This window comes from Ceratotherium simum, chromosome 34 (genome assembly GCF_057802395.1).
Source record: "Ceratotherium simum simum isolate JZ-2026a chromosome 34, ASM5780239v1, whole genome shotgun sequence".
NCBI classification, from domain to species: domain Eukaryota; kingdom Metazoa; phylum Chordata; class Mammalia; order Perissodactyla; family Rhinocerotidae; genus Ceratotherium; species Ceratotherium simum.
Window position 1 is genome coordinate 7,923,848 of NC_141933.1, and position 69,412 is coordinate 7,993,259.

Genomic DNA, 69,412 nt, shown 5'->3' on the forward strand with positions numbered 1-69,412 from the left:
GGAATAAAATACAAGCAATGTCACGTGTGGTGACATCCTGTTTTCCCAAAACCCCAGGCTACCTATGGGGGAGGGAGGGGCAGCTCTGGGTCCAGGTGGCCACTCCCCGGGGAGGCTTCCAGACCAGCGCCTGCTCTGGGACAGCTTTCTGACCTTTGCCATGTCGTGTCATGATGGCACAATCCCTGAGTTGGTGGTGTTACCTCTATTTCCCACGTGCGAGTATGGAAGCTCCGAGAGGGAAGTAGTGTGTCTGGGGAGAGTTCTCCGCTAAATGGCCCAGGCAGATCCAGTCCAGCCCAGGTCTCCACCCCAAGTCCATGTTTTAATTGTAGCCAAACAAACAAACACCCCTCCAAAAACCCCTACCATATTAACTAGGACTACAACGTTTGCGTAGTGCTTTACAACTTACAAAGCTTTTCTGTACTTTGTCATTTTGGGAAAGACATTGTTAATCCCATTTTACTGATAGGGATTATAGAAACTCAGACAGGTGAGATAATTTGCTGCAGGTCACACAGCTGGTAAGGAAGTGAGGACATTGTGGACCAGTTCCTTTGTATCGCAGCTGTGAGGAGGCTTCAGGAAACGATTGTGCTGACTCTCAGAGAACAAGGAGGGGAGATTGAAAACCAGCTCCTGTCTCTTTGATTGCAAATGGGGACCTCATGGACCTCACATTTGTTAGAAATGGTAGAAAGGGTTAAGGCTGGACCAGTTCTACCCTGCTGTGGGCACACACAGGGTGGATAAATCACCTGTATTCTGTCCCCCGGTAGGAGCAGATGCAAAGGGGAAATCAGAGGGAACACGGTGCTGAGAATTCACGTGTTTCAAAACTGCAAACTTAATAAAAAGAGAATGAAGAGAATTGAATCAAATAGCAGCAGTATATATAAATATAAGATATATTATTTTATGCAATATATAGCATAATTAATAATATATGTATAATAGTATATAACTACTCTACACACACACCCCAAGAATGCCAAAGGGAAATTTTAAAGGGCTTGCGGGAAGTATAGAGATAGCACAGAAATACTTTGAAGTGTAATGTAATAATGTAATTTGTATAAATAACAAGTAAAATTTGAGAGTGCTACAACATAATCCCAAGATAAGCATCGTTATATCCTAAGTCAAGTGAGAAAGGACTTATTTTACACTTCTAATTTTATTTTACACTTTTATTATTTATTTATTTTTTGGTGAGGCAGATTGTCCCTGAGCTAAGATCTGTGCCCACCTTCCTCTATTTTGTATGTGGGACGCCTGCCACAGCATGGCTTGATGAGTGGTGTGTAGGTCCACACCCAGGATCTGAACCCACCATTCCCGGGCCACCAAAGCGGAGCCTGTGAACTTAACCACTATGCCACCCGGCTGGCCTCTATTTATTTTTATTGTGGTAAAAATATATAACATAAAATTTACCATCTTAACCATTTTTCAGTCTGCAGTTCATTAGTGTTATCTTTTATTTATTTTTGACACTGATGTTGCCTGGAGGCACTGCTCTGCACTGTAGGCACCTTGCCACCAGGTGGCGGCAGTGTGGCACAGTCCCAGGGACCGAGCTTGTTATTCAAACTCTTGTCCTTCCTTCTCAGATTCGCGTTGCTATGATACTAGGTTTTCTGGATAGGGGGAGGCAAGGTTATAATAAACAAAGCCATGAACCTTGAACCATTACCTACTGTTTATTGAGTTACTATCATGTCGGAGGCACTGGGTTGGACCTGAGGTGGAGAGATGGTGGGCGGAGGGGGGTCACAAGACAGTGACCCCTGGCAGCGCCCGGGTCATAATAACAGCAGCTGGGATCTACTGCCACTCACCGGGCAGGTGCCGTGCTGGCTGCCTCTCCGGTGTCTTCCTTACTCCTAAGGCCGCCCTGCGTGGCGTGACTGCTGCCCTCCTCCACTCCCCGTATCTGTGATCTGTTTGAAATTCAGATCCCGTCATGTCAGCCCCAGCCCCTGCTTAGAACCCTTTTGGGGGGCTCCTCTCACTTTTAGGATGAAGATGAAGCCTGTCAACCTGACCCCGAGGCCCCCGAGGCCCCGCCTTTGTTCTCCTTTCTCCGGCCACACTGGTCCATCTGCCACGGAGCTCTGGTCCCCGCTGTGGCCCGGCCTGGAATGCTCCTGCCTCCCCTCCTCACGGAGCTGACTGCGCCTCCTCTTTCAAATTGCATCTCAGGGCCGACTTCCCCCGGCCCTTCGGGATCTCTCCTTACAGCCCTCATCACAGCTTTAGTTTCACATTCCGTTCTGTCATTCTTGGGTTAATCTCTCTCCAGCTCATCTTCCTGTAAACTCCGGGGGCGGACAAAATGCCTGCTCTTGTTTCCTGGTGCCTGACAGATGGCAGGCTCTCAGAGGATGCCTATTGACTGAAGGAAGGAAAGAGGAAGCCAGAGTTGGAGGGACCTGCTTAGGCCCCTCCGCCGGCAGAGATCCCCGCCTCGACCGGGTGCAGATTCCGCTCCGTCCACTCAATTTGGCTTTGAGCCCTTTGTGACCTTGGGCAGGTTACCTGACCTTTGCACTTCAGTCTCCTTGTTTGTGGAATGGGCATAAAACCATCCGGAAGGACAGTTGGAGCCCAGGGCGGCTGTCAAAATGAACTGAATTGACGCATGCGAGGCATCGAGGCCCTGGAGTGTTGGGTACAGACCAACAAAGGAATGTAAAATATCTCATTAATAATGTTTTATATTGATTGCATGTTGAAATGGTAATATTTTGAATATATTGGGTTAAAGAAAATGTTATGTTTTATTATAATGTATATTATAAATTAATTTCTTTTTACTTTTTGTAATGTGGCCACTAGGAAATTTAAAATCATGTATGTGTCTCAGAAAATAGTTCTACTTGACAACCCTGCTCTAGGTTGTGGTTTAGGTGTGGAATCAGCTGGGTGGTCCAAATGCAGGCTTTGACTTGTACTGTTGGGTGAACTGGGAAAAGTTGCCGATATTTCTGCATCTCATTTTACTCCTCTGTAACAGTAATAGGCTTGTGAACATTGTGTGATAGTGCAAGTCAAACCCTGGCACAGTGCCTGGCACCTAGAATGCCCTTGTTAAATGGAAATTATCCTTATTGTGAACATGGCAGGGAGTACACAGAACTCTGATGGTGGAAACTGCTGGTTGCCGCCTAACCATATTTCTCTTTTATACCGAGACACTCCTGCCTTTTAGCTGCACCCATGGCTGCCGGGAATCAAGACTACATCTCCCAGCCTCCCTTGCAGCCAGGTGTGGCCATGTGACCAGGTTCTGGCTAACAGCACAGGAGTCCAAGAGAAGCAGGCCCTCTCTGGGCTGTGTCTTTAACGGGAAGGAGGGGCGTGCCCCCACTTCCTCTTCTCTCCCTTCCCAGTGGCTGGAATGGGGACATGGTGGTAGCCATCTTGGACTGTGAGGAAAAAGGCATTGCTCAAGGGATGACAGAGCTGCGAAGAGAACAATCTTACTCTATTCCTTCCAACCCGGATAGCTTGTTTCTGGCCTGTTACAGGAAAGAAAAATTAGCTTTTTAAAAGCCACTGATATTTTGGCTTTCTGTAAACTCTAACTAATGCAGCCCTGGTGCCCAGAGGTTGCCCACGCTGGCACCTTGGATACCAGGATTCCTATGGCTAGATGAATTCCAGACCCTGAAGGGTATAATAATCTGCTTGCCTTGGTCTGGATCGGTCCGGAACCAGGCAGGACTGAGTTTGTGTGTTGAGGTCCTGCGGTGCGGCTGGAGGAAGATGGGCGTGGGCATCATGGCTTCTCTAAGGGCATTCATCTCTACTCTTTTGTCCTGTTTCCCCAGGGAGAAGCCCTCCACGCAGACTAGGTATTTGCATGCAGCTAGCCCCTGATGGCTGGCCAGGTCCTCTTGGAGCTGCCCAGAGTGGCCCGGTACGGCTCTGAACGGACCTGTGTTCCTCAGGCTGGAAGGATTCCTGGGTGACCACAAGCACGTAGATGTTCTGCTTTATGAATTAGTCTAGGTGTTTATAAACTACTCTCTCAAAAACGAGTTTAGTGGGGCCCACTCTCCCAGAGCCTGGTCATCCCTGAGGATGTAACGACATATTGTTTCCAGATGTGCAGAGCTGAGGACCAGATCTGGAGGATGAAGATAAAGGAACCTGTGGAGAACCAGCGTAAAGAGTCAGGCCTTCCTGAGTGTCAGTTCCTAACTCAAATCTCACTTTTTGTGTTCTCAAAAGGATGAACTGAAAGCCCTGGGTTAATAACAGGTCACTGAAGAGCCAGGGAAATCAGTGGACATGGGCACGATGCCCACTCCCTCTGAATGTGGAAGGCCACGGAGAAACCTAGAGGAAGGAGCTGTTTCATGCCGAAGAATTTGACTATGTAATTTCAGTATAGAGGTTTAAAATATGTCCACAAATCCTTTGATACTCCTGCCTTCAAAGGGTGAAGCCTAATTCCCCTCCCCTCGTGATTGGCCCAGACTTAGCAACTCATTTTTAATTAATAGAATGTGGCGAAAGAGACCAGGTGTGGCGTCTGAGATTAGTACATTCAGGTTTCCAGAGACTTCTCTGGGCGGAAGCTTCTTTTGAACTTGTGTCCTCCATGGCTGGATGACTTCTTTTTTTTTTTTTATTATTTTATTGAGGTCATATTGGTTTACAGCACTGTATAATTGCAGGTGTATATTATTATATATCAATTTCTGTATAGTCTGCATTGTGCTCACCACCAACAGTCTAGTTTTTATCTATCACCATACATATGTGCCCCTTTACCCCTGGAGGATTTCTTGCTGTACTTCCGGAAATATGAAATCTTTAGGAACAGAATAAAAAGTTTAAAACATTTATTTGGTGATTTGATTATATTATACAAGCAGTATACAATTTTTTTAAGTTTAACAATGATCCAGGGGCCGGCCCAGTGGCGCAAGCGGTTAAGTGCGCATGTTCCACTGTGGCGGCCCGCAGTTCGCTGGTTCGGATCCCGGGCGCGCACCGACACACTGCTTGTCAGGCCATGCTGTGGCGGCATCCCATATAAAGTGGAGGAAGATGGGTACGGATGTTAGCCCAGGGCCAGTCTTCCTCAGCAAAAAAAGAGGAGGATTGGCAGATGTTAGCACAGGGCTGATCTCCTCACACACACAAATAATAATAATAATAAAAAAACAAAAAACCCCAATGATCCAAGTGGTGTGGAGGCAGCCGGATCCACAGCTATGGCTTCAGGTGCCACCTCTACACAGATGACTCATGGATTTTTAAAATTAATTAATTTTTTAATTTTATTGCGTTCATATTGGTTTATAACTCATGGATTTTCATCTCTAGCCCAGACCTTTCCTCTGAGGCCGGAAGTGCAGGCACAACTGCTTTCTTGGTGTCTCTTTTGGAGATGAAGTGTCTTGAAGTCAGTATTCCCTAAATGAAACGACGGTCTTCCCCTACAACCTGGTCCTCTCTTGGAGTTGCCTGTCCCAGCAAATGACACCAATGTCTATCTAGGTCCACACGTCAGTCTAGGAGTCACCTGGACAAAGCTCTCAGCCCCTCCCGCCACATTGCTTATCCACTTTATTTCCCTCTTCTCTCCCCAGTGAAACCCCTTTTCCTTCCTCCATCACCGCAGTCCTAGTCCAGGCTTCCATCCTATCTCACCCATATGGCTGGAATGACCTACCAGTTGGTCCCTACACCACTCTGACTCCCTTCCAATCTATTTTCTACTCCACAGCCAGAGCGATCTTTTAAAAAAGCAATGTAATCCTGCCACACCTCCCTCCTCTCCCCTCTCTCCCCATCTTGCATAAGACCGATCCTTCACTTCCCGTTGCTCATAGGATGAAGACTCACATTGCTATGGAGGCCTCAAGACTATGCCCAGTCTGTCCCCAGCTACCTCTCTCTAGCCTCCTCTGATACTACTCTTCCCCTTGATTTCTGTGCTTCAGCTCCAGTGGCCTTGCTTCCATGAATGAGCCAAGCTTCCTCCTGCCACAGGACATTTGCTCATGCTTTCCCCTCTGCTTGGGTCTCTTGTTGCCCCTCTCATTGCCTGGTAGCTCCCACTCTTTCTTTAGGTCACAGACCAATGAGAAACTATCCCCAACTCACCTGACCAGGTCAATTACCCTCCATCATATCCTCTCATAACACTATCTTCGTGGAAATTTTGTATTATTTTTGACCCCACATTAGACACACACAGGCAGAACTACATATTCACAGTCGTGTTTCAGTGCCTGGCATGTAAGAAGTGCTGATATCAATTGAATGACTGAATGAGTGAATGTTACTTCCTTTAATCTTCAGAACAGCCTGTAAGGTACACATTATCATCTCCATTTTCCAGATGGGGAAACTGAGGCTAAATGACTTATCCAAGATCCTGTAGCCAGTCTGAACTCATCTCCAGCTGACTCTACACAACACATCCTCTATCCTTCTGTTGTACCTTTGCCCAAATATCTTTGTAAGTCTTGTCCAAATTTTTTCACTTTTATATAACCTGAAATTTTCCTGAGATTCTCTTGAGTTAACAAGTCTCCTCTTAAAAAAAAAGCAATTATCGCTGTGAGGTTTTAAGAATTATCAGTAAATATCACATGATATGAATTAGGCCAGGCAAACTGCTTTCCTCCTATTGCAGAATGGCTTAATGTTTGGTGATCAAGCAGAATCTCCAGGTGCAGTTGTGCAGGCTGTTTACTGAGCAAGGGTGGCTGGCCAAATGGGTGGAGATGGGGTGCTGAAGTCCATGGGGTGCTGGCCAAGCTGCACATCCTGCTGTGAAGCTGTATCTCCCCAGGAGTGGCGGGGGGGGGCTCTTTCTAACTTGCACAAAGGCACCATTCACTCACCAAGCGGGGTGCCCAGGGAGCTGCATCTGCCTGGAGAGGGTACTTTTTCAAGATTACTCAAGGGTGGTGTATTGGCTAGGTGGCCCTTGATTTGTGGTCATCCTACTTGCATGTTTTAAATGAATTAAGCACTCTCTACTGTCGGAATTTAGGAAGAAAAGGGACTTGTTTATTTTAGGAGTATTGTATTCGAAAGGGAAAAGATGGAAATGCCATCAATCATTTTTCGCCTCACTTTCCCAGCCCCGCTCTCATGGTGGATGATTCTCACCCTCTAGACATTCTTCCTTAAGATGTGATGTTCACTGTCCTTCTAGAACCAGGATTGGACTGAGCTGGGCCCCTGGTTTTGGCTGTTTATCTTGTCCTCACAGGTGACGCCGTGGGAGTTCAGTTGGGGCTCCAAGGAACATGCCAGATGAACTCTGCTTCTCTCTTTAGCACTCACTCACTCAAGGGCAATCCAAGGTGAATCGTGTTCACTGTGTTCCCACTGCCTCTCCACCCCCGGCCCTATTTATCAAAGAAGAGCGGCTCCTCCCTGGCCCCTCCCTGGAGTGTGGGAACGGCGGCGGTGGAGGGGTGCTGTTCCCCTTTCGAAGTGTTTCCCCCTAAGATCCAGTCAGATGTGTGCTGTCGGCTCTAGCTTTTTTGGGCTAGAGGCGTGGGCAAGTTTAATAAATCCAAATCTTCTTCTGGCTGATTCTGGGAACAGAAAATTTCAGGAAGATGAGATGGTGTGTATGGTAGGCTCAGAAGACGGAGATATCAAGGAGGCATATTTTTTCTGTTTTGTTTTGTTTTTTAGAATTAGCTGATTTTTATTACTGAACCAAACACATACCTTAAATATAAGCAGGTAGCTAGCATATGACCACAAGGCTGTAGTGCATTTTCAGCCCCATTTATATGGAATTAAAGCTACAGTTGGTCTACATCTCTTGCTTTTAGTAAACAGTCAGCAGATATTTAATATGTCTTAGTAGTCACAATGAGCTTCCTCTGACATCCTATTTTTTGTAATTATCAGGCTGACTCTGATATGTTCTTTCTATGATATGACTATGATATGCCATTCTTTTATGATTCTTTATCTTGTTTTCTTTTGATTAATGTATTTAAATAGTTTATTAGTTATGTCTCCTGTCCTGATCAGGCAAAAAACAAATCTAGAACATTTTGAGCCTTTTTCAGATAAAAGGAAATTTAGCTATTGCTACTTCTGTGTGTAATATTTAAGATCCCTTTATGTTCTAAAGTCATTTTGTTGCTTTTTAAACATCAAATATGTATCGCATGTAGTACAGCTTGCTGATAAATAACAGTATCTTGTTTGGCATATTGAATGAAAAATTGTCATTACAAGTTTGCCAATTGAATTTACGTTCAAACATTGAAATTTTTGCTGTAAATGGACGTTAAGGAATCTGTCGGTTCTTGGTTTTTGCCCATTTACATAAAGTTAGGCAAAAGTTTGGGGAGAGAATAAACTGTCAACATTATGGTAAAACAGAGTTACGACACAGAAACCCTTGTTGTGTGTCATCTGAGTTTCTCTGAATAGTCTTGTTTCTGCAACAAGCGAGCATTTACCCCTTAAATGCCTGAACTCCGGGGGCCCCTTAGGAGGCTCTGTGGTTGCCTGACCCGTCCCTTGGCTCTCTGTGGCTGCTGTCCAGCTCTTCACTCTCTTCCCTCAGTTTCTCTCCGTGTGCCTTCTCCTCGCCCCTTCTGTCTTTGCTCACAGATTGACGCCTTCCATGGAAAAGGCTTGGCTTTATGCAGACAGGACCAGCTACATAATTCAAGAGGCCCAGTGAAAAATAAAAATGCAGGGCTCCTTGTTCAAAAGCGATTAAGAATTTCAAGGTGGCAGCAGCAGAGCATTAAATCAAATGTGAGACCCTTCTGAGCGTGAGGTTTTGTGCAGTTGCACAGGTTGCACACACATGATGTCGGCTGTGTTCACAGTCATACCCAGCTGATGCCAGAGGGTCCTTCTGCTTGAAGCCACGACCACGGGGGCTGGCTGCCCTTCTCTTGACTTGGGCTTCCCACCTGTTCTGTTCCTGCTCAACGGGTCTGTATTATAATCCTCACCAAGTCCTTCTGAGACCTGCTGCTGGCCTGTGATCGGGGAGGGATGTGCTAGGAACAGCCTTGGCTAGGGAACCAGGAAACCTGGCTGGCTTCCCTCTCCAGGTAGTGGTGGGTATGGGCTGGGATTATATGACAACCGACCTTGGGTTGCTCTTGAGTGAGTGCTTGCTAAAGAGAGAAATGGCCCTGGCGCCTGGAAGCCGATGAAAGTCTGACCTGAAGAGATAACAGTGGTAGCATTATTTAAGCCTTTTTTTTTTTTTTTTTTTTTTTTTTGCGTAGTCATCCTCTGTTGCATAGAACTGCTCTTGAAACTTCCATCTAGAAGTAGTAGGAAATCCCCCAGAAAAGTTGTATTCTTCATACATTACCTTATTTGTTAAAAGTAATTAGGACTCATTAGGAGAGATGCCCCTTGCAAAAGAAGGACACTGTATGCCCAGTGCCTCTTCAACAACTGGGCTCTAACATCCCAACAGTGATGATCACGCTCCAGGCCATCCAGAGAGGAAGCATCTAGGGCGATGGTGGAAATGTTCTAGATCTGTGCTGCCCGGTACAGGAGCCGCTGACCACATGTGGCTACTGAGCACTTGGAATGTGGCTAGTGAAACTGAGGAGCTGAATTTTAAATTTTATTTAATTTTTATTAATTTCAATTTCAATCTCAGTAATCTCACTGGATAGCACAGACTAAATCTACAGTCTAGATTCAGAACACTGTAACCCCAAACAACTTTAAAATATTTGTAAAAACCCAAATAATATCAAAAAGTGATTCCACTGAGTGTGCTAGTACAGGCAAAGCACAGTGCTGGGAACCATGGGGAAGGCTGCAAAGCATCCCACCTGTTCCTGCTTCCAGAAGTTTCTACCGACGAGGAGACAGGATATAGAACATTAAGATGTAAGAATTATAGAATCTACAAGCTGATAAGACCTAAAGCTTATTTAGTCCTTTTCTTTTTTTTTTTTTTATTACTTTATTGAAGTCATATTGGTTTATAACATTGTGTAATTTCAGGTGTACATTATTATATATCAGTTTCTGTATAGACTGCATCGTGCTCACCACCAATAATCTAGATTTCATCTGTCACTATATGTATGTACCCTTTACCCCTTCCACCCCTCCCCCCCTCTGGTAACCACTAATCTGTTCTCTTTATCCAGGTTGGTTTATCTTCCACATATAAGTGAAATGATACACTGTTTGTCTTTCTCTGTCTGGCTTATTTCGCTTAACATGATACCCTCAAGGTCCATCCCTGTTGTTGCAAATGGGACGATTTTGTCTTTTTTTAATGGCTGAGTGGTATTCCATTGTGTGTGTGTGTATATATGTATATATACACCACATCTTCTTTATCCATTCGTCAGTTGATGGGCACTTGGGTTGCTTCCGCATCTTGGCTATTGTGATTAATGCTGCAATGAACATAGGGGTGCATAGATCTCTTTGTCTTGTTGATTTCATGTGCTTTGGATAAATACCTAGTAGTGTGATAGCTGGATCCTATAATATTTCTATTTTTAATTTTTTGAGAAATCTCCATACTGTTTTCCATGGTGGCTGCACCAGTTTGCATTCCCACCAGCAGTGTATGAGGGTTCCCTTTTCTTCACATCCTCTCCAACACTTATCATTGCTTGTTTTGTTAATTATAGCCATTCTGACGGGTGTGAGGTGGTATCTCCTTGTAGTTTTGATTTGCAATTCCTTTATAATTAGTGATGAACATTTCTTTGTGTGCCTGTTGGCCATCTGTGTATCTTCTCTGGAAAAATGTCTGTTCATATCCTCTGCTCACTTTTTGATAGGGTTGCTTGTTTTTTTGTTGTTGACTTAAATGAGTTCTTTATATATTTTGGAAATTAATCCCTTGTCAGATACACGATTTGCAAACATTTTCTCCCAGTTGGTGGGTTGTCTCTTTGTTTTGTTGATGGTTTCCTTTGCCTTGCAGAAGCTTTTTAGTCTGATATAGTCCCATTTGTTTATTTTTTCTTTGTTTCCCTTGCCTGAGTAGACATGGTATTTGAAAAGATGCTGCTAAAACCAATGTCAAAAAGTGTACTGCCTATACTTTCTTTAGGAGTTTTATGGTTTCAGGTTTTACATTCAAGTCTTTAATTCATTTTGAGTTAATTTTTGTGTATGCTGAAAGATAATGGTCTACTTTCATTCTTTTGCATGTGGCTGTCCAGTTTTCCCAACACCATTTATTGAAGAGACTTTCCTTTCTCCATTGTATGTTCTTGGCACCGTTGTCAAAGATTAGCTGTCCGTAGACATGTGGTTTTGTTTCTTGGCTTTCAATTCTGTTCCATTGATCTGTGTGTCTGTTTTTGTGCCAGTACCATGCTGTTTTGATTACTGTAGCTTTGTAGTATATTTTGAAGACAGGAATTGTGGTGCCTCCAGCTTTGTTCTTTTTTCTCAGGATTGCTTTGGCTATTCGGGGTTTTTCTTGTTCAATATAAATTTTAGGATTCTTTGTTCTATTTCTGTGAAGAATGTCATTGGGGTTCTGATTGGGATTGAACTGAATCTATGGATTGCTTTAGGTAACATGGACATTTTAACTATGTTTATTCTTCCGATCCACGAGCATGGAGTATCTTTCTGTTTCTTTATGTCTTCTTTGATTTCTTTCAATAACATCTTATAGTTTTCAGTGTATAGGTCTTTCACCTCCTTGGTTAAGTTTATTCCTAGATAGTTTATTCTTTTTGTTGTGATTGTAAATGGGATTGTATTCTGGAGTTCTCTTTCTGCTAGTTTGTTATTAGTGTATAGAAATGCAACTGATTTTTGTAGGCTAATTTTGTACCCCGCAATTTTGCTGTAGTTGTTGATTATTTCAAATAGTTTTCTGTTGGATTCTTTAGGGTTTTCTATAAATAAAATCATGTTATCCGCAAACAGTGAGAGTTTTACTTCTTCCTTTCCAATTTGGATAGCTTTTACTTCTTTTTCTTGCCTAATTGCTCTGGCCAAAACCTCCAGTAGTATGTTGAATAGGAGTGGTGCGAGTGGGCACACTTGTCTTGTTCCTGTTCTCAGAGGGATGGCTTTCAGTTTTTCACCATTAAGTATGATGTTGGCTGTGGGTTTGTCACATATGGCCTTTATTATATTGAGGTACTTTCCTTCTATACCCATTTTATTGAGAGTTTTTATTATAAATGGACATCGGATCTTGTCAAATGCTTTCTCTGCATCTATTGAGATGATCATGTGATTTTTATTCCTCATTTTGTTAATGTGGTGTATCACATTGATTGATTTGCAGATGTTGAATCATCCCTGTGTCCCTGATATAAATCCCACTTGATCATGGTGTATGATCCTTTAAATGTATTGCTGTATTTGGTTTGCCAATATTTTGTTGAGGATTTATGCATCTATGTTCATCAGTGATATTGGCCTGTAATTTTCCTTCTTTGTGTTGTCCTTGTCTGGTTTTGGTATCAGCATAATATTGACCTCATAGAATGAGTTAGGAAGCATTCCGTCTTCTTCAATTTTTTGGAATAGTTTGAGAAGGATAGGTATTAAATCTTCTTTGAATGTTTGATAGAATTCTCCAGAGAAGCCATCTGGTCCTGGACTTTTGTTTTTTGGGGAGGTTTTGGATTACTGTTTCAATCTCTTTACTTGTGATTGGTCTATTAAGATTCTTTATTTATTCTTGATTCAATTTTGGGAGGTTGTATGAGTCTAAGAATTTCTCCATCTCTTCTAGTTGATCCAATTTGTTGACATATAGTTTTTCATAGTATTCTCTTATAATCCTTTGTATTTCTGTGGTATCCGTTGTAATTTCTCCTCTTTCATTTCTAATTTTATTTATTTGAGCCTTCTCTCATTTTTTCTTGGTGAGTCTGGCTAGGGGTCTGTCAATTTTGTTTATCTTCTCTTATTTTCATTGATCCTGTCCATTGTTTTTTTAGTCTCTATTTAATTTATTTCTGCTCTAATTTTTATTATTTCTCTCCTTCTGCTGACTTTGGGTTTTGTTTCTTCTCCTTTTTTTAGTTCTGTTAGATATAGTTTAAGATTACTTATTTGAGACTTCTTGTTTGTTGAGGTAGGCCTGTATTGCTATAAATTTCCCTCTTAGCACAGCTTTTGCTGCATCCCATAAGAGTTGGTATGTTGTGTTTTCATTTTCATTTGTGTCCAGGTATTTTTTGATTTCTCCTTTGATTTCTTTATTGATCCAATGATTGTTCAGTAGTGTGTTGTTTAGTCTCCACATATTTGTCACTTTCCCAGCCTTTTTCTTGTAGTTGATTTCTAGTTTCATAGCATTGTGGTCAGAAAAGATGCTTAATATGATTACAATCTTTTTAATTTATTGAGGCTTGCCTTGTTTCCCAACATGTGGTCTATCTTTGAGAATATTCCATGTGCACTTGAGAGGAATGTGTGTTCTGCTGTTTTTGGATGGAATGTTCTATACACATCTGTTAAGTCCATCTGGTCTAGTATTTCCTTTGAGGCCATTGTTTCCTGGTTGACTTCCTGTGTGGATGATCTATCCATTTATGTAAGTGGGGTGTTGTGGTCCCCTGCTATTATTGTGTTGCTGTCAATTTCTCCCTTTGGGTATGTTAATAGTTTCTTTATATACTGTGGTGCTCCTGTGTTAGGTGTGGATATATTCATAAGTGTTATGTCCTCTTGGTGGAATGTCCCTTTTATCATTATATACTGCCCCTCTTTGCTTCTCATTGTCTTTTTTATCTTGAAGTCTGCTTTGTCTGATATAAGTATGGCAACACCTGCTTTCTTTCTTTCTTTCTTTCTTTTTTGGTGAGCAAGATTGGCCCTGAGCTAACATCTGTTGCCAATCTTCCTCTTTTTGCTTGAGGAAGATGGTCCCTGAGCTAACATCTGGGACAATCTTCCTCTAGTTTGTATATGGGATGCCACCACAGCATGGCTTGATGAGCGGTGCATAGGTCTGCATCCGAGATCTGAACCTGTGAACCCTGGGCTGCCGAAGCAGAGCGAGCGAACTTAACCATCATGGCCCCAGGACTTGCTTTCTTTTGCTTGGAGTGCCGTGTTCCATCCCTTCACTCTGAACTTATATTTGTCTTTAGAGTGGAGATATGTTTCCTGGAGGCGGCATATTGTTCAGTCTTGTTTTTTAGTCCATCCAGCCACTCTATGTCTTTTATTTATTTATTTATTTTTAAAACTTTTGTTTATTGCAGTAACATTGGTTTATAACATTGTATAAATTTCAGGTAACTCTATGTCTTTTGATTGGAGAATTCAATCCATTTACATTTAGAGTGATTATTGGTATATGAGAGCTTAATACTGCCATTTTATCTCTTGTTTTCCAGTTGTTCTGTATTTCCATTGATAATTTTCCCTTGTATTTCTGACTGCCATTTCAGTTTGGTGGTTTTCTGTGACAGTTTTCTCTTTATTTATGATTTGTGGCCCTGCTCTGATTTTTTGTTCAGTGTTTACTGTGAGGTTTGTATAAAAGATCTCGTAGATGAGGTAGTCCGTTTTCTGATAGCCTCTTATCTCCATTAGCCTAAGCAGGTTCCATCCCTTTTCTCTTCCTTTTCTGAGTTATTATTTTCACAAATTGTTCTTTTCTGTGTTGTGAGTTTGTGACTAAATTGAAATGTTTATAGTTATTTTTGATGCTTTCCTTCCTTTTGTCTTTTATGTTATAGTTAAGTGTTTACTAACCTATTCTGATATAGAGCTTCAATTTTCTGATTCTATCTGCCTGTTTATCTCCTTGCTCAGGGTTTTATAAACCTTTGCTTTTTAGTTTCAGATGGGAGGGCTCCTTTCAATGTTTCTTGTAAGGCAGGCCTAGTGGTGATAAACTCCCTCAGATTTTGTTTATCTGGGAAAGCTTTTATTTCTCCATCATATCTGAGGGATAGTTTCACTGGATAGAGTATTCTTGGCTGAAAATTTTTCTTTCAGTATTTTGAATATATCATTCCATTTTCTCCTAGCCTGTAAGGTTTCTGCTGAGAAATCTGTTGAAAGCCAGATAGGCATTCCTTTGCAGGTTATTTTCTTCTGCCTTGCTGCCCTTAATATTTTTTCTTTGTCGTTGACTTTTGCCGGTTTTAATATTATATGCCTCGGAGAAGTTCTTTTTCCATTGATGTAATTAGGATTTCTATTGGCTTCATGTACTAGTAAGTCCACTTACTTCCCCGGGTTTGGGAAGTTCTCAGCTATTATGTCTTTGAACAAGTTCTCTGCTCCTTTCTCCCTCTGGAATACCTATAATCCTTATGTTGTTTTCTCTAATTGAGTCAGATATTTCTTGAAGAATTTCTTTATTTTTAAAAAATCTTAGTTCTCTCGCTTCCTCCACCTGAAGCATTTCTATATTTCTATCCTCTGAACCACTAATTCTGTCCTCCATAAAGTCAGCTCTATTTTTTATGCCTTCTAGATTATCTTTTATCTCATTAATTGTGTTCTTTATATCTGGAATTTCTGTTTGTTTTTTTTTAGAGTTTCAATCTCTTTGTTGAAGTATTCCTTTTCATTAATTTTATTCCTGAGCTCATTGAACTGTCTTTCTGAGTTTTCTTGTGACTCATTGAGTTTCTTTATGACAACTATTTTGAATTCTCTGTCATTTAGATTGTAAATTTCTGTTACTTCAGGATTGGTTCCTGGAGACTTGTCATTTTCCTTCTGCTCTTAAGTATTACTGTAGTTCTTCATGGTGTTTGATGACTTGATCCTTTGCCCAGTGCATTTGTGATAGTACCAGGTTGCAGATTCCACCTGCCACTGCTTGGGGAGGGCAGGAGCTGTATTTTCTGATCCTGCCCCATCTACTGGAAGTTGTGCCAGCAGGGATGCTCTGCATTTGTGCACTGGCTACAGCCTCTTGGCAGGTCATGTACACATGCGCAGGCAGGGCCCCTGTGCTCCACTGGCAGGTTGCTCTGGTGTGGGACTACTGTGCTCCACAGGGGACCAGCTGAGCTGGTGCACTAGGTGGGAGGGGAGAGGTGCTTTCTTTCTTGTGTGCAGGCCAGCTCTGTGCTCGTGGGCAGTTCAGCTCAGCTGCTGCATTTGGTGGGGGGCTCCTTCATAGGGCTGAGCCACACCACTTGGTGGGGAGCATTCCCATAGATGGGGCCGCCGCAGCAGGGAGGGCACTCCTGCTGGCTGGGCTATCACTCTGAGAGTGTTTGCATGGGCCAGGCTGCCCCCGCCTCCTCTTACAGTTGTGCCGGCCGCTGTGTGAGGACCTGCAACCTAGATCACTGCCACCAGGGAGGGGGAGGTGTCTTTTCACCTAGTTCCACTGCTTCCTGGGGATCCAGTCCCCCCACCTTCAGATGTATGGTTGCATGGGTCTCTCCTGATATCCTATTGTGCTGTGTAGGGAATCCTCTGTTGGTTAATGAATGTCCGTTTAGTTGTAACCTAGAGGGGAGAGACTAAGGGAACAACTTACTCTGCCGTGATGCTGACATCACCCCTATTTAGTCCTTTTCTGATTGTGCTATGAGACTCTATCTGTTGTAGAAACAACCCTGAAACATGATGATAATGGTAATGTCATCAATGGTATCCACCAGGAAGTCTGTAAGGATGGTGGCACTTTTGAAGTGGAGTAAAGGCCTCCAAAAATTTTCTCCCCTAGAAAAACAATGTGAACACTTGCAAAAAATGTTAAAATCAACTTTTTCAGAACTCCGAAAATTAATCAAAATTAACCAGTCTTGCAACAGATGCTCAACAGATTAGTCATTAGGGAAATGCAAATCAAAACCACAATGAGATACCACTTCACACCCACTAGAATGACTATAATTGAAAAAATGGAAAATAACAAATATTGGCAAGAATGTGGAAAAACTGAAACTCTCATACATTGCTTTGCTGGTGGGAATGTGAAATGGTGCAGCTGCTGTGGAAAATAGTGTGGCAGTTCCTCAAAAAGTTAAACTGTTACCATATGACCCAGTAATTCCTCTCCTTGGCATATAACCAAAAGAATTCAAGACAAGTATTCAAACAACTACTTGTACATAAATGTTCTCAGCAGCACTATTTAAAATAGCCCCAAAGTGCAAACAATTCAAATGACCATTAGCTGATGAATGGATAAATGAAGTGTGGTCTATTCATATATACAATATTATTTAGGCATAAAAAGGAGTAAAGCACTGATACACACTACAATGTGGATGAACCTTGAAGGCGTTACGCTAAGCGAAAGAAACCAGACACACAGGCCGGCCCCGTGGCATAGTGGTTAAGTGCGCACACTCTGCTGCTGGCGGCCCGGGTTCGGGTCCCGGGCGCGCACCAACACACCGCTTGGCAGGCCATGCTGTGGCGGCGTTCCACATAAAGTGGAGGAAGATGGGCGCAGGTGTTAGCTCAGGGCCAGTCTTCCTCAACAAAAAGAGGAGGATTGGCATGGATGTTAGCTTAGGGCTGATCTTCCTCTCACACACACACACACAAAGAAACCAGACACAAAATATCATATACTATATAATTCCATTTATATGAAATATTCAAAATAGGCAAATCTACAGAGACAGAAAGTAGGTCCACGATTGCCAGGTATTGGGGGGAAGGAGGAGTGGAGAATGACTACTAACAAGCGCTGGGTTTCTTTTGGGGGTGATGAAAATGTGCTAAAAGTAGACAGTGGTGATGGTACAACTCTGGGAATATACTAAAACCCACAGAATTATGAACTTCAAAAGGTGAATTTTATAGTATGTGAATTATCTCTCAATAAAGCTGTTATTAAAAACAACCACATAAAGCTACCAATTTAAGAAAACTAGTTTGTCCTTTAGCTTTTCGTTTTGTTTTTAATTATTTATTTTAAAAATTATAGCAAAACATACGTAATATAAAAATTTACCATTTAAACCATTTTTAAGTGTACAGTTCAGTGGCATTAAGTACATTCATACTGTTGTGTAACCATCATCGCCATCCATCCACGGAACTTTTTTCATCTTGCAGAACTGAAACTCTGTCCCCATTAAACAATAACCCCCCATCCCTCTCTACCCTTAGCCCCTGACAACCACCATTCTACCTTCTGTCTCTATGAATTTGACTACTCTAGGTACTTCATACAAGTGGAATCATACAGCATTTGTCTTTTTGTGGCTGGCTTATTTCACTTACCATAACATGCTCTAGGTTCATCCATGTTGTAGCATCTGTCAGAATTTCCTTCCTTTTTAAGATTGAATAGTATTGCTTTGTATATATGAAACACATTTTGTTTATCCATTCATCCATTGATGGATGCTTGGGTTGCTTCCAAATTTTAGCTATTGTGAATAACACTGCTATAAACACGGGTGTACAAATATCTCTTAGCGACCCTGCTTTCAATTCTTTTGGGTGTATACCCAGAAGTGGAATTATTGGATCAGAAGGTAATTCTATTTTGAATCTTTTGAGGAATCACCACACTTCTTTCCGTAGTGGCTGCACCATTTTACATTCCCACCAACGGTGCACAATGGTTCCAATTTCTCTGCATCCTCACCAATACTTGTTATTTTTTTATAGTAATCACCCTAATGGATATGAGGTGGTATCTCGTAGTTTTGATTTGCATTTCCCTAATGATCAGTGATGTTGAGCGTCTTTTCATGCTGTTATTTATCGGCCATTTGTATATCATCTTTGGAGAAATATCTGTTCAAGGTCTTTGCCCATTTTTGAGTGGGGTTGTTTGTTTTTTGTTGTTGTGTGTCAGGCTCACACAGCCAGGCTCCTCATCCACAGCCAAGCGAGCAAAATAGGACATTAAACATATAGTACAGCAAGAGGTGATGGCAGCCGCATGTGCCCCGGCCGGCAGGAAGCCCAGGGCAATATTGTCCGTTGCCACCCGTGCTGGAGAGTTTAGAACAATCAGTCTGTGAAAAACGTACAAACCTGCCCAACAGTAATGAGAGGAAACTAAAGCAACCAAATCAGTGCCCAGAGAGTTCATCTTGTTCTGTCAGCCTGAGAGGTAGCTCCTCCCGCCTGGATTCAGTAGCTCTTGGGAGGGGTCTGATTAAGATTCTTCATTGGTCAGTGATCAAGTCAAGGGTGGTGGCGGATGTCTGTGCTAAACTGGCCAGATGTCCCGTGAACAAGAGCTGAGAGAATTGCTGGTCCTGGTCTCCACTGTGGTCTAAGCGGTTCCCTTCCCTCCACAGCCCTGCGATCCCCATGACTGGTCCCTGCAGCAATCACTTCCCCCTTTCCCAGTCTTCCCCACGTCTCACTCACACCATTTGCCCAGACTTGCCCCTGGGGGGGGCGTTCTGCAGTTTCTTCCTTACACACCTTGCACCATCCTAACGCATCTCCCAGGCCAGGTCCACCTTAGGAATTGTCACCTCTTGTTCAGGATCATCATCGCCAACGTTCATAAGTGCCCAAACCCAGCAAGCATAGCAATTGCAAAAGAAGTACCAGGTTTGAGTCCCCCACCCCCACCTTCTTTTTTGCTACTTTCAAATTCCAGTAGCCAGGTTGCCCATGGGTAGGCATGGGAAGGAAAACAGAGAGTGAGATAGGTTAATTACGTGGTTTGGTCTCTTACAGCCTGCCTGGGCCTCCTTGCCCCTCCCCAACCTCATAACTAAACATTCTATGTAAGTGGGGGTACGCTTTTGGGGAAAATCCCGAATTTAGAGCCCAAACTGGCAATGTGTGCTGCCCTGGGCACTGAGCTCCAGCCGTCCAGTTGTCTTTTTCAGTTTCTCCTTTAGAGTCCATCTTTTGGTGACACCTGCTGCCTAGCAGCACAGGTCTGATCAGTGTGTTGATTCCATTGATGTGGCACGAGGGACACGAGTTGGGGGTTGTGGGCGTTGTGCAGCCTTTCAGTCCTCCCGCTGCCAGGCACCAGGCCACACTGCTCAGGGGTCAGTGAAAATGTAACCAGGTGCGTCCCGGGGCAAGCACCACAGCCCGCAGCTCTGCCCATGCAGCAGAGTTCTCTTTTCCACGCTCACTTGTCAGCAGCGGCGGCCTGGGACGCCATCAGCATCACCATTCACCTTTGCTGATCTTACCTGGTCTTACCCGGCCCAGGCAATCCTTGATGCACGGAAGCCCCCGGGGGCCTTGGCAAGCCGTCTCCCTGCAGCCACCAGCCCATCGATGCTTAATGAGAAACTTAGAGATGCCCAGATTGTTGTCAAGCCTTTTGAAAACGAAGGCAGTGCTGGTCAGTGCCTCAGGATGTAAAGGTAAAGAAATCTGAAGGCCATTTGCCAGTTACCATGAAGATCATTATAAGGACACCAGCCAAGCGGAGTCCTGTTTGAGCAGTTCAGGTTACACACCATCACGGGGAACTTGTCTTCCCTTAACAGTTTCTGACCAGTGTTGTTTGCTAAGGACCAGAGTAGTCAAAGCTTTTGTGGTTTTTTCCCATGGACTGTACCCTCAAGATTCTTTATGCTTGTCCTAGGAAACCTCATTGTTAGAATGTTACAGAAAATCGGCTCTGTTCGCTTGAAGGAATGTCTTATCTTTGTCCTGGGAAATCAAGTTAGCTTACTAACCTCACACTTCACAGTACTGTTATAATTAATCCTATCTACTGGGTTAGGTTGTATAAATTCTCTTGGTGGCTAGGAAAACCATTTCTAGACCAGTAGTTCTCAACCCCAGCTAATGATGTCAGAATCCCTGGAAGTGGGCCCCGGCACTGGTATTTTTGAAAAGCTCATAGCTGATTCCGGGATCGTGAATCACTACTTTACGTTTCCTTCAAAAATAAAAATAAAATGGTGTTTATAACAGATTGGTTTTTAAAACACATACAAATCTTGTTCTTCTACCAGGATCTTCCATTTAGTTTTTCTGCCTCCTCCCTCAGCATCCAGCAATGACAGGTCACTTTTTCTTTTTTTATCCTTGTGACTATTTCATTCGTTCCAGCAATGTGACCTGCACTCTTGCTATGTGTGGGCCATGGTACCAGGCAAAGATGACCTAACCTTGCCTTCAAGGAGCCCCCAGGAGAGACCAGCATATACAAGGATCCGTTACAACCCAGTGGGGAGAACATGTAGAGGGCATCATGTGAGCCCAGGAGCAGGCAGGGGAGGTCAGGGAGTGCTGCCTGGAGGAGGTGACTCCCAAGGTGAATCTTAAAGTGTGACCGGCATGGCAGCCCTCTGCCCGTCAAATTTACTGCTCTGCTGAGGGCTGTAGGATGAGAACATCTCAAATAAGAAAGCTCATGGAGAAGATCATTGAATGAGAGTTTAAATCCAAGGGAGGGACTGAAGAGTCAGGGCATCAAGGCCAGGGCCGTGGGACAGCCTTTGGGAGGAGCCTGATTCAAGCTCTGGTCCAAGGGCTACGCTGCTGAGAGACCGACCTTGGCGAAAGGGCAGGTTGCAGTGGTTCCTGCCCAACCTATGGTATTCCTACCTCTTTCCTAGGTTGTGCTTTTCTTTGGGCTGAGGGGACTGAGCACGGCTCTCCTTTGATTCTCTGGCAACTCCAGGAGGAAAGGATTAGACAAGGAAACTTGCCCAAGGGCGTCCAGTGGCAGGATTTGAATCCCTCATGAATCTAATCTGAATTCTGGAGAAGGTCAAGGTGAGGGATGCAGGCACGTGTCCACGAGGTCAGGCACGCTGCTCCACTCCAGGGATTCACCCCTCTGGATGACTTGTGGGGAACCGAACCACATCCCATTTCTGCAAAGCGATATTGCCAGGAATGCAAATAACGGGTAGAGGTCTCTATCCATTGTCTGGCTTCGTCATTTATTCACCAACTATTTATGGAGCATGTACCATCTTCCAGGCCCACTTCGAGGGGCAAGAAGGCTCTGCCGCGGAGACGTTTGTCAGTGGAAGAGGTAAGTCACACACACAGGTGAAGAGAGCTTTAATCAGATAAGGCAGGGAGGAGTAAATGTCAAATGAGTGGAGCACACTGAGTTTTGGAAGGTTCCTCAAGGACACGTGGGGCGGGGCTGTTCCAGGGCCAACAGGGGCAGAAATGTCACCCTAACTCTGCAAAGACAGCGTTTTCAGGTGGAACAGGAACGAACAGAGAGGTATTAAGGGACAGATTAGAGGATGGGAAAGGAAGAGTTCCCCCTTTGGTCCCTGGGCGCTGTATCTCCTGACTTTCTATTCATTTGTAATGTCAACTGGCTGCTGCTGGTCAGTTTCCTTCCAGCAGCCTCCGCCCTGGTTCGTGGGCGGCTCTTCGGCATGGGCTTGCAGAGCCAATGGTCCTTGGCCAACCTCGCCCCCGTCAGTGTGGGGAGAAAACCCCGGGGCTGTCTGGACCCCAGCTGAGGCGCCACAGGCAAGCACAAGGCTCTCCACAGCTTAGATGGTTTCTTTGAGGGGAGAAGCTCCCAGCTGCTGAAGAGAGATTTCTTCACTCTTCTCTTCTGCATCCTTCTTGGAAAGGCCTTCTTTGACTCTATCGAAAGGAAAAGACAATTGGAAAAATGACATGGGAATGTAGAAGGGAGGTGGAGGGGCAGGTGGTGTGTGCGTGGTGTTCAAGGGTGTTTGTGCCACGTGCAAGGTGTGTGTCTCCACTGTCTCAAAGCCCCCAAGGAAGGCAGAAGCCGCAGCGGCTCTTCCTCTAGTTCTCATGGGATACTCAGCGGGTGCCCTCCTGCTGTCCCTTCCACTCCCTCCTTGCCCCATTCCTGAGGTCTCACAGCTGGCAGAGGCTGGCCTGGTTTAAGAGCTAGACTTGGAAAGGCTTCAGGGTCGAAGAGTTTTCCAATGAGGCCCTGAGGCCAGACACACACTCAAGGTCACCCAGTGGGGTCTGGCTTGCCTGCAGACCAGGGCATCAGCAGAGGCCCTGGGGACTTGGCACTGTCCTTCTCCCCCTGCCTCAGGTAGAGCCAGCCCCGGGAGGCAGGGAGGCCCAGAGTTAGGCAAGTCACTTGGAATAGCCTCCCACAGAGCCCGAAGGCTGCCCCCTAGGCTTTCTGCCCTTTCACCAAATCCAATTTGGCCTTTTTCTCTTTTAACCCTCTAGATTCACCCTGAGCTAACATCTGTGCCCATCTTCCTCTATTTTGTATGGGGGTTGCTGCCACAGCATGGCTGCCAATGAGTGGTGTAAGTCTGTGCCTGGGAACCAAACCTGGGCCGCCAAAACGGAGCACGCTGAACTTAACCACTAGGCCATGGGGCTGGCCCCAAACCCTCTCGTCTTTGAAATGACTCATCTTCAGTCTCTTCTAGTTTATTTTATCGTAGCGCACAGGCTGAGAATTATTTGTTCTCCTACCTAACAGTCTTAGTTTTCATATTTTCCTGTTTTAATCATTTACATATCTTGCCAATCTCTCCTGTCTACTTTAGCTGGTTCCATTTTTAGAACTTTTTCAATGTTCAAAACATTTTATTAGTGTTTTCATCCTTACCTTTTAACTCTTCTATTTCTAATCTTTTAGTTCAATGGTTTAAGCCATTTTTTGTGGGGGTGATTATTTCTTAACATAATCATAAAGAAATATTTCTTGGGGCTGGCTCAGAGACGTAGTGGTTAAGTTCACGCACTCCGCTTCAGTGGCCCAGGGTTTGTGGGTTTGGATCCCGGGCTCGGACCTACACACCACTCATCAAGCCATGCTGTGGCAGCGTCCCATATACAAAATAGAGGATGATTGGCAACGGATGTTAGCTCAGAGCCAATCTTCCTCGCCAAAAAGAAAAAAAAAAAAAGAAACATTTCTTTCTTCTTGTTCTACTGGCCTACGTCTCTCTTTTCTGCGCTTTAAGCCTCCTGGTCTTTCTGACTCTATCCCTTGTGTTCATTCAGCTTCTTGGTTTTACGTGTTGTGTGCCTGTGGGTGGGGGCGGACAAGCGGGAGCCTCCCTCGCTGGCTTGTTTCTCCCCAGTTTCACTTAATAGATTCCCCATCCCTTTCAAAGATGATTCCAAAATTCCAGAAGCAGATATTCTCCAGATTCAACTGCTGCACTAGTTAGGCTTGCTCAACACTACTTCTTAAACTCATCAAATGAGCAAAGATGACTAGAGCCAGCCAGTTGTGTGACCTGAAATCCATGATCTTCTTTTTTAATGTCTGAAATATCATAAAGTTAGCATTAAAAACATGCTGGGTCAGCTGTGCAACTGGTGCTCACCACGGGTGGGAGGGTGGCAGGAGGTCCCAGCTGACCAAGGACCTGGGCTTTGGCCTTGTTGGAAAGCTGGACCACTGAAAGGTTGAAAACATATCCCCCTATCCTCGCCTTTCCATGTCCCCCCTCTCAGTGGGAAGAGCTCCATGGAAGGTTACTGGTTGGAGCCTTGACCTTTCTCCAGGCCAATTTGCCTCTCTTCTGGGTCTTTCTGCCATCTTGGCAGACTTTAGGGAGCATCAGCATCTCCCCAGATCCCTCCCCTAGTTTCCAGGCCTGAAGAAAGGCTGCCCTGTGTCTGGGAAATGACTTAATTGGATTCCTATAATTTTTCCATTGCGTGCTTCTTCCCCCTGATGACCAAAGAAAACCCGCTCAATATAGATAATTTGGAGATAATTTAAAAAATTTAAAGCATCCAGGAAAAAAATGACAAGAGATGACAGTGGCTAGGAGGACAGGGATGGCCACAGGGTGGACAGAGATGGACAGATCCAAAACACGTTTTGGAGGCGGAATGAACAGGACTTGCCAAGGGCTATACCCTTGATCTATGAGTCGAGCCTTTGTCACGGTTCATCCCGTGAGACACGGGATGTTCATGGGGGGCGTATTTTTAAGGGTTGCAATCACAGTCAACCCACATAGGCCTCTGGACATAGATGGGTTCAGCTGTGGGATCGAGCTGGACTCTCAGAGAAAGCTACAGACTTGAGCTCTGTTACCTTCCCTGCGCCTGCACCCCAAAACTCAGGGTCTTCACTGAGCCCACTGTTGCTGAGGAATGCTTCAAGAAGCCATCCCAAGTCCCCTCTGGCACTTGTTTTAGGAACATTGTCAAGGACATTGCTATCACCTTACTCAGTGACCGCTCTAAAGAGACTGACGAGAGAAATTTCTTCTAGTGCTAATTGCTAAGAAAAGCTTCATTTTCCCCAAGGCACTGTATTCCTTTTCCTCTCTGACAATAAACAAAAGTCATTCACGGGGTCTCCCTTTCTGTAGCCAGGAAGCTCTGAGCCAAATGCAAAGCCCTAGGCAGCAGCCACAGGGGGCTGTCTTTGCTTCAAAGTCCGGCACCTCTCCTCCCCCAAACCATCATCCCACTGCTCTGCCAAGATTCACTTCAACTCATGTTCCTATTTTTCCCGGTCTACAGTTTATTCTTGTTTCTATTTCACCCTTCGTTGTTGGGTCTGTCCTTTGGAAAGCTAAGCCTCTGGGGATGGAGGCGGGTAAGCATGGCTAGTCTTTCTGCACAGTTCTCACTGGTCCAGCCAGGATGTTTTAGCAGCAGCTGGAGGATACTCTTTGCCCCGAAGTTGTTTCACGGGAACCCACAGCCTGTTTGGCCACCCCCACCCTGCTGTGCCTGGAGGCCCCTCACCTCCTCTCCATTGCCTCGATGGTCTCCACCAGGGGCACGTTGCGGGTCTCAGCCAGGAAGCAGACGGCCAGCCCAGCCAGGATGGAGGCGGCCCCGAAGCCCACGGGCGGCAGGACCGTGCTGAACTCCCCGAGCATGGTGACCAGGGGAGCCGCCAGGCCCCCGAGGCGGGCGTTGACCGAGGTGAAGCCCATCCCCATCTGCCTGTCCGAGGAGTGGGGACAGGTCAGCAGCTGTGGCCTGGACCCCCCAGAGGGCAGAGAGTGCTAGGGCCTGGGTGTGAGCGGGCAGAGCAGGTGTCAGCCTGGAGCCCCAGGGCCTCCCGGTCTGGGGCAGGCGCCCCTCTGCCTCCCCCCATGCACCCACCTGATCTCCGTGGGGTACAGCTCTCCTGTGAACAGGTACACGCAGATGAAGGAGCTGGCCAGGCAGCCTTTGCCCAGAGCCGCCTGGGCCGTGCGCAGGGTCTGCATATCTGGGGACGGGGGAGGCAGAGCTGTGGGGGGTGGAGAGCACAGAGCCAGAACGGGGGGCAGGGAGGCAGAGGGGGGTAGTGGTGGCAGTGGCAGGGACTCAGGAGGGGACAGGGGCGGGGGAGGAGGCAGGGGGGAGGCTTAGAGCCCTAAGGGGGAGGAGGGAGGCAGAGTCATGGTGGAGGAGAATCCAGATTTCCACCACCTCGCTGTTCCCAGCTGGGACCCAGAAGCCCCCATGGTGCCCTTCTCTGACATCTGCCTCCTTCCTCCCTGATTTCCATCTGTCATCAAGTCCAGCTGGGGAGGCAGACAAGATTTGGAGTTAGGCCTGGGTTCAAATCCCAGCTCTGACTCAGCTGGGTGACCTCGGTTACTGTTACTTAACCTCTCTGAGCCTCTCTATCCTTACCTGTAAAATGAGGAAAATACCAGCACTGCTTCCCAGGCTTGTCATAAGGTTGGCAAAGTGCTCAGAGCTCACTAAATGTTAGCTGTTACCATCACTGTGAATACGCTCAGCATGGTCCTAAATAACAAAACTCCAATGTGCGTGTCGAACGTGGGGGCAAAGGTCAAGGAAACTACAGATGGCCTGTCCTCTGGATCTGGTGGCAGCTCCTGTGGCACACGGAATCAGGAGAGGAGATTTTATAAAACACTGACACCTGGGCCCTACCCCGTCTCCACCAGAGCAAAGCCTCTTGGGGACGGGCTCAAGTTTGGGTATTTTTTTAAAGGTCCCCAGGAGAGTCCAATGTGCAGCCAGAGCTGAATAACACCAATCTAGATGAAATATTATATAGTAATAAAAAAATTAGGGTCATGAAACATTTGTACTAACATAGAAAAGCCTGTTTATGTTACAACATATAGTGAAAAAGGATACATTTTATATATATATACACACACATACACATATATAATCTTATTTATAGTATTATATATATACACATATAAAATATATCTTAATTATGTCAAATGCAAAATCTATAAATGGGAAAAAGGATCAGAAGGAAATACGTCAACATATCAATAGTGATAATCTACCCATCTTACAGGGGAGGACTGAAGCACAGAGCTCAGACAGCGTGCCCGAGGCTGTGGGGGCAGAGCTGGGGTCTCAGCTGGGCCCTCGGCTTAGCACACGCTCTAGGACTCTGACACTCAACCCTGGCTTCTTGCTGGAATCACCGGGCAGTTTTTTATATACTGAGGTTTGGTCCCACTCCTTGAGACTAAGTGCACTGGCCTGGATCCCCCAGGCGTTGGGAGGTCTCAAAGGTCTCCAGGTGGTGACAGTTACTGCCAGGTTTGCAAACCACTGCTCCAGGACCAGCAGAGGTTCACATCCTGACTTCTCAACCCTTGAGATGCTGCCTGGCAGGCCCCAGGTGGACACACAGCAGTCAGCCCGTTGGCTCTCCAGCTGTTTTTACGCGTCAGTCTAATAATCTCCCTGACAAGACAGTAAATGCTTTGAGGGCAAAGACCCGTGTCCTTCGTAGATTCTCCACCGTGACGCTGATACTGGGCACTAAGTGCTTAATAAAAACTCTACTAATCGACAGTCACTTTCTTTCCAGATCCTCAGCCTTGTTCTCTTGTTGTACTTGTTTCCCCCCAGACCCCAGACCCCAGGGGCTCCCAGGCGGTCACTGCAGAGGCGGATGGCTCACCTTCCGGCACAAACATGTTCGCGATCACCATGAGCCCGGCCAGGATGAGGAAGGAGGCCACTGTGGCCCGGCGGCCCACGTAAATCATGGTGGTGGTGGCCACCAGCATGGCCGGGATGTCTATGACCCCGAACAGGACCTGCACCAGGTACACGCTGAGCCCAAACTTCTGCAGGTCTATGGCCAGGCCGTAGTAAGCCATGGAGTTGGAGAACCTGGGAGAGGCGGCAGAATGGGCCTGTTTCACCCCGGGTCCACTGTTCCAGACCAGGGCGGGGAGGCACACAAGGATAAATGACACAGGACTCTTCTCCTCGGGGAGTTAATATCCCCTGACTTGCACGACACCCCTCCCGGTCTCCTAAGTCTCTGACTTTGGCCTTGGAGCCCAGGCCCCTCCCTCCACGTCCCTTCCCTGAGTCCAGTCCTCGGGCTCCGGAGTGTGAGCACTTTTCCTTGTCAGCACCTCTCCAGCCCCTCCTCCTCCAGTGGCTGATCTGAGCATCACGTCTAAGAGTTAGCGGGAGAAAACAGGAGCCTTCCAATGAGGCGAAGGCTCCACAGGCCCCTCACTGCGCCTCCCAACGTTTACTAAGAAATCTGCACCTGAGGACAGCTGTGTCTGCCAAGAGGGTTTACGGTCAAACTGACCACAAGGGTCTGGGGTTCCCACACTTGGGGTCTGCTCAGAAATTTCAGAGGCCCCAGAGGCAGTGTCTCAAAGAGATGTGTACATCCATGTTCATAGCAGCATTATTCACAATAGCCAAAAGGTGGAAGCAACCCAAGTGTCCATCGATGGATGAATGGATGAAGAACCTGTGGTCTATCCATACAATGGAATATTACTCAGCCTTAAAAAGGAAGAAATTCTGACCATGCTACAACATGGATGAACCTTGAGGACATTACACTAAGTGAAATAAGCCTTTCATAAAAAGACAAATACTGTACGATTCCACTTATAGGAGGTCCCTAGAGTAGGGGGACTCTATTGTAGAGTAGTAGAATGGTGGTTGTCAGGGGCTGGGGAGAGGGAATGGGGAGTTGTTGTTGAATGGGGACAGAGTTTCCGTTTTGCAAGATGAAAAGAGTCCTGGTGATCGATTGCACAACAGTGTGAATGTACTTAACACTACAGTACTGAACTGCACAGTTACAAATGGTTAAGACGGTAAATTTTATGTTATATGTATTTTACCACAATTAATAATAATAAAAATGAAACAAAAAAAGGTCCCCGAGGAAGAGGACTTGGGATTGGCCCTCATGCACCCTGTGGGTGGGCCAGGCTTTGTTTCTCTGCAGACCACATGCTGGCACAGGCCCAGGAACATACGGGGAGGGGAGGCGGAAAAATAGAATTTGGCAGTGGGCTCTCTCTAGGAGGACCCAGCAGCTGCCTCCAAACCACTTACTGAGAAATTCCTCGCATCCCTCCCAACTATCCCCCAGCTATGTGAGTCACTGGAGATGGAGAAAAAGAGAAGAAATTTCTGGAAAAGGTGACAGTAATTCTTGTTGGCCCAGGTCTGAGGGAGGCAAGGGAAAATCCGAGTCTGATTTCTCCACTTCTTCTCCCAGGTGGAGATCAGAGGCCAGGCCCCCAACATATTATTTTGAACACTCTGGAAAACAAACAAAACCAAGTAAAACATCTTGTGGCCCTTAATGCTGCAGGGAAGGCCGGGGGAGGTGGGCTTCGTTTGGTCTGGAGTTGTTATGCTTGAGAGCAGATAATTTGACCTTGGAAAGACCAATTCTGCTTCATTCGTCCCCTCAGCCAGCCTGGACAAGATGGGCGCTGCACGGACCACCCTTCGACCTCCTCCTCTCCCTACCCTCTTCCTCCGCTGACTGCTCCCTTCCCGAGTTTCCTCTTGTCCCTTGGTGTCCTCTCTGGTATTTCTCTGTCTTCTTCCCCCTCCTTCTCTCAGCTGCAGATGTTCCTGCCTTTCTTTCCTTCCCGAGTTCATCTGCTGTTTGATTTGTCTCCTCACACCATGGACATGCTCTACAACGGTGAACGAAATGCACAAGGCCCCTGCCTCTCGGGCTTCCACTCTGGTGTGGAGACAGCCATTCCTGGAAGCAAATCCCTGTTCTTCTCCCCACCACCGAAAAACCTTTGTCACATCATTAAAAATGCAACAAAAGTATCCTTACTGTTTCCCTGCCTTGATGTTTCCTGAATGCACAGGGTGACTCCCTTCCTCTTGAACCCTCCCGAGCCTCTGATCTTCTTTCTCAACAATTTGGCATAGTTTTGGCAGGGTGTGGAGCGACCTGGATCCCAAGGGCAGCGGAGAAGGGGCTCGGATGAGGATGGAGAGCTCACGAGGAAAAGCCGGGGACTCTCACGGCCTCTCCTCCCCCTCATCTCCCCCCTCTGCCAAGGGAGCCGCAGCTCATCTCCCCCCTCTGCCAAGGGAGCCGCAGCACAGCCACGCCCCTGCCTCTCGGCATTTCAGAAAGGCTTCTGTTATTTCCGGAAGGGATCAGGGACTGAGCCTGCCTGATTAGCAGCTTACTACGTCTCTCCACCTCAATCCAAAAACATTTCCTTTTTACTCTGTGCCCTACTTTCATCTCTAGGTAAGAATGCCTGTCCAAGGGTCAGGAAGAGAAAGGCCCCATCCCTACTCGGTTATGTTAACCCAGCAGAGTCAGCGATAATCCAAAATGATATGTTTCTCCTCGTGGCTCCTGGGACCACCATGTCCTGCCTCATCAAAGATGAAACCTAGAAAAATCGTGTCCGGGCCACACGGAGCTGTGATGTCAGCAGGAAGACGAGGCTCCCAAAACAAAGACAAAATTCTTACTTGCCTCCCAGTGCTCTTATCACTTAGAAATTACTGGAGTTCTAGGAGCTCTGTGCCAGGAACTGGGGCAGAAACCAATATCTATACTTTCTATGATCTCACAGCAGGTAAGGTAACATAGTCACAAGTTCCTGGGGTTAGGACAGGGATCAATACTACTCATTGACTAAATATATATATATATTTTATTTTGGAATAAATTTATATTCACAGAAAAGTTCAAAAGTTAGATTAGGACATCTTTGGGGGACCATTATTCTGTACCACAAGTAGTATATTCATACAGTGGGATGCAATCCAACAAGAATAAACTAAATTATATACTACAACATGGATGCATCTCACAAACATAACATTGAACAAGAGAAACTAGTTACAAAAGAGTACACACTGTGATTAATTTATATAAAGTTAAAAAAATAAGCTAAAGTAATCTAAGGCATTAGAATAAGGGTAGCGATTACCTTAGGGGAGGGTAGTGACTCCAAGGGGACACCAGGGGCTTCTGAGGAGGCTCTCCAGCTGCCCAGGGCCTGAACTGCCTGGCAGGCAACACTGTTGGGGCAGAAGCCCCCTGAAGGCCCAGAGTGGGGGATGATCGCACATTTCCAGTGCACAGGGGACACAGACTCAAACTCAAATCAGAGAACAGACTCTTTCCCCAAGCGCTTTCCTGGGCCAGGTGCAGGGTGACATGTCTTAACTTTTAGTCCTCAGAAGGACCTTAGGGGCAGGTGTATAAGTAGGAGACACGTGGTGAGGCTCGCTGACTTGTTGTAGGTCACCCGGGTGGTCCGGTCTGCGAGAGCCCAGCTGGTTACCACTAAAGAGCATGCTGGGTCTGCTTCAGAGAACAGATCATGCAGAGCCTGCGTTCCCTGCCTCATAAGTGCCAATCTCTATTATCCAAATGTCCAGGACATCCTGTCAAGAGAAATGGTCTTTTTTTTTTTTTTTTATCAGCCCTTTACCTTAGGATTTGCCAGCTTCCAGTATGTGCTAATGGATAGAGGTTGCCTTTGTATTTTTATTCATTTCACATCTTCATGCCTGTCTATGTTCCTGTTAGGAATTCTAGCCTGCTCATCTGGCAAACTCTATTAACCATCTTTTAAAACCCACTCAAGTATGGTGACAGATAAAAACTAGACTATTGGAGGTAAGCAAGATGTAGTCTATACAGAGACTGATATATAATAATGTACACCTGAAATTACATAATGTTATAAACCAATATGACCTCAATAAAATAATTAAAAGAAAACTCACTTAAATTCCATCTCCTGTGTGAAGCCCTCATTAACCCCAACAAGGAGAAAGGCTATTGTGACACTTGTCATACCTCATGGAAATTATTGTTTCCCTGTCTGTCCCTTTCTGGACCCACAAGTGTTTTTCCACAATGGAACACTTCCTAGAATCCCCTGGAAAGCCCCAAAGGCATATCAGGATGAGACAAGGTGCATTTTGGAAAAGCTGCCTGAGTGATTCCTATAGGTGCCCCCACCCAGGTGAGACCCACTGCCCAGATGTGGGGTCCCTAGGTCAGCATGGATGTCTCATCCATGGCCACATCCCAGCATCCAGCAGAGGGCTAGAGGGCCCAGGACGCCCAGAGGACACTGGAGAAAGTGTATGGGGCAGGATAGAATTCACAAGGCTCACTTGCTCGTTGCATTAAGCGCATTTAAGAGTCTGTCAGTGGGGACAAAAGGTGTGTCCTTGCCTTGGGTCAAAGACTTGGGCGTGAGCCCCTCACCTACCAGACCACCATGAGACAGCAAGTGACCTTGCGGATGGCCGGGGTTCGGAAGAGGTCCAAGACCGAGTTGGAGGCGCGGACACTTGTAAACTCACTCTGGATGTAGGACCTCACCACCTGGGCAAGGAAAGCGTGTCAGGGGAGGATACCCTGCTGGGTATCCCTTTATCCGTGGAGAGGAGGGCCACGGTCGAGGTCTCCAGCAAGATGGCTGGCCCTAGTCTCCTCCTCATCCTGGGACTGATGGCCCTCCACGAGCTGTCTCCAGGGCTTTGGGATGAAGCAGAGGCTCCAACATGAGCCCCTGCCTGCTGATTAGGCTGAATAGCCACCTGGGGTTCCAGTGGGACCCACACGCCCCACTCCTGGTGTAGACTGAGATCGTCTCAACCGATGATTAAGAGCAGGGGTTCGGAGTGGTTCTGCCACTTCCCACTGTGTGTTCTTCGGCAGATTACCTAAGTTATTGTTTCCCTGTCTGTCCCCTTCTAGACCACAAGTGTTGAGTAACTTGGTAATCCAAACTTCAGTTTCCTCATCGGCAAAAGGGAGGCATTAAAATGAGATTGTGCACATAAAGCCCTTAGCACAGTGCCTGGTGTGGGGCTCAATAAATGGTTCTTATATATAATAAGTGGTAACTCTCTTATCATAAATAGTATTTGTAACAAATAGTACTTTTATTATTGATTCTTTGATAGTTTCATTTTATAATTTTTATTTTATTTTATCATTTTATTTAAATTTTGGCTGGATGTCAATGGGCGTGGGTTATTTCCCCATTGCACAGATGGGTAAACTGATGAACAAAGCAGTTAAATTATTTATCCCAGATTGCACAGCCATTCAGTGGTTAAACATGCCCCACAGGAACGCTTCCCACTGTTTATTCCCAGCCTCTTCACCCAGTTGGCAGGTGAGTCCTGGGAAGTTACTAAACCCCAGCACACCTTGAGGCCACCAGCAAGACTGAAAACTTCCCTCCACACATCCCCCCTACCTCCTTGGTCAGCCTTTCCCCTTCCTCCTTTCTCCCGTTCATGGCAGCCACCTTCCGCAGGTTCTGCACAGCGAGCTGGGACTTGCCATGAAGGAGGAGCCATCGCGATGACTCTGGCAGCCACCTGGGACCAAGAGAAGGACAAAGGATGACCCAGGGCTGATTGGAGCTCAGTCCATTCCCAAACCCAAGTATGCCTTCGTTTGTGTTCTAGAACGAAGAAAAGGGGAAATGCCTTGCTGTCTGCAGAATCAGGAAGACTGGGGGACACGCCAGCTTCCCTTTTTTGTAGCACATCATTCAGGGAATCACTAGGCTACTTAGAGACCACATGGGACTTTGGATTTCAACAGATCCAATTTTGAGTCTGGTTCTGACCCCAGTGGGTGGCCTTGAATAAGTCATGGACCCTCCCTGGGCTGTCCCTCAGTTTCCTTCCTATAAAATGCCACGGGGTTGTCCTGAGGCACAAAGGAGTTGATGAAGGCAAAGCACTCACTATGTTCTCGAGCCTCACAATAAGGGAATTTACTGGAGTGTCCCGACAGCCATGTGCAGGACTCGTGAGCCCATGGTCCTCTGAGCACCTGCCCTCCTTCGTGTCCCCACCACGTCCAGCAGGTCCCAGCCACTGCACACCCCAAGCCTCTCACAGGAGCAGGTGAGGCTCGGCCACACAGGTGCCCCCTCCCCCACCCCCTCTGCTCAGGACATACCAAGAATACAGGAAAAAGATGAGGAAAGGAACAGACACGGCAAACTGCAGCCACCGCCAGGGGCGGATCAGGTATGCCACTCCAGCCAGGATGAGCTGACCCAGGGTGAAGGAGTACCCCAGCAAGACCCCCGCCACCGTCCGGCCCCGGGTGGGCATCCACTCCACGACTGCAGAGAAAACCACAACAGGCTCCGTGGGACTCAACGCCCACGTGGTTGTTTACTTCCCCCTCCCCCACCCTTTAAATGACTATGTGCCCGCTTGAAATCTTTCCAGAGAACCACTGAGACACAGGCAAAGGCATGCCAGCCTCTCTCCTTACACCCAGGTAAATTCCAAGTGGACCAAAGAACTAAATATAACCAATAAAACTGTAAAAATATGAGAAGAAATCGTGGTAGACTTTTGTTTCAATCTTAGAGTTAAGAAAGGCTTTTCCAAGAATGGCACAAAACCCAGAAGCAATGAAAGGAAAGATCAACTAACTTGACTTTATAAAAATAAAAGTGTCTGCACACAAAAAAAACCGAAAACACCATAAGCAAAGTCATGTCAGCCAAAAAAAAAAAAAACTGCAAAAAAAAAAATTTGCCTCTTAAGTAACAGATAAAGGGCGAATTTCTCTAATACGGGAAGAGTTCTTACAAATCAATAGGAAAACAACCAACAAGCCAAAGGAAAAACGGGCAAAGGATGTGAACAGTTGGTAGAAAAGGAAACACAATGACTCTTAATTTCATGATTTTTCATGGCAAAACTTGGAAACAACCTAACTGTCCATCTACAGGGGACTGGTTAAATAAATCACGCACACTCTAACAAGACAACCACATAAATTGATGAGGACGCTTCTTTCCAATGAGCAGCCAGCTCACGTGTCCAGTCCATCAGCAAATCCTGTGGCTTCTACCTGCAGAATTGAGCAGAGCCCTCCCTGCCTCCTCTGCTGCTACACCCTGGCCTAAGCCAGCCTCGCCTCTGGCGGAGTGACCACAGGAGCCTCAGAACTAGCTTCCAGAGGGATCCTGGCAAACGCTGAGTCAGATCAAGTCAGGTGTCTCCTCAGCTCAGAGCCCTCCAGGGGCTCCCGTCTCACGAAGAGTCAAGTCCTTAAACGGCCACAAGGTCTAAGGGTCTCCTCAACCTCCTCTGTCCCCCATCCCCCAGCTCTGCTCCAGCCACAAGGACTCCCTCCTCTTGGGCCCACTAGGCACACTACCTATTCAGGGCCTTTGCTGGAATGTTCTTCCCCCAGAGAGCCAGGGCGCCCTCCCTCACCTCCTCCAAGCTTTGCCAGAGTGACCCCCTCTCAGTGAGGCCTTTCCCTGACCACACCAAGAAAACCTGCAGCCTCTCCCTCCACCCCACTGTTCTCGGTCCCTTTCCAGGCTTTAGTTTGTCTCTGTAGCACTTAGCACCCTTTAATATACTATGTAATTCACTTATGTGTCCAGAACACAGACCCACAGGAGCAGTGTCTGTTTTGTTCATGGCTGCATCTCCAGTGTTTAGAACCACATCTGGCACAGAGTAGTGTGTGTGTGTGTGTCTATAGGGTGTGTATGTACACGTAGGGGTGTGTGTGTGTGTGTGTGTGTTGAGGTGAGTATGTGTGTATAGAGGGTGTGTGTGCTATAGAGGCGATTCTGGAATGAGATGGACCTTGGACATCTGTTTCTGCCTTCAGATTCCACGAGGCGTGGCTGGACGCCCACCCCGAGATGGGAAAGACCCAGTCCGCTTTGGCAGCAGTTTCCAAATCCCTCAGATCCTCCGTGAGGCCTGGCAAGCTGAGTGATTAGAGGGAAGTGCAGCAAGGGGCAAGCCTGTCTCCAGGTGGGCTTCCTACTGCCCCACAGTGCTCTCTGCCAGAGCCACCCTGGCGCTGCCGGGAACCAGACTGGAGTGAGGACTGACCCTCTCACTTTGGGGTGGGGACATTCCCACATGGCATCCAGGAAGGCAGGTCTCCACCATGGCGCTACGGTGTCGCCACCTTTGCAGCCCGGGTGAAGCTCGCCCTTTTTGGAGCCACGTAGTCTCAGGGCTGCCTGCAGCTCTGGGGACCGCTGTGTCTCACTCACTTCTGCATCCCCACACTGAGCCTGGCACACAGTTGGTGCTGAGTAAGTGGTTACTGTTGACTAAGTCACACAGGAAGTAAACGCAACCCTCTCAGCTCACAGATGGGGGAGTTGCAACCCAGAGTCCGCGGCTCACTGCTGGCAGGGCCACTGCTGAAAGCCTGGGTCTCCCAAGAACCCTGGGAGGTTATGAGTCCAGGTCACTGGACGAGAATCCCAACACAATGAAACAGGAAAGACATCCAATGATGGGGCTGCTGTCCCCCTGTTCCACGAGCCCTCTCCCCTCCAGGCCCCTCCATGGCTGGACTCACCCAGAGAGAGGGAGTTGAGGATGATGCCAGAGAAGGTCATGCCCATCAGGAACCGGAAGACGCAGTAGGCACCAAAGGAGCCGAAGTATGCCGTGGCGGCCCCCGAAACTGCTAGCTGCAGGTAGGACCAGGCCAGGGGGACCTTGCGGCCCAGCCTGAGCCGGGCCATGGGCACAGGGTTAGGGTTCCGGAGGCGCCAGTATCATCTCCCGTGGGAGTTGTCAGGGAGGGCGAGAAGAAGCTGCTCTCCTCCTCCCCACCCCACCTCCCACTGCCCCATAGCCGCTCCTCCATAACAGGACATCCCTGGGACCGGGCACTGGTGGCAGAGGTTGGTCATGGAGGGAGAAGCGTGGTGTGGAAGAAAACTGGAGATGAAGAGATATATTCCCTCCTTCGTTCCTTCACTCAAGGAGTATTTCTGGCCCCCCTACCAAGCCCAATCTTCCAGGGTCGGGGAAAGGCAGGGATTCTGCAAAGGCCCAGAGGCAGGTGCAGTGGGTGGAGAAAGGGTCCCCTGAGTGGCTTTCTGGCTGGAGGGAGGCCTCAAACCAGAACTCACAGGGAGTGAGCACTTGGTGGGGCCTCGGCTGAGGGGAGCAGGACCCCGGGGTCAAGTCGTCATGGAACTGCTCACGGTGGGGAGGTCAGGGTGGGACGAGGGCTTGTCATGCCTCAGAGGAGTCCAAGGCCAGGGTAGCAGATTTATTCCACTCTGGCCTTGGCACTGCCCCATTTGTAAGTGAGGGTCCAGGGTCGGAGCCCTAGCTTAGCCAGGAGGGCAGCACTCATTCATTCATTCATTCATTCACTCATTCATTCTGTTACACAAATGTTCATTGATTACCTCTAAGTGACAGGCCTGAGCTGGGGGCTGGTGACATAGAAGACACTATGGATAAGAAACAAGCTCAAACGAAGAAAGACCAGGATGTGTCATGACACGGTGCGAAAGGGCTGTGACCGGGTCAGCCATGAGGTGCCCGAGGCGTGCAGCCCAGGGAGCAGTCTACACTCCAGGGTGTGGGGTCTGGAGTCCGAGAAGGTCCTGCAGAACCTGAACTGGCAACAGCGGGGAAGGGAGAGGAGAGGGAGACAGAGAAGGGGAGGAAGAGCCCGGAAGGAAGGGGAAAGAGGACAGAGGAGTCTCCTACTCGACTCCCCTCTCTGTCAGAGCCACGAGCCATGTTGTGTTTCCCGGTTGTCTCTCTAGAGGGGCCCAGTCCCTCAGTGGGGTCGATCATCGTTAATTCTTGCTCATTCATACAGGACAGTGGGGAGGATAGGAAAGCTCCTTCTGAAGGAATATTCAGAGGTCTTCAAGTAAAGAAAAAGCCAGATACAGAAGTACATGTGGAGCGTGCCAGCATCTGTATAAAAACGGGGGGACAGAGCATATGTACACGTTTGCTTGGATTGCATAAGATCATAAAACATCCCTGGTGAGATGCAGAGAAAGTGGGCTGCCCTCTAGCAATTACTGCGGGGCAGGGGTGGGAGTGGGAAAGGGACGCTTCCTGCATACTCTCTTGTACCTTCTGGAATTTTAACCATGTATTATGTATTATAGGGATTATCTGGTTGAAAGTACCTGAATAAACTTTAATAAAGAAAATTAATAAAGAGCCCTCGTCCCCAAAGGCTCACCTGTCTGCAACGCTGCCAAACACCGCAGCGCCCACCAGCACCCCGGCCATGTAGACGGACTGGGCCAGGTCACGGAGGGTGCGGGCCTCACACACCAGGTCCCACTGCGGGGGAGAGAGGGGCGCTCCAGCCTCGGCCTCAGACAGCAGCCCCCACGCTGCCCCGGCCCCCTCTGACCTCCATCACGATGGTGGACGGGAAAACGCTGCGGTCGTAGACCCAGCCGTCCTTGCAGCCCTCGGTGGCCGCCCCCTGGCTGGAGGTGTTGGGGCTCAGGAGGGCCCACTGAGGCTCTGTGAAGCGCCGGCATGGCTCGGGGGCCCCAAGCTGGTCCAGGGGCATGGTGGCCCTCAGCCAGGCCCTCGAGGCGTTGGTGGTGGCCACAGCGTGGTTGGCGGGGCCTCGGCAGTGGTGGGGGGGCACGGCGGCCGTGAAGTTCTGCAGGAAGTTGTGGCAGGCCAGCAGGCCGCAGGGCAGCAGCAGCAGGGCCGTGTAGACGAGCTGGAAGCGACCCACGCCGCCCAGCGCGTCCAGCAGGTCTGTGAAGGCCATGGCCACGGGCCTGACCTGAGGCCCAGCCTGCCGGGGCCTTATGTAAAGGGGCTGGGACGGGGCCCTGGGAGGTGGAGGAACGGGCCTGGGGTTAGGACCGCAGATGCCCCGTGTCCGGCAGCTCAGACGGGTCCGGTTACACCTCACGGGAGGCCTCGGGTGTCCCCACGTCTGCAGGATTCCCCTCCCTCCAGGCCCTTTCTCCTCATTTCGCTCAATCTCTCACCTCCTGAGGTAGAGAAGCGAGGGGTCCCAGAGGGCCCACTGCCCAGCTCCGCAGGCCCAGCCGCCCGGCCCGCTGCCCTCACCGGGACCCCAGCAGTAAATGCAGCGCCATCACCACCTTCCCCTTTTCTCTGGAGGCCCCCGTGAGTCACCTTCAAGAGCCCAAGTCTAGCCTCAGCACGTGCGCTCCGGTCCCTGTCACTGGGCTCCATCGAGGCCGGAGCCTTAAATGCTCGGCAGTCAGATAAGGGGTACCAGTGATTACGGCTGTTTGCCCCACCCCCACTCCCCGAGAAGTCAGGGGCTGCACAGGAGACACTCGGGGGAAGAAAGTCCTCTAAAATGCCCAAAAAGGCAGCCAAGAGGAAGGCCTGCTCCCCCTGCTCCCCACCCCAGGCACCCTCAGCCTCATAGTGGGGGTTCATGAGGAGGTAGGGCCCCCAGATCATCCAGATCCACAGTGTTCCAACACTTTCATCAAAAAAACCCAGTGCAGGGGCCAGCCCAGTGGTGTAGCGATTAAGTTCGTGCATTCTGCTTTGGTGGCCCAGGGTTTGCAGGTTCAGATCCTGGGCGCGGACCTACGCACAGCTTATCAAGCCATGCTGTGGTGGCATCCCACATATAAAGTAGAGGAAGATGGGCACGAATGTTAGCCCAAGGCCAATCTTCCTCAGCAAAAGAGGAGGATTGACAACAGATGTTAGCTCAGGGCTAATCTTTCTCACCAAAAAAAAAAAACCACCCAAAAAACCCAGTGCAGAGAATTAACAGGGCGGGACCTGGTGGGCCTGCCCCCGACCCCTCCACCGGGCCCCTCTCACAAACCAGCCCAGGCTCCCAGGAAGTGATGCCCTGACTGATGAGGACGCCGAGGCCCAGCAGGACCCAGCCCAGGGACTCCCAAGGCAAAATGCAGGTTCGGGACGCCCTGCTCTGGGCCCTGTGCCAGCCTGTGACAGGTAGTGTCCAGGCAGTCTGCCCCTCGGGGCTCCACTTGGGGCTTCGCCCGAGGCTCCCAGCAGCCGAGAGCAGCCCCCAGCCCCTCAATCTGGGCTCCGTACGCCTTTGCCCTGCTGATGCTGTCCTAGTTTGTGGCTCACCCGAACATCCTATCCCCCTCTCTACCCTACCTCAACCCACTCTTATCTCTGGTAAGAAAAGCCGGGATCCCAGAGGGGCCTGGAACAGCTTACATAAGCTGCAGGTGTCTGGGTCACAAGAGCAACCCACCCCCAGAGGACCTGAAGGAGGCTTTGTGCTCTGCAGCGCTTCCTAGGGGGTCAGGTTTGTGCTAAGTAGGAGTTTGGGTTTCAGCCAGCACCTCATAGGCTGGAGTGCACAGGGCAGGCAGGGGTTGGGCCACCGGGGCTGTGAAGAGGGCGTGTAGGACAAGTGTTGCCCCGAGCCCTCAGCCCCAGCCCCATCCTCCCCATCCTCCCTGATGCCCAGTACTCCAGCAAGGGTTCGAGCCTCCGCGGTGACAGAGAAGGAGATGGGGATGTGGGGGCAGGACAGCTGTGGAGGCCCCAAGCTGTCTCTGCAGGCCAAGGCTTGCTGGTGTCCACCCTGGGCAGCAGGTTTGGGCAGAAACACTCTAGAGACAGATGTGGAGCCTTTTCCTTTATTATTTGGAGTTTCTCTGCATGGAAACATGAGACCTCTCCCCCAACCCCACGCCCAGGGGCCTCTGGCACCCCGATAACTGGTACATCAGTCCCTGAAGAGTCCCCTTTAAAATCACCAATATAAAAAAGGAGGGAGGGAGGGCATGAACATCGGACCATCCTCCAGGCCAGTCGCTCCTGGTCGGCAGGCAGGGCAGGTTGGCAGGCAGAGGGGGGCACTGGCTTCTGCACAGGAAGGAACAGGTGTTCCCAGCCCTGGAGAGGAAGCCTCAGCTGGGAAGGGGCCCCGCACATCTAGACTCAGACTGTGCAGACCTAGTGGTTATGTTTCAAGTCCGCAGGTGAGGCCAGCGGGGTGGGCTGGGTGGGTGGCCTTGGGAGTGGGGGGAGGGGACACATCAGGATGCCAAGCAGCCTGGGGCTGTCAGCTCCGCCTGGAGCCCCACCCTGAGGCAGGAACAAGCAGAAGCTGCCTTCCTGGCTTAGCGATGGCACGGGAGGGAACGGAGGAGTCCGTCCTGAGCCCATGGCTGGTGGAGGCAGGGAGGGCCACACAGCTCTGCCCAGAGCAGATGAACCGTGGTGGCTGGGAGGTGAGGGGACAAGAGGATGAGGCCGCTTCCTGCTCCGAGAAAGGCACTTGCAGCTGGTGTGGCCTGGCGTGGCGTGGCGGGAAGGCATGGCTTGGCAGATGAGAAAGGGAGAGGGGCACGGCAAGGGGGCCCGAGCCTCCGCCTCATGCAAACATGGTCAGCTGTAACCACTGCCGGGTGGAGAGGAGAGAGGAGAGAGGTCAGCCAGGCGCGCAGAAACCCCAAGTCCACCTCCCAGCCCCAAGACTCAGGAGCCACCATCTCTTCACCCACTCTGAGGGCAGGTGGGAGAGGGAAACTCTTGGGGGTGGGAGGGTACTGGCTCCAGCAGAGACCTCCAGGCTTGGCCCTCCCTTCCTGCCGCCCTCCCAGAACCCAGACAGACACCCTCACCCCGTCCTTCCAGGACTCAGGTGGCCCAGCCTGTACGGCTGGTTTTGAGGCCACAGGCTCCTGCCCCAGGAAGGTAAGAAAACTCCCCGGCCCCAAGCGCCTTCACCCACTGGCCAAGGGAGGTTCCCACCTTAAACAAGTCAAAGGTCACGACTCCATCCAGATCTGTGTCCAGAGTTTTGAAAAACCCTGTGTGTTCAAAAAAATATGATACGGGGCTGAGAACTCAGTGGGACATTCACGCGGGGCCAGGACCGGCCCCCCTCCTGCCTCACCTCCTACCTCCCCACAGCTTCCCAAGCTCTCTCACTGGTCACAGCCGGGAAGCAGCTCTTCCTGCTGCCTGAGAGCCCCCACATACCCCTCCCCACCCCCAGTCTCCTGGCACTCAGCCTGTCTGGACCCCAACCCCAGACACCTTCGCCTCTCTGGCACACGCCATGGCACAGGCCTGCGTCTGTCCTTCCCACCAGCTCATGGGGGATGAGCCTGAGACGGAGCCAGAGGCGGGAGCCGGACGGGACACTCACGGAACATGGTCTCCAGCCGCACCAGGCAGCACACGAAGTTGTCGAAGTCCACGGCCAGGTCGGGCTCCGAGTAGCGGGTGATAATGAGCTCATACAGTTTCTTGTTGAGCTTGAAGCCTGGCCCGGGAGAGCGGGGGAGGTCAGGGAGACACTGCACGGCCCGAGGGGACAGGGAGGGGAACTGGGGCTGCAGAAGGTGAGCCCCAAGGCTCAGGGGCATGAAGACCTCCTGGGCAGGGCCAGGGGCTGGGAAGGGCTGGCAAGCAAGTGCGTGTCCCAGAGGGAGCTCGAGGGCCCGGACTGCTGCCAGGAACCGGGCTGGCCAACGAGGGCCCCAGGGTCCAGCTTCATCCTGACGGGGGACTGAGGATGATCCCTGCGCCTGTCTCACTGGAGGCTCTGGAGCTCGCCCCACCCCCCGGCTGTGTGGCTTCAGGCCCGTCACTTTCCCTCTCTGAGCCGCAGTTTCCTCTGTGAGCAATGGGAATAATAAATGACCCTAACCTCATTAGGCTACAGTGAGGACAAATGGAAATGCTGATAAAGCACTTAGCTCAGGAACCATGAGAAAAAGGCAAAGGTGGCTGTTACCACATCACCACCGTGGCCACCATCATCCCAGGGACAAGGGCCAGTGGGGTGGGCACCGCCCTGGGTAGCTGTCAGAGAAGCAGCCTGGGGCCATCTGTCTGGGGCTCCACAGGTCTGCCAGCGCTAGGCCTCACCTGCAGACTCGATGGCCATCCGCATCTCATAGGCGCTCATGCTGCCTGACTTGTCCAAGTCAAACTTCCGGAAGATGGCCTGGGGCGGGAGAGGAGGGTGAGGGCCAGGCTGAGGCATCAGCCCTCCCGTCCGCCCCGGCGTGCAGGGTTATCGTGGGTGGAGGGGAGAGGCCCGGAGGTGGGTCAGTGGCTGGGATACGTGGGCTCCGAGAGGCAGACCCAGGGTGAGGGCCCAGCCCACACAGCCGGCCTGGGAGACTGCGGTCCGGCCTGCCCGCCCTGATGGAGGCCGCAGAGGAGGAGGGCGCCCAGCGGGGCCCGCCTACCAGGTAGTTCCGGATGCGGTTCCACAGGATGTTGAACTCCACCAGGCCCAGCTTCCCGTTGCCGTCCCGCTGAGCGGCCGTTAAGTAGGAAACTCCACGGCTTAAACCAGGCACGGGGTGAGAGGGTACGGCAGGGAAAGGGGGAGACTGGCCGCAGAGAGAGCAAGACGAGGGGCGGGGAGAAGCGGAATAGCCGGTGAGCAGCCAGCCCGGAGCCAGGCCTGCCTCCTTCTCTGAACTGGGGTGGGCTGGGAAGGGTGCAAAAGACCACCAGCTTTCGGGTCATTTGGGAGGCCAGGCCCTGCTCCACCTCTCACTTGACACAAGGCCTGTGCCTCAGTTTTCCCCTCCCAATCAATAGGAAGATGCCCAGGAAGGCACTGGTCCCTCCAACTCCACAGAGCTTTGTCCCTTTCTCTGCACTGCTCCCGGGACAGGTCACCCAGTGCTTTTCCCACGCCAACACCCAACCCAAAGCAGCGCTCAGGGAACCACAGCAAATGGGAGGATACGTCCATGAGGTTCACCATGCTGCGGCACGACTCCAGGCTGAAGCCCTTGGTCCGCAGGTCTTTGTCTGCAAGAAAAACCGGGCCCAACACCTCAACCCAGTGAGCTTCCGGGGCCTGCCCTGTGCTGGGGGTTCTGAGTGGGCAGCTTCAGGGAGGTATGGGTCCTGTCCCTGGTGTGTAAAATCTAGCAGAGCAGGTGTGTAAGATTGTTTCTATCATCAGAAAAGAGATTATGTATTTTAGCAATCAAGCTGGTGTCCCAACAGCTATGTCAACACCATGATTAGAGCAGAGTAAAATGCAACAAGTCCTAAAAGCAGTGCAAGAAATGCAGCAGAACACGCAGCAAAGGTGGTCACGGCAGGGGTGAGGCTGCTGCAGGCCCCGAAGAGTGAGAAGAGAAGGGGAGGAGTTCTGGGCCAAGGGAGCAGCATGGATGGAGGTTAGAGGTCAGAGGTCAGAGGCAGCAAACCTCAGGGCAGTGCTGGGAATGCAGAGCTGCCGTGTGTGGCCAAGGCCAAGGGCAAAGGGAAGGTCGGGGGCAGCCGCATCAGGTGTGCACGTTGGGGAGTGAAGCCAGCCAGGCTTCTGCTCACAAGCCACTGGGCCTGGCTCACAAGCCACTGCACCCAGGGGGTGCATCTTCTGGGAGGAAGGGGGGCCTGTTCCTTGGCACTAAGGCGCTGTCAGCCAGCTAAGCTTCTATCACACCAGGGCACAGCACTCAGGCACAGAGAACGGGGTCCAGCGGGTGGTGTCAGGAGTTTGGGAGGAAAACGGGGGAGCAGGGCTCAGAAAGGCAGTGGTGGGTCCCCCCACCCACGCAAACCAAGGGATCGGGTTTAACTCAACGTGGGAGCAGAAGCCTAGATTCTGGAGTTTGGAGGAAATGGGGGGCAGGACACGGGTGCAGAGCCGCCGCTCAGGGATGCTCACGTTTGCTGATGATCCTGTTGAGAATGGTCCGCAGCTCCTTGACGCTGATCTCCATGTCCTGGGGGAAGAGAGAGGATGGCACCCGCCCTGGGGAAGGGCTGCCCCTCGGTGTCCCAGAGCACCGCCCCCCAACACCTACCGCCCCTGCCAGTTGTCTGAAGAGGCTCTTGAAGCTCTCGTCTATCTTCTCTTCTGAGAGCACTTGCTGGATGGAGACGGGGGAGAGCAGGTCAGAGGTGCCCCAGCCCAGCCCCTGCATGGAGGCAAGGCTGGGACCACTCATTAGCTACGTGTCACTTCAACTCTCTGAGCCTCACTCTTCTCCTCTGTAAAATGGGAATCTAGGCCCCACTCTACCCCCCTGCCCGGGGCTCTTGTGGCCTAAACGAGGGGGCAGTTCAGCTCAGTGATGAGGGATGAGGCCTCATATCCCTGCTGTGTGACCTTGGCCAAGCTCCTTAACCTCTGTGAACTTGAGTTTCCTGCTGATAAGGGAGACGATCATGGCACCCCAACAGGGCTGTTGTGGAGGAAACGGGGTGACCCAGGTAAAGAGCTCAGCACAGACCCAGCAGAGAGCCAGAGCACAGGGACCCCGTGCCATTATCATCACAAAGTTCTTTGCAAACTTTGAAGTGCTGGGCAAATGAGGGATCAGTATTACTCTTATGGCTCCTGCCAGGAGGGGCTCTGCCCTGCCAGCTGGAGCCTAGGGGACAGGATATCTAGTCCTCATCACACACCCGGGGTGGGGGGGAGGAGGAAGGCGCCTGGCGGGGGCAGGGCACGCACCTCGTCAGGGAGATTGGCCTGGATCTGGTCGTCCAGCTCCCTGCAGAGGGTGGGGAGAAAGAGGGGTCAGTGGGGGGAAGCGGGGGGGGGGGGTGCTGTGGGGGAGGGCAGGGAGGGGGCCCTTGACTCACTGGGTCCCGGCTTTCTTCTCTGAGAAGAAGCGCAGCACGAAGTCGCCCTCCTTGTTGGGCTCGAAGGTGGAGGGCACCACCACGTACTCCCCGGGCGGCAGGCGGAAGCGCGTGCTGACCTCCCGCAGGTTGATGAACTGCTCCGACCGGGCCCGGGACGAGTTGGCCAGGAAGAATTCACGCTTCAGGTGCACGGCCGGCTGGCCCACCAGCTGGCGGCAGGGAAGGAGGGAGCGGGGCTGCAGCTGTCCGCTCAGCCCACCTCTACACCCCTAGGAGCTGCCGAGACCCAGACCCAGACCCCACGCTCCAAGTCCTGGCTGAGGGGCTGGAGAGCGGGGCCATGACTCAGTCATCCACAGGCTGCGTGACCCTGACAAGTCATGTTGCCTCAGTTTCCTCATCTGTAAAATGGGGTAACAACCCCGCCTACAACATAGGGTGGAGGTGAGAAGATGTGGAGGTGAATGTAGATACTATGACACCATGAAATAACATGCTCGTTATCATTACTCAGAGCTTCTTCCCCATCAGACACTGCAGGGCACTTTACACGTGGCACCTCATTTACGGCTCCACGACAGCCCGCTGTGGGGCGCTCTCGCGCCCATTTTACAGACACCGATACTGATGCCTAGAGATTAAGCAACTTGCTCAAAGGTGCAGAGCCCTCAGCTGGTCTACTCCCCTGCTCCCCTCCAGTGCCCCAGATGCCTGAGCCAGCACCTACTGGGCAGAGCAGTAACACGGGAAGAGCCTTGTGTGCGTGTCGGGTGGGGCTCTGAGGGCCAGGGTTCAAATCCAGCTCCCTCACTTATTACCTGCTCTGACCCCCAGGAGATCACTGTTTGCTTTGCCCATTGAACAGCGGGCGGAGGCGGGGGAGCCCTCTGGGCACCACCAGGCCATGTGTGCTCAGTGGCCTATAAATCCAGATGAGTCAGGTGCCACACCTACCTCCCGAGGGACCTGCAGGAGAGACAAAGGACGTTAGAGAAGTGTGCTTGGCCTGGGGGAGGGGGCACGGTGCGTGCTGGGAGGGGCCCTGAGTTTGTAAGACTAGACTAAGGGATGTGGGGACCAGGAGGCAGGGTCCCGGGCCTGGGGCCAGTGGTGACCCAGACCTGCCTTCACACCAGAGAGTGACCTCAGGACCCCAGGAGGGGGGCCCAGGCAGGGTCCTCTTTGTCCCTGGAATGCCCTGGGCCTCAGCTCTGAATCAGAGCCCCTGAGGTGGCCAGCTGCCATGTCCTAAAGCCCAGGCCTATCAGAGGTCCACAACCATCTGCTGTCAGGGGCTCCGGGCCTGGGCCGAGGCTGGGGCTGTCCTTTACCCCAACCAGGGAGGTCCAGAAGTTTCTGTCTGTCTTAAACACAGTGCGTGAAGCAGGGCCCTCCACAGCCAGCCTCTGCTTACACACTTCCAAGACAGAGAACTCACTACTCCTCCAGGGCAGCCTACTTGCCCACTTCTTTCTGAAGCTCAGCCCAAATCTGTCCCCCAGAAGCTGCCTCCCAGGTGTCAGCTAAGCCAGATCCCTCTTCCCAAGAGCAGCCTTCTGGCCTCCAAGGATGGGGAAGAATCTTAGAATCTTCCCCTTTCCTAGTCAAACATCTTCCTCCCCCTCCACTCGCCTCACAGGATGAATTTTAGGCCCCAAGCCTGGCAGAGTGCCTCAGCAGGTGCCTCCCAGGGGCTCTGTCTAGGGCCACCCGTCTCACGGGTGTGACTGGCCCCAGTCCGCTCAGGATGGGCAGGTGGGCAGGTGGCAGTGGTGCCCTCTGGCGCCCCCTGGCAGAGCTTGCCTGTATTGGGGCGGGAGGCCGGCCTTCCCTGCAGGGCTCCATGTGGCTCCCCCATCTCACCTCATAGACGGCGAAGCCAATGGTCTCCATATCGCGGCCATAGCGGCGCTCGCGGCGGCGGTTCTTCTGCATGAGGGCGAGCACGAAGCTGCAGCCTGACTCGCGACCCCCATAGTCATCATCCGTGTCATCCGTCTCCTCCAGCCGGATCTTGAACTGAGGGTTCACCCAGAAAGTGGCTGCAGGAGGTGGGGAGGCAGGATCAGACCAGGGGTAGAGCAGAGCGGCCTTCCCCTTCCCCATGCGTCTGTCCATTCATTCATTTATGCATTCAACAAATATTACCAAGTGTCCACTGTGGGCCATGTGACAGACCTGCAGTGGGGAAACCCATGGTCCCTGCCCTCATGGGCTCACATTCCAGAAGGGGAAGCAAAGTATAAGCAAGTCAGGTTACTTAACAGAACAATTACAAAGAATAAGGAAGCTGGAGTTGGTCAGGGAAGACATCTTTGAGGAGGTGACATTTGAGCTGAGACCTGAAGGGGAAGCCCTGGGACAACACTGGGAAGCAGGAGCCAGGCAGAGGGACAACCAAGAGCCAAACACACAGGGGGACAGCCAGTGTCTACTGAGGCTCGGGGCTCCAGTGAGTACGGGGTACCAGGGAGGTGGCAGAGGTTGGCGGGAGCTGGGTTGGTGGTAAGGAGTATAGACTGAATCAAAGAGCAAAAAGTCCTCTTTACGGGCTTGCACCAGGAGAGGCAAGACTGGATTAGGATTTAAAACGGGGCTGAAGCTGCCGTGTGGACAATGACCAAGAAGAGGCGAGAGAGAGCAGGGTCTGCTATGAGGCCACAGAGCTGCAAAGGGTGACAAGGACCTGCACTTCTGGCCGTTTCATGATTCAGCTGCCTGAACAACCCCCCTGACTAAAATGACCAAGTGCTGGATAGAATAAGCAAAATCTTCTTTTTAAAGGCACTAATAAGCCACAGCATCCCCCCTCCCACCAAAATTTACATTAATCAAAAAGATAATAACGTGTTGGCAAGGATGCAGAGAAACAGAATCTCACACACTGCTGGTGGGAATATAAAATGGCACAGCCACTTTGAATAGTCTGGCAGTTCCCCAAATGCTTAAACATGGAATTACCATGTGACCTAGCCACTCCACTCCTAGGTATACACCCAAGATAAATGAAAACATACGTCCACACAAAAACTTGTATGTGAATATTTATAGTAGCATTACTTATAACAGCTAAAAGGTAGAAACAACCCAATTTTCCATCAACTGATGAACGGATAAACAAAATGTGGTATAACTGAACAATGGAATATTATTCAGCAATAAAAAAGAATGGAATACCGATCAACACTACAACACAGGTGAACCTTGAAAACATCATGCTAAGTGAAAGAAGCCAGACACAACGGACCACATATTGTATGATTCCCTTTATATTAAATGTCCAGAACAGGCAAATCCAAGGAGACAGAAAGTAGATTAGTGGTTGCCTGGGAATGAGGGGGAAGTGGGACTCAGGAGTGACAGCTAGGAGGTACAGGGTTTCTCTTTGGGGTAATGAAAATGTTCTAAAATTGATGTGGTGATGAATACACAACTCTGTGAAAATACTAAAAGCCACAATGGATTTTACATTTCAAATGGGTGAATGATAGAGTATGTGAATTATATCTTAATAAAGCTGTTTTAAAAAATGCAAACTACAAGCTCTGCGAGGTAAATAATGCCAAAGGACTTCTGTTGACTCCTGGAGACCCTAAGCCCAGCGACAAGAGAAAAAGTCCAACAGGAGAGTCCTTCAATAAAAGTGGGACCTCCACCAGGAATGCCAGCAGTACAAGTGTGAGAAGGAAAAACTGGGAGGAAGGAAAAAGAATTCTCCCTGGGAATTCATTTTTTTTTTTTTTAATAATTTTATTAATTTATTTTTCCCCCAAAGCCCCAGCAGATAGTTGTATGTCATAGCTGCAAATCCTTATAGTTGCTGTATGTGGGACACGGCCTCAGCATGGCCGGAGAAGCGGTGTGTCGGTGCATGCCCGGGATCCGAACCCGGGCCGCCAGCAGTGGAGTGTGCGCACTCAACTGCTAAGCCACGGGGCCGGCCCTCCCTGGGAATTTATAACCACAAGCCAGCCTTCACCCGAGCTTGCAGTTTTAATTCATGCTGCCTGTGAGGTTAAGGTAACCTTACGGAAAGAATTTATTTTTAAAAGAGTTCTGGGGGCCGGCCCCATGGTGTAGTGGTTAAGTTTGGCACACTCCGCTTCAGCGGCCTGGGTTCGCACTGATTCGGATCCCAGACATGGACCTGCACCACTCATCAGCCATGCTGTGGCAGCAACCCACATATAAAGTAGAGGAAGACTGGCCACAGATGTTAGCTCAGGGATAATCTTCCTCAAGCAAAACATGAGGATTGACAACAGATGTTAGCTCAGGGCTAATCTGCCTTAGCAAAAAGGAAAAAAAAAAAAAATTTTGGGTTGGTAGTATACCAGGTGACTGGCAGAAACACTCTGGAGGAACTTAAGTTCAACCAAGGACTCAAAGAACTCCCACAGATGAACTTCTAGGCCAAATGAGACAAAAACCTCACAAAGAATCAAGGCATGACGACTGAGAACCAGCAGCCACAACCGACAAAAGCCAACCCACCAAGACTTCAGATAGTGAAATTATCAGAGGCAGAATATAAAAGACTATGCTTTCTATATTTAAAAAAATAAATGAGATGCTTGAAAATCTGAGCAAGAATGAATATATTTGAAATACAGCCATTAAAACTTCCAAAAGTTTTTTTTTTTGCTTGAGGAAGACTGCAGCTGAGCTAACTAACTTCTGTGGCAACTGTCCTCTATTTTGTATGTGGGAAGCCGCCACAGCACGTCCTGATGAGCGGCATGTAGGTCTGCGCCTGGGATCCAAATCTGCGAACCCCAGGCCACTAGAGTGGAGCGCGCAAACTTAACCACCACACAACCCAGCCAGCTCCCAGAAATAAATTTTTCAATTGAAATTAAGTACTTGTTGGAAAGATTAACCAACAGATTTGACACAGCAAAAGAGAAAATTAGTGAAGTGAGAATGGATCTGAAGCAACTACCCAGAATGCAATCCAAGGAGATTAGGAGATTAAGAGATGCAAAATTTAAGAGATGTTAAGAGATACAGAGGATTGAGTGAGGTGATCCAGCTTACAATTGACTGGAATGCCAAAAGGAGAAAATAGAGTAGAAGGAGGTGATATTCTAAAAGATCAGGGCTAAGAATTTTCTAGAATTGTTCAAAGACATTAATCTTCACACCCAGGAAGCTTAACAAATCCACAACAGAATAAAAAGAAATCTACTTCCACATATGGTCAAATTGTAGAATATCAAAGAAAAATAACCTTAAAAGAGAGAAAAGACAAACTATTTCAGAAGATATGCTAGACAGACTCCTGACTTGCACAGCAACAATGGAAGCAGAATAAAGAGTAAGCATCTTCACTGGGCTGAAAGTAACGTCAATACAGAATTCTATATCCAGGGAATTGTCAAAAACAAGCATATTATAAAGGCATTTTACACAAATCCTGAGAAAGTTTATTACCAAAAGACCCTCACTAAAAGAAATACCAAACGATGTATTATCAGGCAGGTGGAAAATGATCTCAGATGAAAGGTCTGAGAATGGTGAGCAAAATACTGTTGTTATGTGGGCAATCCAAATAAATATGGCCTATATCAAATAGTGATGATGATGATGATGTTTAACTAATGGCAGAAAGAAAACTGTTTAGGGGCCGGCCAGGTGGCATTGTGGTTAAGTTTGCACGTTCTGCCACAGTGGCCTGGGGTTCACTGGTTCAGATCCTGGGCGTGGACCTACTCACCACTTATCAAGCCATGCTGAGGCAGCATCCCACGTAGAGGAGCCACAACTCTACAACTATGATACACAACTATGTACTGGGGTTTTGGGGAGAAAAAAGAAAAAGAAAAAGAGGAAGATTGACAAGAGATGTTAGTGCAGGGCCAATCTTCCTCAAAAAAAAAAAAAAGCTACTGAGAATTAAAATACTAGTTAAAAACAGCATATTAAATAAAAGGAGGGAGTGATTCAAGTTAAATATTCTAAGGTCTTTGCATTGTTCAGAGGAGGGTAAAGTTACTGATCAACTAACTTTAGAATTTACTTAACAAGCTCTTAAGTTTTCCAAACTCAGAGAGGGAAAAACTAGCAGAGAGAAAAGAAAAACTCAATCCAAAAGAAGGCATAGCAGGAGGGACAAACAGAAAATGCATAGTGAGTTTGCTGAAATAAATACAAATATATCAGTAATCACAGTGAGTGTAAATGCATTAAACTTTCCAACCAAAGGACAAAAGTTTTCAAAGTGGATTATTAAAAAAAGCTAGCTATATGCTGTTAACAAGAGATAACTACTAAAACACTGAGGTGTAAAAAGATCAGACATCAAAGAGTATAACAAGACACACCACAAAAACACTAACCAAAAGAAAACTGGAATAGTTATAGGAACATACACTGAAATAGATTTTTTTTTTCTTATGTGATAAAGATTAGCCCTGAGCTAACATCCGATGCCAATCCTCCTCTTTTTGCTGAAGAAGATTGGCGCTGGGCTAACATCTGTGCCCATCTTTCTCTACTTTACATGGGACACCGCCACAGCACGGCTTGACAAGCGTTGCGTCCGTGCGTGCCTGGGATCCGAACCTGCGAACCCCAGGCCCCCAAAGTGGATCGGGCGCACTTACTTAATGGTTACGCCACTGGACCCGCCCCACACTGAAATAGATATGAAAGTAAAAAGAATTATTAGAGATGAAGGTGGTCACTAGATAACAATTAAAAAAAAAAAGGTTTAATTCACTAGGAACTTATAAAAATTCTAAACTTGATGCGCCTAATATCATAGCTCAAAATGAGCTATGAGTAAAGAAAAATATGAGTAAAAAATGAGTAAAGAAAAATAATTGAAAGAAATAAAGAGAGAAATTGGCAAAGCCACCAGGACGGTGTGAGATTTTATCATCCCTCTTCGGTTAATTGATAGAGTAAGTGGACAAAAGAATCAATAAGTTTGATATAATGAACCATTACAGAACATGCCCTCTAACACTCAGAGAATAGTGTACTGGTCAAAAGAACAGATTCCAGGTTCCCACTCCCTGGATTCAAATCCCAGCTCTGCCACTAATTAGATTAGTGTCTTTGATAAATTGCTTATCTCTCTGTAACTCACTTTCCTTATCTGTAAAATAGGTAATAATAACAGTTTATTTCAAAGTGACATAAATTAGGTTAGATATAAATAATAAAATAACTAGGAGGTTATAACAGAGGTTTTGATTATTGACTGAATCTCTGTATTGTTATAGGTCTATTCAGATTTTCTATTTTTCTTGAGTCAATTTTGGTAGTTTCTTTCTAGGAATTTGTCCATTTCATTGAGGTTACTGAATTTGTTGGCATACAATTATTCACAGTAATTCCTTATAATCCATTTATTTCTGTTAGGTTGGTAGTGATGTTCTCTCTTTAATTCCTGACTTTAGTAATTTGACTTTTCTTTTTCCTTTTGTTTTTAATCTCCCCCCCCACTCCCCCGCAGATCCCTCTTCCCCAGCCTCCGTCCTCGACATAATCCCTCCCACCACCACCTCCTCCCCCGCGGATCCCTCGTCCCCAGCCTCTGTCCTCGACCTAATCTGCCCCCCGACCCCTCCCCGCAGACCCCTCGTCCCCAGCCTTGACCCCTCAACCCCACCTTGCTCCTCCGGTGCGGCCCCGCCCACCAGTCCCGCCTCGTAGGCGTCCGGGCGGCGCAGCAGGTCGTGGCGCCGCAGGGAGGCGAGGAGCTCGCGCGGCAGTGGCAGAGCCACGTGCTCAGGGTCCAGCTCGTTCTGCTCGAGCAGCACGGAGAAGAGGTCCAGGCCGCTCTGCTCGCGCTCCAGCTTCCTCTTGCCCACGAGGCCCTGGCAGGAACTTGAGCTCGGGCAACTCGCTGCTCGACAGGTCTGCCGATACCGAGTGCAGCAGCACCACGAACGGGTCCATAGTGGTGGGCGACAGCGGGGCCCACCCAGCACGCCGCCCGCTCCCCGCTCCCGCCTCCGAGAAGCTCAGCTTCTTACTCACGCCCCCCACGTCCCGACCCCACGCCCGGAAACCCACTGTGAGGCCCTCCCGCCCGACGTCTCGCGAGACCTCCAGGACACGCGCAGGCGCCCGGAGAGGGACCGTAGTGGGTTCTTTATTCCTGTTCAGTTCGGCTAAACGTTTGTCAATTTTGCCGAGCTTTCAAAATAACCAACTGTTGGTTTCATTGATTTTGCTCTATTGTTTCTCTATTCTCTATTTCATTTACGTGGATTTTATTATTTCCTTTCTTCTGCTTGCTTTGGGTTTATTTTGCCCTTTTACTAGTTTCTTAAGATGGAAGATTAGGTTATTGATTTGAGATCTTTCTTTTTTAACATAGGTACATAGTGTTTTAATTACCTTTCTGTGTGATTTCTCATTTACATTATCATTTCTTTTTGATAAACTAACTCATTCTATGAGGCCAACATTACCTTGATACCAAAGCCAGATAAAGACATCACAAGAAAATTACAGACTAATATCACTTATGAATATTGATATAAAAATCCTCAACAGAATACTAGCAAACCAAATCCAACAATATGTTTAAAAAAATTACACACCATGAAATAGGATTTATCCTAGGAATGCAAGGATAGTTCAACGAGTTCAACATAAGAAAATCAATCAATGTAATACACCACATTAAGAGAACAAAGGGAAAAAACACATGATCATCTTGGTTGATGCAGAAAAGGCATCTGACAACATCCAACACACATTCACGATAAAAACATTCAGAAAATTAGGAATAAAAGGAAACTTCCTCAATATAATAAAGGGCATTTATGGAAAACCCACAGCTAATATCATAGTGGTGAAAGACTGAAAGTTTTCCCCCTAAGATAGGAACAAGATGCCCACTTACACCACTGCTATTCAACATTGTACGGGAAGTTCTAGCTAGAGCAGTTAGTCAAGAAAAAGAAATAAAAGGCATCCAAATTGGAAAGGAAGAAGAAAATAATTCTTAGTAACAAAGTTACTAAGCTAATAACAAATTCAGCAAAGTTGCAACTTACAAGATCAAGATGCAAAAATCAGTTGTGTTTCTATACATCAGCAATGAACAATCCAAAAAGGAAATTAAGAAAACAATTCATTTACATCCTTTTTCACAGAAGTGGAAAAGCAGATTCTCAAATTCATATAGAATTGGAAGGGATCCAGAACCCAAAACAACTTTGAAAAAGAACAAAGTTGGAGGACTTACATTTCCTGATTTCAAAACTTAGTACAAAGCTACAGTAATCAAAACAGTGTGGTACTGGCATAAGAATAGAGATCTAGACTAAAAGAATAGGACTGAGAGTCCAAAAATAAATCCATACATTGATGGCCAATTGATTTTTGACATTGAATGGTGCCAAAACCATTCAATAGAGAAAAGAACAATCTTTTCAACAGATGGTGCTAGGACAACTGGATATCCACATGCAAAAGAATTAAGATGGCACCTACCTCACACCATGTACAAAAATTAACTCAAAATGGATCAAGGACCTAAATGTAAGAGCTAAAACCATAACACTCTTAGAAGAAAACAGGGATAAATCTTCATGACCTTTGATTTGGCAATGGATTCTTACATATGACACAAAAGCATATAAGCAAGAAAAGAAAAAATAGAAAATAGGGCATCATCAAAATTTAAAACTTCTGTGCCTCAAAGGATACTGTCAAGAAAATAAAAAGACAACCACAGAATGGGAGAAAATATATGCACATCATCTATCTCATAAGAGTCATATCCAGAATATATAAAGAACACTTACAACTCAACAATAAAAAGACAAATAATCCAATCTAAAACTCAGCAAACTATTTGAATAGACACTCCACAAAAGATATACAAGTGGCAGATAAACACATGAAAAGACACTCAACATCATTAGTCGCTATGGAAAAACAAATCAGAACTTCAATGAGATACCACTTTACACCCACTAGGATGGCTGTAACAAAAAAGATGAACGATAACAAGTGTTCATGAGAATGTGGAGAAGTTGGAACCCTCATACATTGCTAGTGGGAATGTAAAATGTGCTGCCACTTTGGAAAACAGTTGGCAGTTCCTCAAAAAGTTAAACATGGAGTTACCATACAACCTAACAATTCCACTCTTACTTATAGACCAAGAGAACATACGCTCACAGAAACACATGTACATGAATGTTCACAGCAGCATTTTACTCGTAATAGCCGAAAACTGGAAACAACTTGTCAACTGATGAATAAATAAGCAAAATGTGATATATCCATACCATAGAATATCATTCAGCCATACAAAGGAAATGAAGTACTGATACACACTACAACACAGATGAACTTTGAAAACATTATGCTAAGGGAAAGAAGCCAGGCACAAAAGGCCACATATTATATGATTCCATTTATATGAAATGTCCAAAATAGGCAAATCTGTAGAGGCAAAAATTAGATGAGTGGTTGCCAGTGGTTGAGGGGACAGGGAAGGGAGTGACCGCTAATGGAGGGTTTCTTTTGGGGTAGTGAAAATGTTCTGGAATTAAGATATACTTGGAGGGAAATTTACTGTTTTAGGTGCTTACATAGAAAAAAAAAATAACTCGAATTAATGAGATAAGCATCTAATTTAAGGTCATAAAATAAAGTCTAAAAAGAAATCCAAAGAAAGCAGAGGAATGAGATAATGAACAGAAAAGCAAAGATTAATGATATAGAAAAAAATACTATACAAGGGATTAACAAAGTCAAAAGTTCTTTCTTTGTAAAGTCTAATATTGACAAATCTCAAACAGGATTAATAAAGACAAAAGAGGCATGCAAATAAGCAACACTATGAATAAAAGAGAAGATATATCTTCACAGATGAAGTATCAGACTATATTAAAGATAACGTTACACTAATAATTTTGAAAACAGATGCAAAGGATAAACTAGAAAATATAACTCATCAAAATAAGCTCAACAGGAAATAGACAACCTAATACTCCTATCACCACTGAAAATATTTAATATCAAAAGTTAATCATCACACTCCTATTCAACCCTCTACAGTCCTGGCCATCATATTAAACAAGAAAACGTAACAGAAGTTAGAAGAATTGGAAAAGAAGAAACAAATTTATCATATTTACAGATACTATATTGTCAATTAGAAAACCAAAAAGAATCTACAGAGAAATCAGTAAAATTAATTACAGTTTAACAAGTTTGCCAGATACAAAATAAATTTAAAAGGTCAACAATAAATTTAAAAGGCATGTTACTGTATCAGCAACTATTACTAAGGAGATGCAATTTTAAAAGAGCTACCACTTAGAATAGCAACAAGATGATAGAGTGTCTAGGAATAAATCTCAAAAGATGTATAAGCCCTTTATGATGGAAATTATACAATTTTATTGAAAGACATTAAAGAAGGCCAAAATAAATAGAAATATACCACATTCTTGGATAAGACTCAAAATTGTAAAGATGCCAGTCCTCCCCAAATTGGTCTATAGATTCAATGTAATTCCAAATTAAAATCTCAAATGGTTTTTCGTAGGACTTGGTAAGCTGATTCTAAAATTCATATGGAAAAACAAAGGGCAAGAATAGCTAAGAGACTCTTGAAGAAGGAATTTACCCTGTCCAATAGTAAGACTTCTTATAAATCTATAGTGATGAAATCAATGTGCTATTGGCAGAGGGAGAGATCAAGTGACAGAATGACAAGCCCAGAAACAGATCCATACATATATGGAAGCTATATGATGGAGCAAGGACAGATTTCTCAATAAATAGTACAGGAAACAGTGGTTATCTATTTGGAGAAAAACTGAAATTGGATCCCTATGAGGGAGAAGAATTCTTCAAAACAGAAGGCTGTGAGCCGTGTCGAGAACAGCTGGAGGATGCAGGACCCGAGAACAGAGCGGTGGAGTATTTGGCGAAGCCAAAGCTGAGAGTCCCCTTCAAAAGAACAATTTCAGCAGCGTGGTGAGGATGGAGCCTGGATTGGAGGGGGTTAAAAACTGAACCGGAAGTGAGAAAGGAACCGGAGTGTGGCGATTCCTGGAGTGTGGCAATTCCTGAGATACTTTGCCTTGAAGGGGAGCAGAGAAATGGGTGGGGAAGTGGGGTCAAGAGAGGGCTGCTTTAAGACAGGTGATTCTCCATGATGACAGGAGTGAGAGGTGATGGATGAAGGTGAGGGAGAATGGGATCCAGAGCAGAGGTGTGGGGGTCCCCGTGAGCAGAGACAGTCCTACCACTGTCACAGGCAGGAAAGCAGTAAAGATGGGCACAGGTCCAGACAGGCTGGGGGATTTGGAGGTGGGAATATGAGGGGGGAGTCCTGCGTGATGAGGTCTATCTTTCAATGAAGTACAAGGCCAGGTCCGCAGATGAGAGTAATAGCAAAGGGCCGTTTGAGAAGAGAGTGGGGACATTACTAACTAGTAGTGGAATTGCTATGGACCATGCCAGGCGGTCATTTGAGGTTTGTGGCTATGAATTTACCCTGCCCTGGTTGTGTGCTTTCTCTCCAGCCACATTCAATGGTTCCAGAGCCGGTGGAGAGGGTTCAACTAGGATTGTGTTTGTGCCAGGTGAGAGGAACAGAGGGAGACAGGAGCCAGGAAACTGAGAGTGTTTGCAGGGACAAGATTAAACCGGGTAAGGAGAGAAGACAAGAAGGGAGATGAAGGATGGTGCAATAGTGAGTTCAACAGTTAGATAGTTCAACAGGCTGAGGACTGCAGAGTAAGGAAGCTAAAGTGTCAGGGCAGCCCAGTGGCATAGCGGTTAAGTTCCCGCGCTCCACTTTAGCGGCCCGGGGTCCGCAGGTTCAGAGCCTGGGTGCGGACCTTCGCACCACTTGTCAAGCCATGCTGTGGCAGCGTCCCATGTAAAGTAGAGGAAGATGAGCATGGATGTTGGCCCAGGGCCAGTCTTCCTCATCAAAGAAAAAAAAGAGGATTGGCAATAGATGTTAGCTCAGGGCTAATCTTCCTCAAAAAAAAAAAGGAAGCTAAAGGGTCAAGGGTGGAGGTCAGAGTGGCACCTTTGGAAGGGTGTGTCCTCAGGGTGGTGGCTGAACTAAGGTGAAGGAAAAGGTTGCTGCAGGTGAGGATGGCAAAGAACTGGGAGGCCAGGCTGTGGACCAAGTCATAGATCTAGAAACCCAGGGAAAGGTGACAGAAGGATCAGGGAGGAAGACAGTGGGCCAGGAGGAAGGTCTCAGCCTAAAGAGTGACAGGAAGGTGGCTGGATGGCAACAAAGTCTTCTCCCCGTATTAGCACCCTGGGCTCAGGCCCTAGGATGCTGTGCCAAGTGTGGCTCTTTAGAATGGCCTCCTTACGAGGACATTCAATATGTTACTCCTTAAAGCAACTTCGAGAGGTCAGCACAACTATCCCTATCTTACAAGTGAGGAAACTGAGGCTCAGTGCGAAGACCTGCCTTGCCTGAGGCCCTCGAGCCAGGAGGCAGCACAGCCCAGACCCAACCCTGCACGCCCTTTGTGCCCACACGGTCAGGTCACCTGGGTAGTTCCGGCAGCCCCCTGCGGTGCTCCCCCGCCGCCAGGTGCCCTCATAGAGCATGGTGTTCCATTTTCGGAACCTCCTGCTCTGGAGCGCGTCAGGCGTCAGGTTGCAGATCTCCAGGCGGGTGAACTCACGCAAGAAGTCTCGGAATGACATCCTAGGGGTCAAGGGGCAGAGGTAAGCCGTGGCCCCCAGCCAGGGCACAGAGGGATGCGGCACAGGCTGGGTTTGTGGGGATTGGGAGCTGGGGTGCAAGGCCTGAGAGGGGCCAGACTGGGAAGGCTGCTCACCAGAACTCCCCGTCCTCCATCTTGACCCGGAGCTGCTCCCGTTCATAAGGGTCTACATTGTTCCACTCCGAGGAGCTGTGGGGAGAAGGGCACTGCCAGGGGCTGGTGGACACGGTCCCTGGGGCCTGTCCTCCCCTAGCCTAGGTCAGGAGCCCCCTCAAGGTTAAGCTCCAAGATCCCAGTTCCAGGGGTTGCCTTGTCAGGGCCGGGTCAGATGCTGAGGATGCTCCCAGGCTGGGCACAGGGGCCCGCACAGCCTATGCTTTGTCAGGGCAGTCCCCAGACCCAGTAACATGAAGATGGGCCCCTCTGCTCAATCCTGAGCCCACCCCTGGCTGGCAGAGCCCCAAGCAGAAATGCCAGTGGCACTGAACAGCCTCCTCAAGCCTCCCCAGCCAGTGGCCACTGTCCCTCACCTGTCACTCCAGGCTCCCGTCCACTCCACCTCACCCCAGGGGTTCCGCATCCGGATCAGGTTCACCATCTGGCCCCGGTAGTTCACCTGCTCCCCAGAGGTCCTGTCAGTGCCTGCTCTGGCATGCGCTTTAACACCCCTTCCCACCACCCCACCCTCTCGAAGCCATGCTCAGCACCCAACATCACACATGGGAAATGCAGCTTGTCCTCTAGGAATTTACAACAGGAGGGAGGCAGCTGTGCACACAAAGTGCAATAAACCAGGACAGGATAAGATAAACATCTCAGGATAAGAGTCCCCAGGAGACAGATAAGGTGCTGCAGGAGGTCAAGGAAGAGCCAGCTCCTCCCACAGCCCTGATCACAGGCCAAAAAGACAAGGACGAAGGAACCACCCTGCAGGGTGGGCCACGTGGGGCAGTACCTGCTTGGCCCCAGTCACAGAGTAGGCGTGGCCCTTCACCAGCTTTTTGAAGGTAACCGCCTCCATGTCCAGAACGCTGGAGATCTGCAGAAAGACACATGTGCTGTGGTCAGCGTCCCCACCCCCAGTCAGGAGATGAGCCCCGAGCACTCATGGGTCTCGAACATTCCCCTATACACACACAACAGCTATTGGGAGTGGCAGGCAGGGACCTCGACCCAATCTAGCCCATCACCCCCACATATAGACACTGCTCCTAGAAAGGTACTCCACTATCACTACCACTGGTGGGGGGCCTGGGCACCCCACTGACACTGCTTTGGCCAGAGCTGGCCACTCCCTATGCGAACATACACGTGCACACACACAGCCATGTGTAGCCGCCCCAGAGCCACAGGCCCTCAGAAGGCCTCGTGTGCAGACACAGTGAGGCGGAGAAGAGGGGTGAGGACAGGCTAGAGTCAGCTAGGACTGGGAAGAGGGTGGGAATGGGGTCAGAATTGAGGATGTAGTGCTGTTGGGGGTGGAGCCTGAGATCAAGGGTGAGGGAGGTCTGGGCATGAATTGTGGGCACAGAAGAGCAGAAGAAGTGAATAGAGTGAGTACAGGATGAGGCTGGGGCCCATAGGAGCTGGGACCAGGGAAGAGCTGAGGTCTGAGGCCGGTCAACTGGACAGCAGATGGGCATGGTGTTAGATGCCAAGACCGAGGAGCAGAAGCTCGGGAAACAAGCTGAGGCCTGAGGTTTCGGGGACAGGAATGACACCAGGCGTGGAGGTGGAGGATGGGACTGAAGTGATGGATGAGGCTGGGTGAAGATCCAGAGATGGTGTGAGGTGAAGGGTGGGGTCTGGAGCCAAGCCTGGGGCAAGGATGAGGCTGGCCTGGGGTGGGAGAGGGAACTGCTGGAAGAGGAGACTCAGGTCCCGGATCAGGGTGTGAGGGTCGGGGCACACGGGTCCGGGCTGGGCGCACTCACGTCAATGGAGCAGCCCAGCAGGGAGCCTCGCTCCAGCGCCTTGAGGATGATTTGGTAGAGGTCGCTGGGCGCCTTGCGCAGCTCGTACCACTCGGTGACCCCGCCTGTGAAGTCCTCAAAGCCCTCTGAGGTGCTGCCCCCCGACAGGGCCTCATAGCTGCCGTTCACCCTGCGGGAGGCCCCAGGTCAGCGCTCTGGCACCAAGCAGGACCCCACACCCAGGGTGGCCTGCAGCTGTCCCCGGGGCCCCTACTCACTTGGCATAGGCCTTCTCGAGCAGGGCGCTCCAGAACTCGTTGCCTTGGGCAGAGTGCACGAACAGCAGCTTCCCGTCCTTGGTGGGCAGCAGGTCATCCACGACCACATCCACCCACTCCCCAAACTGCCACAGCTGTGGGGGGGAATCACAGTGAGTCCCTGCTTTGGGGTCCCCCAAGCCTGGGCTCACATCTCAGCTCTGCCACTTGCTAGATACCTGATCCTAGATCATGTATCCCAGACACAGAACCCTGAGCAAGTTATCCTCTCCGAGCCTCAGTTTCCCGACCCGTAAAAGGGAACAGCAGCGCCTTCCTCACCGTTAAACTAAAGAAGATCACAAAAGCAGAGCTTCTAGGACAGCGCTATCGGTATTTCTGAAACAGACCAAGATGTCTCCCCAGGTATGGGGAACCAGCCCCCTACCTCTCTTCTCCCCATTCTAGGCCAGGGTGAGTGTGTGGAGGGGGTCGGGGTGGGGGGGATGCATATGTAAATCAGGTGTGGGACAAAACCTACAAAATGGGCGGGCGGAGTTCCCGCAATCATGGGGTTTGCTTCAGAGATGCTGTGATGGGTCGATTGCCCAGGGTGGGAGGAGTCGGGCGCCTGAAGCCAGAAGCGACCAAGTGCTGCTGGGGGGTGGGGTGGGGCGGGGGGCAGAGATGGTGCAGAACGATGGGCTAAAGGGAGGAGATGGGCCCAAGTAGCGCGGGTTGTGGGGGAGTGTTGAACGGGCCAATCAGAAACCAGGGAGGAGCGGATTGGAGGAGTGCGGGAAGGGGGCGGGGAAAGGGCGGAGAGGCCACACCCCCGCGGGCCAGCGCGGGCAGGTGGGGCACTTGGCCAAAGGCCGCCCAGTGGTCCTGTAGGCCGTCTCCTCCGCCCTAAGGCGGGTGAGGATGGAGCAGGGTAAACGGCTGCCTGCCTAGGCTGAAGGAGAGGACACCCAGGAGTCCCGGGGGCAGGGCTGGGGCCACCGGGGCCAGAGGGGCTCATCTCAGGTTCCTGGGGCTGTGTCTCTCCCAAAACACCAGCTCACTGAGAATTCATTAGTGTGACTTCAAAAATGGGCGCTGTGCGCAAATAAGGTCAGGAAAAGCTTGTTTAAATAGACTTAATCGCGAGTCTTTCTTTTCTGCAGGGCTCTGTCAGAGGCTGGAGGTTGCCCAAGCGCAGGAGGACTTAGGGGTGGGGGGTGAGGGGGAGACTGATGCCAAGGGTGGAGATGCCACATGTGCTGGTCTGTTTTCCCCAGCAGAACACTCCTTCTTTTTCAGATGGGGGAAACAGACCCTGGGGAGGAAAAGGATTTGTCCCACAGGATATAACAGAGATCTTTCTACTCTTCCAAGCACTTTCTCCTGCATCCGCACAACGACCCAGGAAATCTGCCAGCAGAGAAATACCTGCCCAACCATTTCACACATGACAGATCCAAGAGGCAAGGAGAGGTCAAATACCTTATAGGAGGGTGGCCCCCGCAGGGTGTGGCCCTGAGCCACCCTAAGTTCAGACTGCTGTGCCTCATCAGTCCTCACCTCCTCCAGTGCTTGTACCCCTCTGTCCCCCACCCCCTGGCCCCAGGTGGGTGCGGCGCCCCTTACCTGGAAATGGAAGATGCCGGCATAGCCATTCTGGAAGCTTTGGCCGTGAGGAACCACCCGGTGCAGGAGGGTGTCATTGAGGGTGAGGGAGGCGATGGCAGCCAGGAGCCAGCAGTCCCCTGGGATGGGAGGGACCCACGTCAGGCCTGCTCTACGATCTGCCCCCAGTGGTGCACATGAGTGCCCATGCTGGGGAGAAACCGAGGTTCCCTCGACTTACAGAAAAGACCCAGGAATCTGGGCAAACCAGCCCCAGCACTGACAGCCAGAGCCTGTCTGAGCTTGCAGGAGGGAGGGGCTTGGGCAGAGCCGGAAGGAATGGGCATGGGGAGCTACTAAGGAAAAAACATTCAGAATCCCCCAGGGCCTACCCAGGGCTCCCTGGCAGATGTCTGTGCGGGTGGCTCCATCCACGATGAACTGGGGGTTTGAGAACAGCTCCTGCAAGAGACCTAGAGTCCTGTCTCTGGGCTGGCCCCTCCCAGACACTGAAACCCAGCCACCCCAGACCCCACTGCCCACTAAGACCTGGAGTCTCGGACCCAGTCCTCACCCAGGATCAAGGGTAAACTGAGTCCCACCCCGGGTGGCCCCTCTCACCGTGGGACGCTTCCACTTGATGCCATAGGTTTTGGAGGAGTTGGGGCCCAGGTCCTTATAGCCCAAGCTCTGGGGCACTGGGGGGAAGGCCTCATCACGAAAGAGGACCCCCTTCTGCAGGCATTGAGTTTGCAGCTGCTCATAATTCTGGCCCAGGTACTTGATGGCGTTTTCATGGCTGCCCAGGCCCAGCTCCTTGGCCCGAAGCTTCTGCACTTGTGCAGACACCCCAGTGCAGTATACCGGAGTGATGATCTCCTCAGCCATCCTGCAGGGCAGATGCGCCTGCTCAGAACACAGGCCTTCCCAGACTAGAATTGGGGCTCCTGCCTGTCTCTGCCCACACTTCCTCCCCAAACCTGCCCACCTCCCTAGGCTCCCAGAATCCAGGAGAGGAGTTTCCCAGCCCCCAGATGTGCTGGCCACCACCTCCCTACCCCCACACAATGCCACCACCTCCCTACCCCCACACAATGCCACCACCTCTCCTCTCCAACACTCCCATTGTCCTGGGCCTGCAGTCCTGTGGTCAGCCAGCTAGGCAGGTGGAGCAGGGCGGAGCCCGGAGATAATAACACAGGGAACCGGGAAAGTAGAGACCCCAGGGAAGGCGTCTGACCTTGTTTGACTGCTGCCTGTAACCCCTCCCCAAACTAGCCAAGATCCTACACATTGGCCCCTTTTCCTGGCTTGGGGACTGAGAACTCCAGGCAGTCAGGGTCCCCCTCCCCAAGCCTCGGAGACAGACGAGGTGACCAGGGCCTCAGAGCCTTCCCCTCCGGCCTTCCCCCAGCCCAGCCCCTGGAGACAGTGCTGAGCGCAGGCTGGGGCGGGTGCCTGGGCTGTGCGGCTTCCCGAACCCCCGCCCCTGTCCCTGTCCCAGGCACTCAGAGGGCAGGGGGACGGGGCAGCCCCTCAGCCCCGGACCAGTGGCCGGAGTCGGAGAATCCTGGCCCGGCCACCCAGCTCCTTACCTGGGGGAGGAGTGTCTGGGAGGGTCGCTGCTGTCCCTGCGGCTGGCTTCCTTGGTGGCAGCTCAGGGCAGGGCCCAACCAGGAAGAGCGCTCCTCCCCGCCCTCCTCGGGCCCCTCCGCCCTCCTCCCTCCCTCCCCCCTCCCTCCTTCCGTCCTCCTCCTCCTCCTCGGGCTGCTACCCTGCTTCCTCTCGGCTCTCCCTTATCTCTAGGGCACCTTCTCTGACTCTCTCTCTTACTCTCGGTGTCTCCCCGCCCCTCCCTCCGCAGGCCCGCGGGCAACTCCAGGAGAGGACAAATTAGTAAAAGGCAGAGTCGTCCCCGGGGAGGGGCCAGCGCCTGTCGGGGTGGGAGGCCTGGGGCCGGGACGGAAGGGCACCGCGGGGGAGGGGCTGGGCAGGGCAGGGGTATTTTTAACCAGGGGCAGCAGCTCGAGTTGCAGGGCCGGGCGGCCCCACCCCACGCGACGCCCCCGGAGGGCATTCCCGGGCGCTCTGGCCGCGGCGGCGCCGCCTCCTGCAGCCCCCGGCCCGTCCCCCGGGCCCTCCTCCGCGGGGCCGCAGCTGTCCCCACCCTCCGCCCCCGCCAGCGCAGCGCCAGCGCGGGGCCGAGATTACCTCGGGCTGCGGCAGCTGCTCGGAGGGCCGGCCGGGCTGGCGGCGAGCGGATCTCTGCCGGTCGCTGGGCGAACGGCAGCCGCACCCGCCGGGGCCGCGCCGCAGCCCTCCTGGCTGCTGGGCAGGGCCGGCTCCCCCTCCCACTCCCGCGCCCTGGGGCGCACGCTCGGGGCGCGCCACCCGGCCTTGGCGGCTCCGTGCGCCCGGGCGGGGCGCGGGGATCAGGCCCCCAGGCCGAGGCTGGCCGCGTGACCCTGGCTGAGTCCCTGCCTCTCTCGGCCTCGGTTTGCCGGCTCACGCAGCGAGTGGGATGGAGATGAGCGACTGTGGGAGCCCATCTTTCTCTCGCGCTCTGGGGTCTCTTGAACCGGGAAACTGCGAGAGGTGGCCATCCCTGCCCTCTCCCCAAGGCCTCGGCCCACCCACTGGGAGCACCCTGTGCCGCCTTACCCAGGAGGGGGCGGCAGAGGCTTCGAGCAGGACGGCAGGCCCACCCAGGACCCGGAGATCCTGCCTCCGCGACTGCAAGGAGCTGGAGAGCCAGGAATCGGAGAGGGGGGCTGCGGTGGTCCTCCTGCTCAGGTCTTTTCACCGAGGCTGGGGGCCGCGGCCAGCAGCTGCTGCAGCTCTTACAGGATGTATACACTAGCATTTTGCTGGAAACAGTGCATGGCTCTCCTAGGATTTTAGGGCCCGCGACCCCAAGAAGGTTAAGAGCCACTGATCTGATCTGACGCCATTCTCACTCCCAGTTAATAGATGCGGAAAACAGAGGACTTGCTCAGCTCCCTCACCTGGCGAGTCAGGGCTGGAACCAGCGCGTGAGCCCTGTGCTCCTCACCATTCAGCATTTATGTGTCCAATCTTGACTAACCCTTCTGGCAGGTCTTTGTACAGCAGAGACCCATGAGTAAGGCAGACCAGCCCCTGCTGGCAGAGAGGGGGCTCTCCTGGTCCAATTTTGGGGATTAAGGAAGTTGAGTCCTGTTGGACAAGTAGGAGTTAACTAGGCAATGAGGTGCTGGTGAGGGTGTGCCTAGGAGAAAGAACAGCATGAGCAAAGATCCAGAGGCTGGGGGAATACACCAATGAGGGGAACTGCCAAGTGTTTCTTGTGACTGGATCACAGGGAGCAGGGGCCTGGGGGAGGGAAGATGCTCTGGAGAGGTAGCAAAGACAGATCTATAATAATTAAATGTAATAATTAAAGAAACAGACATAGATCATTGGAAGATAGAAAAATCTAGAAATAGGTCCAAATGCATACAAAAATTTAGTATATAATATAAATAGAGTTTCGAATTTGTTGCAAAAAGATGAGTTTTTCAATAAAAGGCATTAGGAAAATAGGAGGGAATTTTGTATATAATAAATTCCAGATGAACTCAAGATTTAAATGTAAAAAATGAAACCAAAAATACAGCCAGGAGCTGAGGGAGAAGTTTTTTTCGTCATCTCAGTGTGGAAAAGGTCTTTTATACTATGACACAAAACCCAGAAGCCACAAAAAATTTATCTTCTTACATTAAAAAGCCTATCCAGCAAAGTCAAAATGATAAACTGAAGCAAATACTTACAATTTACATCTTGAAGGGCTTTTATTCCTTCAAACCCTTATATGTCAATCAGAAACCAAAAACGGTACGGAAACAGGCAAAGACAAGTACAGTTCACAGAAAAGAAGACAAACGGCTCTTAAACATGAAACAATGCTTAAGTTCACCCAAAAGAAAAACAAATTAAAACTTCACCAAGACACTATTTTCTACTTATCAATTTGGCAAAGATAAAAATTCTGGTACCTCACTGATTGGTGAGTGCTCTGGAAAACCATCTTTACATGCACTTCTGGGGGGAGGGGGTGTGGTATGGACATAGCCTCTATAGAGAGACATTTGGCAAAAATCATCAAAATGACAATTCTCACTTGGCTTTTGGCTGAGCAATTCTTCTAGGCATTCATTCTACAGATATCTTTCCACATTTGCATAATGATTTCCTTACAAGGTCTTAGTGACACTCTGTGGCACTGTTTGGAATAGCAGAAGTCTAGAAACTTAAATGTCATCAGAAGGAACAAGTTACATTGTGGTACATCCATAAAGAGGAATACTATACAGCTGTCAAAAGGAATGTATGCATAAGGAACCATCTTCAAAATATGTTAAGCACACAACAGGATGCATGGAATTCTTCCATTTCAGTTTTGAAAAAAGGAGATGGGACATATATACATATCTGGTGTGGTCTTTTTTCTGACACCACTTCTCACACCAAATGTGTTTTTTCCCAGATACCAAATACAGGTGATTTTTCTACATCAATTCTCCAACTTCCCAACACCAATTAGGTGCCTAAAATTCAATTCAGTTTTGACACTAATTCCCAGACCCCTAGGTTAATGGCTCAGTCCCACAAGACACCAGCCACAAATGGGACCCCCAGGTGACCCACACTCCTGTCTGGCCAACTACAAATTTGGGGGTGCTCATGACTCCCTCCTCAGGTTTGATAATTTGGTAGAAGGCTCACAGAACTCAGGCAAGTGCTCTATTTACTATTACCAGTTTAGGATAAAGGATGCAATTCAGGAGCAGCCATATAGAAGAGATGCATAGGGCAAGGGGGGCGGGGGGGCGGAGTGCCCTCTCTGGGGAGCCACCCTCCCAGCACATCTCTGTTCACCAACCCAGAAACGCTCTGAATCTCCAGCCCCGCCCCTTTCCTCTCCCCTCCCCGGAGGTGGTGGGGGAGCTCAAAGTTCTGCACCCACTAGATTGGTTTTTCTGGTGACCAGCCCCCACCTTGAAGCCCTGTAGGGGCCCTACCCTGAGTCACCTCATTAGCAGAAACTCAGATGTGGTTGAAAGGGGCTCATCATGAATAACAAAAGACACTCCTATCACTTAGGAGATTCCAAGGGTTTTAAGAGCTCTGTGCCAGAAACCAGGAACAAAGACCAAATATATATATATTTTTTATTACACCACATTTGGTTATGTATGTTTAGATTCTTTCTCTGGAAGGACATAAATTGTTACTTTCACTGCTTCCAGGGAGGGGAACCAGGTGGCCGGGAGTCAGGGGTAGGTGGTGACTCAGTTCAAAATGCAAAATGTACATGTGAAGATATTACCTATTTGAAAAACAAATTAAAAATACTTCCTAGCCCTTGTCTTGGCTTCTAATGTCCGCAATCTCCAGGCTTTCTTACCACCTCGCTCCTTGGGAGCCACTCATTGAGTATGCAGGGGATTCCTCTGCCATCTGACCCTTGTAGCTACTTCTCCAGCCTTCTCCGTCTTCCTTCTACCTCTCCCCAACACACCCTCCCCTCTAGGCAGCAGTTCCCTCTACACCCTGGTTCACTGAGCTCTATTCCAGCGGCACTGTTCTAAACTCTTCTAGGGATTAACTCATTCAAATCTCATAACACCCATTTTAGTATAGACCCATTTCACAGATGAGGCAATGGAGGAGATTAAATTACATACCAAGCCACACAGGAACCTGGAATGTGAACTTAAGCTGTCTGGCACCAGAGACTAAGTCTTAGTCACTAGTCTAGACTGTCTTTCCAAAAATATCCTTCCTCACAACTTCCCCCTTGCCCCGCCATGGGCAAAATTGACATTGTTCAGGCCCAGTTCAAATGCCACCCTCTGGAAAGCCTTCCATGCTCCCTCATTAACAAATTTACTTTTGTGGGGGGTTGTATTATAATAATTACATTATGTTTGATTGCAGCCCAGGGCAAGGACTAAGTCTTATTTCTAAATAGCCCGGGCCCTGCAGGCATTTCTAGACTGACTATAGAGCTGTTTCCATTTGAGCTTTTTAGTCCAATAGGTTAGGTTCCAGGCCCTCTTCTAAGGACTACACACACACCTTGTCCCCTTCAATCCCCTCTACACTGTGTAGATCTCATCATCCATAGGTGATGTCACAGAGGGGAAACTGAGGCTCAGGACGACTGGCCACCAATGGGAAGGGGAAGAGCTGTTCCAGAGCCTGAGCTCATGGGTCTCAACCACTGGCACCTCAACCTGGCAGATCCCCCTCTCCCCCCAACTCCCTTCCCACTCCCACCCTGGGTCAAGGAGCCAGGCCAGGGCCTGAGCACAGTTGGTGTCCTGTGGACACGAGTTTATTAGAGGGGACCCCGGTCAGAGTGGGTACAGTTGCAAGTTGGGAGCAGGGGGCAGGGGGCATGGGCAGCACTGCCAGCCTGAGGTCCATAGACAGGAGGCCACAGGGGCGCAGGCAGTAGAGCGCTGGGTCAGCGGGCAAGCCAGCAGGCTGCTCTTCACCCTGCAAGTGAGTGTCAGCGCCCAGGGCACTGCCGAGGCTTTGGGAAAACTAGGGGGAG

General features: G+C 49.4%; 3 protein-coding genes across 5 annotated transcripts in view; all 3 read right to left on the reverse strand.

Moving 5' to 3' along the window:
* Nucleotides 1-22,316: 22,316 nt before the first annotated feature.
* LOC101403168 (solute carrier family 22 member 20) lies at nt 22,317-38,587 on the reverse strand. The gene is made up of 10 exons (XM_004437596.3): nt 38,198-38,587; nt 38,021-38,124; nt 36,374-36,528; nt 33,974-34,142; nt 33,258-33,381; nt 32,259-32,374; nt 27,671-27,885; nt 25,885-25,993; nt 25,519-25,722; nt 22,317-22,440 (listed from the first exon to the last, which is right to left on the reverse strand). Exons 1-10 carry the CDS (start codon nt 38,570-38,572, stop codon nt 22,344-22,346), a joined length of 1,668 nt encoding a protein of 555 aa, XP_004437653.3. The 5' UTR covers nt 38,573-38,587; the 3' UTR covers nt 22,317-22,343.
* Nucleotides 38,588-40,407: 1,820 nt separating this feature from the next.
* Nucleotides 40,408-65,684, reverse strand: CAPN1 (calpain 1). 2 transcript variants are annotated; one of them, XM_087422658.1, is made up of 22 exons: nt 65,494-65,684; nt 63,454-63,721; nt 63,225-63,294; nt 62,854-62,972; nt 61,246-61,379; nt 60,989-61,157; nt 60,010-60,093; nt 59,585-59,670; nt 59,169-59,243; nt 58,875-59,035; nt 47,230-47,408; nt 46,321-46,332; nt 45,364-45,575; nt 45,233-45,272; nt 44,580-44,645; nt 44,441-44,498; nt 43,505-43,569; nt 42,993-43,061; nt 42,667-42,745; nt 41,942-42,058; nt 41,542-41,600; nt 40,408-41,188 (listed from the first exon to the last, which is right to left on the reverse strand). In XM_087422658.1, the coding sequence occupies exons 2-22, from the start codon at nt 63,718-63,720 to the stop codon at nt 41,162-41,164; spliced, it is 2,148 nt and encodes a 715-aa protein (XP_087278784.1). In that variant the 5' UTR covers nt 63,721; nt 65,494-65,684; the 3' UTR covers nt 40,408-41,161. The 2 variants fall into 2 exon arrangements, with proteins under 2 accessions (XP_087278784.1, XP_004437652.1); XM_004437595.3 differs by lacking the exon at nt 65,494-65,684 and adding an exon at nt 64,428-64,533.
* Nucleotides 65,685-67,772: 2,088 nt separating this feature from the next.
* The window catches only part of SPDYC (speedy/RINGO cell cycle regulator family member C), a 3,342-nt gene continuing 1,702 nt past the window's right edge, over nt 67,773-69,412 (reverse strand). Inside the window, exon 6 of one of the 2 annotated variants that reach the window (XM_087423223.1) lies at nt 67,773-69,402. In XM_087423223.1, the coding sequence (XP_087279349.1) occupies nt 69,368-69,402 (35 nt within the window). In that variant the 3' untranslated portion in view covers nt 67,773-69,367. The other variant, XM_014793155.2, reaches the window with a different exon arrangement.

Excerpts from the sequence above, each read along its gene's own strand:
- LOC101403168 (XM_004437596.3), bottom strand. The coding sequence starts at position 38,572 with ATGGCCTTCACAGACCTGCTGGACGCGCTGGGCGGCGTGGGTCGCTTC. Across the intron at positions 27,886-32,258 it reads TGCTGTCTCATGGTGGTCTG|GTTCTCCAACTCCATGGCTT; the intron begins GTAGGTGAGGGG and ends CGCCTCTCCCAG. Across the intron at positions 22,441-25,518 it reads ATCGAGGCAATGGAGAGGAG|AGTCAAAGAAGGCCTTTCCA; the intron begins GTGAGGGGCCTC and ends TCCTTTCGATAG.
- CAPN1 (XM_087422658.1), bottom strand. The coding sequence starts at position 63,720 with ATGGCTGAGGAGATCATCACTCCGGTATACTGCACTGGGGTGTCTGCA. Across the intron at positions 61,380-62,853 it reads CCGGCATCTTCCATTTCCAG|CTGTGGCAGTTTGGGGAGTG; the intron begins GTAAGGGGCGCC and ends TCCCCCCCACAG. Across the intron at positions 44,646-45,232 it reads AGGCCAATCTCCCTGACGAG|CAAGTGCTCTCAGAAGAGAA; the intron begins GTGCGTGCCCTG and ends GTCTCCATCCAG.